The 72,089-nt window shown below is 34.3% G+C and overlaps 2 protein-coding genes and 2 long non-coding RNA genes across 6 annotated transcripts in view; 3 read left to right on the top strand and 1 right to left on the bottom strand.

The window, feature by feature from the left end:
- Positions 1-17,206, top strand: part of LOC127843793 (uncharacterized) — an 18,337-nt gene extending 1,131 nt beyond the window's left edge. Inside the window, exons 1-6 of one of the 2 annotated variants that reach the window (XR_008032349.1) lie at positions 5,537-5,656; positions 9,795-9,851; positions 14,408-14,499; positions 14,704-14,802; positions 15,905-15,950; positions 16,228-17,206. This is a non-coding gene — a long non-coding RNA (uncharacterized LOC127843793). Of the gene's footprint in view, positions 1-5,536; positions 5,657-9,794; positions 9,852-14,407; positions 14,500-14,703; positions 14,803-15,904; positions 15,951-16,227 lie in introns of those variants that run through there. The other variant, XR_008032348.1, reaches the window with a different exon arrangement.
- A 4,239-nt stretch (positions 17,207-21,445) lies between these two features.
- LOC127843781 (heat shock 70 kDa protein 12B-like) lies at positions 21,446-51,769 on the bottom strand. 2 transcript variants are annotated; one of them, XM_052373572.1, is made up of 8 exons: positions 51,659-51,738; positions 28,817-29,030; positions 28,034-28,174; positions 25,396-25,587; positions 24,938-25,159; positions 24,207-24,351; positions 23,788-23,925; positions 21,446-23,665 (listed from the first exon to the last, which is right to left on the bottom strand). In XM_052373572.1, exons 2-8 carry the CDS (start codon positions 28,865-28,867, stop codon positions 22,728-22,730), a joined length of 1,827 nt encoding a protein of 608 aa, XP_052229532.1. In that variant the 5' UTR covers positions 28,868-29,030; positions 51,659-51,738; the 3' UTR covers positions 21,446-22,727. The 2 variants fall into 2 exon arrangements, with proteins under 2 accessions (XP_052229532.1, XP_052229533.1); XM_052373573.1 differs by lacking the exon at positions 28,817-29,030 and having other exon boundaries at positions 51,659-51,769.
- Positions 51,770-55,832: 4,063 nt separating this feature from the next.
- Positions 55,833-57,367, top strand: LOC127843794 (uncharacterized). The gene is made up of 3 exons (XR_008032350.1): positions 55,833-55,917; positions 56,131-56,194; positions 56,540-57,367. It is a non-coding gene; the product is annotated as an uncharacterized LOC127843794 (long non-coding RNA).
- A 7,405-nt stretch (positions 57,368-64,772) lies between these two features.
- LOC127843787 (uncharacterized) lies at positions 64,773-68,160 on the top strand. Its single transcript, XM_052373591.1, has 3 exons — positions 64,773-65,065; positions 66,187-66,477; positions 67,339-68,160. The coding sequence occupies exons 2-3, from the start codon at positions 66,293-66,295 to the stop codon at positions 68,096-68,098; spliced, it is 945 nt and encodes a 314-aa protein (XP_052229551.1). The 5' UTR covers positions 64,773-65,065; positions 66,187-66,292; the 3' UTR covers positions 68,099-68,160.
- The last annotated feature ends 3,929 nt before the right edge of the window (positions 68,161-72,089 follow it).

Here is a 72,089-nt window from a genome sequence, read left to right as displayed (position 1 = left end):
AGTAGTAATAAACGATTCAGGTAAAACCGCGAGCGGGATACGCAACCCTACTGCCATTTTTGTTTTCTTATTTTTTCTTTTAATGGCAGGGGGACGTATGAGGACCCATGGCTCGAGACCGGTGTCTAGGTGCCTTCATCACCTCCCGAAACCTCTAATTTTAGAGAAATCTACAAATAAGCAGCTATTATTATTCTGTAAACATTAAGTATTATTTAGTAAAAAATGTAATTAAAACATTATCAATTTCATTGCGCAAATTAACATAACAAACAAACATCAAAAGCATCCCGCACACACCCCGGACATCAACATAAAAACAAACAAATCACTCAAACCATAAAATCTATAAAGCACCTTAAAAGAATGTTGATAAATCATAAGTATTCTGAGAAATATATAAATGCATATGACGAACAGCTATATTAAACCGACTTCAACATCTAACCAGTCACACCAAAATGAAAATATTAAGTAATCGTACAATAAGAATGTCTTTAAAATTAAACGTTCATTACGAAAGACAACAAAAAATAATAACACTGAAATTTAAACATACCAATATTTCAATAAATATGCTGGAGGTACTATCTCCAGGAAGTGAGAGTCTCGAAAAACATGACACCCATAACTTAAAAAACCTCATTCAACACAATATTATGTAAAAAAAATGAGTCAAAATAATCAAGAAAACTTAGCAGCTTCAGACTTAAATGTAAATACACCCATCGTCTTTCCCAGTAAAGGAATCGGTTTGTGTTAAGATCCCATCTCACATGCACTAAAAACCGAACTGAAAATATACTAAATATAGACTTTATAATTGCAAAATTATAAACATAAAAGCAATGTAACCAATTATTTAACCATACATTTGCTCATTAAGGGCGGGCGGGCGGGGTTATCACCCTTTCGTTTTCTTGTTCCATAACGTTTGCCTGTCAAATACACCCTCGAATGGCGACTCAATAGATGTGCAAATCATATATACCCCAAAACGAAAAACTCGTGCGCTTTCGCGCTAAAACATGCACACAAAACCCGTGCATTATTCGCGCTAAACCATTACCATAATCTCTCTTCTAAATAACACGTAAAAAAACATACTATACCGTATTTATCAAACCGAGAATAATTTCATACATATGTTGATAAGAGGTCAATGTTGATGTTTGCTTTGATAGTTAATTGTGTTCATTGATAACTTACATGCCCACAAAACGTGTACAGCGTGTTTAGCTGGAAAGATGAAGGTTACAAGGTCGCTATTTTGTATCGGATTACTGTGGGAGTCATATGACTCTACCGGTATAGGATTTGTAGTTATACTAAAAGGTATTCTAAAAGGTATAGGATTTGTAGTTATACTAAAAGGTATTCTAAAAAAAAATGTTTGTGTGCAAATAAACTAAACACAACAAAAGCATTGATAAGGTCACAGCACATGTCACTTAAACTTTATCTGTAACAACGTAAATATTAAAAATTGTTCCATATAAAGATTAGCGCTTTATACCCTGTTCCTTAAATAAGGACTATTGTTGTCCGTTAACATTACACTGGTTTCTTTTCTAGAATGTCCATCTTGTCAGCATTTGCGATCAGAAAATGTTCCACAAATCACAATTCGCCCTACAATACCATTGAAATTATTTTAAATGTGCCGAAAACAGCATAACGTAAAAGGTTGTGCGTAGAACCAATGAAATTTACCACACCACAGCATCGAGGATTTCCTGGTATGAACGGTGGCTCAGAGGTGACATTCATTCTCTATTTTTTAAATCACTCCTCTTTTTCTAAGTCGAAGGAACGAGATCGAAAAAAAGAGAAGTCCACAACTAAATAAAAGAGGAGTTCAATGACCGAACATGTTATTATGTTGGTATGCAGTGGGCAAACGACCTTCGCTTCACAACGACTATCAACACATCACCCAAATGATGCGCTTGAATTCCTGTATTTATCTTATTTAACTGAAGCCAAATAAACATTTGTAGTTTGCAAACATAAAGGTACCACCGATATCCGATTGAAAATAAATGGTGATACCATCACGATCGGGACTTGTTGATGGTCGCGCTAGTGGCACTGGTCTCATAACAACTTAAGAGTGATTGCATTTGCGTATATCTTCGGTTATAAATTGTGCTAGACACAATACAACTAAGATATCACGCTAGCAAATCAAAAATTGCTACGAATTTAAAAACAGAAATTGCATCAGTTTTACGGTGTATACTTATTAATAATTTTACAAGTTAGTTTTAGTATGAAACGTCAGATTTGATCGGCATCGTAGCGATAGTTTGGTAAATAATAAAAGCATTGCTTATGGACAGGTGCTGGGGTGGGGTGATACAACAAGACCTACTTAAACCCTAGCCCCAAAACTTTATTTTCGAACTATTACAAGTAGAAAACATTTATTGAACCAAATACTATATTTAAATCAATGATATGTTAAGACGAGATTCTGTGTCTTGGGATATCGCATTACATATATAAAATAAACTGTCGTTAAGCATCATAAAAAACTCAACCCAAAATAACAAAATTGCATATGATAAAGCAAAGTAAATACATTTTGAAGTTTTATCAAATATGTCAGCTTAGTAGTCGTCTCAGTCAACCCCGATAACCGAATTGCGAATTTTATTTTGCAACGGAAATGAGCACCTTAGATAAACTGTTTAGATAACTTTTGTTTAGATAAACTTATCAAGCAGCTGAACACATTTAATATCCGTTCATTTTTTAACTGTGAACGTGTTTTTTCGCGTTTATGATAAAATGTTTAAAAAAAGCCTATTATCATGTGCATGTTGAAAACTTGATGACACATATTAAGCCATACGGCTATTTTAATTTCCTGTTGCAAAGCAAGTAAACCCTTTCCACAGACAATACGTTTAAGGGACTGCCAACCACGACGGCGAAGAAAAGAAAAGTTGTAAAATACCGTTTGTTTACAATTATTAGCTTATATTGATTGAAATATCACGACTGGTATATTACATTTCTTGAGAAAAGTTGTTAAATTTTAATATTTTCAGTATATTTGGTAATAAATTTTACTGGGTATGTCTCCCACGTAACTACCAGTTAACTATAAATAACACCAGTAGATTGATAATCATCGTCACGTGGTAAACACAGGAATAAAAATTGTGCACGCGTAGTGATTTGTTTATATTCAATATATAAAATGATCAACCTACTTGCTTTATTTATAGTCTGTATATCGTTTTGTCACCTATTTTCGGGATGTACTTTCGATTTCACATTGCGAAAATTTATAACCGAATAAACTGAAAATGTGAACTTTTCCCAAGTAATGTAATATACCGGTCGTGATATTTTACTCAATATAAACTGATATTTGTAAACACATACGGTATTTGGGAACTTTTCTATTTTTGTCATTCGTAGTTGACAGTCCCTTTAAAACATCACATATACAGATCAAAACAAAGTGAAACTAGAATTGCATCCGCATTAAGCAAATTTGATTCCACTTCTTTGCCCTTAAAATCCTTTTTTTCATGCAAGTGACCGATTGAAGTACAGGGAAATAAACGACAAATGCTATTTGTACCGATTTTAAAGCTATGTTTAGTAATTTTGGTAAGTGATATGATATGTCAAAATGAAACGATTTGTAGGAGATCAAGCTTTAACACGTTTACCCGGAGCATAACTTTGTCCATTATTCGTGGATTCTGTCGTTTGTGTCTAGGGCGAATCGCGATATACCTTTCCCAATGATCGGGTGATCGGGTGCGTGCGTCCGCCTTCATACCCGTAAATCATAATGCATGTACTAATTACCACAAATGTCAACAATGTTGAAATGGTGTGTCGTTTGATATGACAAATAAAATAACTAAGTCAAATTAAGAGGTTAAGGAAACACATTTTTTAGATAAATCACGTCTTTAGTAACTAAATTATTCATTGACTATGGCACAATACCTAATTAGACGTCATACGTCCTTTGCGACGGCAATTCGATTTTGTCAAGAATTGGATATATATAGAGCTGAACAAATGATCAGACAAAATTTACAAAAAGCGCAAGCATAATATGTATACATAGTACGATACCTTAAACGTCGTCAGCGATAAATATAGGATCTGACACGAGGTGTCATATCATTCCATATTTTATTAAACGAGTTCAGGAATTTTGTTAGTAAGCTAGCCTTTGGCGAGCTTACTTACGGATTTCCTGGACGAGTTTAATAAAATATGGTATGATATGACAACGAGTGTCAGATCTTAATTATCACATGCTTTTAAATGAGCAAATTAAATAAAGGTTTACGCAAACATAATTATAAATCCCGATTGTTGTTTACATTTCGTGACGTCATTTGACGTTGCAACGTCATTTAAGCAAAATAACAAAATGCGATTGGTAAATAAACGATATAGAGCCAATGAAAAGGCTTAAAAAGTTTGTATTACACATGTGTAATAAAAAAATGCAATGGTTGTTTTACATGGGAAACAGGGTATGGCATGTGATAAACACAGTTAACCATGAAATAATAGAAAGAGTAAACTTATATACACATACGTTTGAACTATTATTTATAGGCATTGAATTAAATTAAGTACTGGTATTAAAGTGACGAAAATCTACAATACATGTTGTGAAGCATTTAGGATCATAGTGCCCGAGCAAGACTGTAATGGGTTAAACGTATCCCTTTAACACACGATATAACGTTTTAGCATTGTAAAATTTGACGCGCTTGCGTTGAGGAACGTTTTACACACTCATACATCTGCTTCTAATTCAAGCGGTTAACTGCACCATTGTTAGTAGACGTCTACTTAGATAGATGAACGTTTGAATGACTAATGCAATCATGCATTCTATGTTGAGATTATTAAACGACCAGAAGAAAAATAAATGTTTAACAATATTGTCTTCGGCGAATACTTTTCCACTGCATTTTTGAAACAAAGGCCTCACTGCTCAAATACGTAATAAGTCCTCATTTAGATTTTACTTATAAAGTAATCCAAATATATCTGGGATAACGCCTTGACATTGATAAACAATAATAATTAAAATCGCATCAGTCTATTACATTTAATTTTCAGACGTTTGTGTTTGTTTGCCCTTACGGAACAATTTTGTTATATAACTTTGCTCTTTCGCTTGTCGATCGGTCGCACGGTTGGTCCGTGAAACATGTGCGCGATATCTAGAGATTATTTTCATATACAATTATACATGTTGGTATGACGGTAACTTGTGAGAATATCAATACGCCTATCCATTTTGACGTCAATGGGTCAGCAGGGGATTTTTGCATATGAAATTCGTTTTCGTTTAAACGCTTTCACATATGATCATACACATTTGGGGAAGTAAAGGAAGCAACCTATGGCCTTTAAAGTCAACAGGGAAAATGATAAAGGTCAAACGAGCTTTTAATAATAGGTCCTCGAGATATTTTGAAAATCATTTACTTTGGTATGATGGTTACTTTGGAGTAAAGGAAACACTTATCGATTTGAGGTCAACGGGTAATGGTCAAACGATCTTTGGCATAAATTCGCTTTAGTAATATATCTAGAAAATTAATATGCTTTTTTACAGGGAGGAACAGAAGACGGATTTCAGATCAAAAAGTCAAAGGTAAATTTCAAATAGGCTTATAATTTTTCAAAGTTGTTTCCGCACGGCATCTAAGGAAAGCTTTGACATCGATCTTTCAAATATGCATGTTATTAAACTTTGACGGAAAGGTCCGCGCTTATTGATGTCAAATGTCAATGTCATAGGCGCGTGCAATACATAAACATCTTAGCGTTTGCTTTTATTGACGACTTGGCTGCAATTTGATTGGATATCTACAGACTTACTTACCTATCATAGACATTACGAAATTAATTATACACTACCATCATTCATGGATACTACTAAAACTTGTATTACTGCTAATAATAATTACCAAAATACGCATTCGTAAAAATGACTCTCTGCAATAAATAGGCGTGCTCGTGTTGAGCTTATGTGATCGCCATTTTCCGTCATTTTTCGTAATATGTTTGCTTGTGGGCAATTAAGATGCTTACTTAATTGTAGGTCCCCATTCATAATCGACAGAAATCACGTGAATATTCTTGAAGTCAGTATATGGACCACTTTTTCATGAAAAAAAGGTTCTTTCAAATATCGTGCAATACTTCACATAAAACAAAACGCTCGACTTTTCAAGTCAACTGTATTCCAACGTTTCAGAACTTTTTTCTTATGGTATAACGGCCTATTTCGACATTGAGCAAGAGAGGTGCAAACAGAACGCACTGTCTTATTAATGAAACATCTTGGGAGCACTTGATGCCACATTTATTTCGAAACTCAGAAACTAAAAACTTTGTTCAAACGATATCTCGACCGAGCGAGAAATTAGGTCACGTTGGTCAAATATTAAGTCATTATGTCAAATGTAAGAAACATCTTGAAAAACGTTATCTTAAGGCCATATTTTGCACGATCTTCGTGAAACGTCTTCAAAGGATTTGTCTCAATAATATTTCGGACATCTCGTCTGAGTCTGACGCTGGGTCATGAAGCTGAATAACTTCACCTCGTGGTGTAATCAAAGAAAAGGGTTGGTCACAATATTTATATCAAATTATTTCGGCTGGGTATTAACAGGTTCATTTAAGGTCGAAAATGATGTCACTACGTCAAATTAAAGAAATACTCTAGAAGTCATATTAGTGAAAACTGACTTCATTTAATATGCGCACAGCATTCGTTCACATGCATGACATGCATATACGGTTTATTAAACAAAAACATGTCTGACCTGAGGCAAGTCAGTATACCGTATGTGGTTATAGTAAAACCACTTTAGCACCCAATAAGTTAGATTGCATTAAATTATTTGTTGTTATGACATTTGCGCTAGGTTCAATAACCTAAGTGTTGTTCGTTTACTAATATGACTGCCTAATGTTGTCTCAGCTGTCATTATAAGTTTATTGTGAAACCTAGTGAACACTACGAACTGAACACAATTAAGTTCCTAATGTGGTCTCAGGTGAGCGCCTAAGGGTCTTTGGCCGGCTTGTTAATTTTGGTCGTTAAGATCCCCCTATAAATTTATTTATGGATTTGTGATAAATATATGGGGACTTTTGCTCGAAAATGACATTTGTTCCTGGTTGATATTAGTTTGAATATCGAACATGCCCGATGAACAAAAATAAAAATTACATTATTTACGTCCTGACGAAATCTGCTTTTTTGTTGTTGACCGCAAACGTTTAGCATGTCTATTTAATACAATGTAATCGATAAACTAACCATTTTTGGAGCCGAGTACATGACGACACTCAACAACTACTCCAAACAAATCAAACTATTTTATTAAGGTTTGGTGAGGATTTAAAACCAGTCATTATTCTTGGAAATCGGCAATGAAAGTGTACTGCGTATAGAACTTGCCTACAACAAATGCCGAACCAATATATTTTTATATCAAGGGAGTGCACGCACGTGTTACTGTTTGTTCTAATTTCTTATGCTAATATAATTTGAATGTAAATTAGTTTTCGCACTGGCTCATGGACGTTGTTGCATGTTACTGTAGAAGTTATAAACAACAAATAGAAAAGTAATTTATGTTTGTAAATACAAATTGTAGGTTACATTTTGATAGTACTATCATAAGTCTCAGCATATGTTATTGTGAGTTTTTGTGTTTCTAGTTAACCATTGTCAATTTCGTAATAAGTTTCGTTAAATTACTTTTCTGCGACTATTTTACATCACTGATACATGAATCCACATCCAAGAGTATACTGTTATTATTAAATTAACAGTTTCATCAGCAGAGGTAAAAGACAGTACATCAACGTTTAGCAGGAAGGATGAGAAACGGTTCCATTTTTGTATATTTGCTGTGCTGTTCCGTTTACGTGTGTTTCTCTTTCATAAGTAGAACCACTAAACGCTGGCCCATTTTCGATTACGTCTTCTTCGTGGATCTTCAGATTAAACACTATTGGCGATGCACTTAAACATGATACGCCAGTGAAATTCGTAAAACCAAGCCAGCAAAATTTGTTGGGTTCTGGTGTTTCTACACGTCCTGTGCAGGCCCGTCGCTGCAATCGCGCAAAACCACTTCACTTATCACGTTTGCACCTATGAACTTTGCAAAGCCAATAATTAAAAACTAACGCATACTAAAACAATCTTTGAAGTTTTACACAAATATATGTCCATTATAAACAGTCAGGTTATTATAATGTTTACGATATCGTGAATAGTTATTTAAGTTAATGTGACGTTATTACACTTAAACGTGCATTTATTTTTTAGTAAAAATAGTATACTTTAACCTTGTGGAGTTTGGATGGTTACAATAAAAGAAAAGAATTGATCTTAACGACCATTCGCCAAGTGTCAATTATTTTTCAAACAATGTCAAATGCACTCATAACAGTCTCACATCGGTTGCAGAAGAGTAACAAGGCCCCATATATAACGATTTCTGGTTAAATAAAAATGTTTTTATTCAAGCCTTCTTTCAGTATACATTAAGGTAAACGAAGGTCAGTTCTGTTGTTATTGTATCCCAGTCTTGAGATTATGTCTTGTGGAATAGTGTACGTTTTGTGCGCATAATAGATGCAAATCCGACATTCTAAAACAAACACGTTTCAAACTGTCAGCCAATGGGAAATGTTAATGTAGTGATTATTATGGCAAGCGGTTCAACGCATAATCTCAAGAAACTAGGTTTCTCATGAGAACCTAGGTTCTCGAAATGAGAACCTAGGTTCTCACGAAAACTATGGTTCCCAAATGAAATATTGGGTTCTCATGAAAACCTATGTTATCAGAGAGAACGACGCGAAAAGCTTTCGATAACCTAGGTTCTTGTGAAAACCTTGGATATCAAACGAGAACTTTAGTTCTCAGAATGAGAACCTAGGTTATCATAAAAACCTAGTTTCTCATTAGAACCTAAGTTCTATGAATCTAGGATCTCATTCTCATGAAAAACCTGGTTTCTTTGGATTTCATAAACCTAGTTTCTCATGAGAACCTGGTTTCTTGAGATTTCATAACCCTAGTTTCTCATGAGAACCTAGGTGCTCATGAAAACGTAGGTTCTTATGAGAACCAAGGTTCTCATGAAAAATCTGGTTACTTGGTTACTTAGGATTTCATAAACCTAGGTTCTCATGAGAAACCTGGTTTCTTGGGATTTCATTAACCTTGTTTCTCATGAGAACATAGGTTCTCATGAAAAACCTGGTTTCTTGGGATTTCATAAACCTAGTTTCTCATGAGAACCTAGGTTCTCATGAGAAACCGGGTTTCTTTGGGATTTCATAAACATTGTTTCTCACGAGAACCTAAGTTCTCATGAGAAACCTAGTTTCTTCGGATTATGCGTCGAACCGCGAGCCATAATTAACCTCCAGTTGTATCCCATTGCTTGGTACACGCTGGCGGCATATGTGTAAAATGATAAGAAATAGACGTGAAACAGTGAATGTTACTCCCCAATAACAATTTTTGAACAATGTTCACACAATGCTAAGTAATATTCAACGAAACTTGGAGGAAACTTCTTGAGGAATGAAATTAGTAAAGTAATCGGTCGCCATTGGTCTGAACATGTTAATAGAAAATTTAACTGTTTATGAAATACATCTTTAATTGTAAATATTATTTTGATTCTAAAAATTGAAACAAATTCAGATCAATCGTTACATAATTAATTTTTACAGCATTAAATGAGTTTCAGATATTCAGTTCCATTGTCGGGCCTGAAACGACTGAGCGGTACAGTTTTCTATTGAAGGTATGTCTGTGATATAGTAAGCAATCATTATGGTATAAATAGAAGCTTAATCTCTATTGATAATGTGTAATAATGTCTTATTCAATCGTAAGATATCGGCCCACACTGCAAGAAAAACTTATGCACAAAACACTTTGCAAACATATTTAAATAACTTGAGATATCTGCAAAAATTAAGTCCTTAACGACGTGTTTTCATTCTGTCCAGCCCGTGTGTAATCATATGTGAACCCCATTGATCCTGCGCTCTGAATAATACGTGTCCCGTATTCAAAACGAACAAGTCTACGCCGTCCGACGCGTAATTCTGGAAACCTAGGTTCTCAAGAGAACCTTGGTTCTCATAAAACCTATGGTTCCCAAATGAAAACCACGGATTAAGTATTAAAGACGCGTAATTCTGAAAACCTAGGTTCTCATCAGAACCTAGGTTCTCATGAGATTCTATGGTTCCCAAATGAAAACCACGGATATGGCAAGCAGTTCGACGCATAATCCCAAGAAACTATGTTTTTCATGAGAATCTAGGTTCTCATTCTGAGAACCTAGGTTCTCATGAGAACCTAGGTTTTCGAATGATATCCTAGGTTCTCATGAGAAACCTTGTTTCTCATAAGAACCTAGTTTCTCATGAAAACCGAGGTACTCATTTGAAAACTTGGGTTCTTGATGCCATGTGCAATCTTCAAGCGAGAACCTAGGTTCTCATGAAAAACCTGGTTTCTTGGGATTTCATAAACCTAGTTTCTCATGAGAACCTGGTTTCTTGGGATTTCATAACCCTAGTTTCTCATGAGAACCTAGGTTCTCATGAAAACCTAGGTTCTCATGAGAATCTAGGTGCTCATGAAAAACCTGGTTACTTAGGATTTCATAAACCTAGGTTCTCATGAGAAACCTGGTTTCTTGGGATTTCATAAACCTAGTTTCTCATGAGAACATAGGCTCTCATGAGAAACCTGGTTTCTTTTGATTTCATAAAACTAGTTTCTCATGAGAACCTAGGTTCTCATGAGAAACTGGGTTTCTTGGGATTTCATAAACATTGTTTCTCATGAGAACCTAGGTTCTCATGAGAAACCTAGTTTCTTCGGATTATGCGTCGAACCGCGAGCCATAATTAACCTCCAGTTGTCTCCCATTGCTTGGTACACGCTGGCGGCATATGTGTAGAATGATAAGAAATAGACGTGAAACAGTGAATGTTACTCCCCAAGAACAATTTTTTAACAATGTTCACACAATGCTTAGTATTTTTCAACGAAACTTGGAGGAAACTTCTTGAATAATGAAATTAGTAAAGTAATCGGTCGACATTGGTCTGAACACGTAAATAAAAAAAATAACTTTTTATGAAATACATCTTTAATTGTAAATATTATTTTGAGACTAAAAATTGAAACAATTTCAGATCAATCGTTACATAATTCATTGTAACAGCAATAAATGAAAAAATGAAAAAATGAAAACCGAAGTTCTTATTTGAAAACTTGGGTTCTTGAAGCTATGTGCAATCTTCAAGCGAGAACCTAGGTTTTCATTCTGAGAACCTAGGTTCTCATGAGAAACCAAGTTTCTTGGGATTATGCGTCGAACCGCTTGCCATAGGTTAATGTGTATGAAATTAACCAAACAACGTATAAACATAGCATTACAACATGCAAGAACATGCATTGCAAATGTACAAAACAATCAAAATTCCCACACCATTGCTTAAAAAATAATGAATACAAATTCTAATAATGTAACTAGGGACTCTAAGAACACTTGCAAATGTACAAGTACTATAATATAGTTCAGTCTAAATCCGATAGCTCGAAATCGCTTGGCTCGAATGTTACGTTGACTCAAAGTGTCCTCGAAGCCCCAATTGGTTTTTCTATATATGCATATAAACTTATGCCGTTTGGCTCGAATTCGCCAGAGACAAATTATCGGATGGCTCTAACTAGATTCTCAGTCTACCTAATAATGTTAGGACCTTCTTGTGTTCGTAAGGCTCGAGCTTGCTGGAAGCGGTGTTGCCTTCTTCATCTGACGATGCGACCGTGCCAGTATCTTTTGGTTCGACTAAATTAACGATTTCGTCTATGACATATTTTACTCCAGTCATTTAACGATTGAGTCGATGATAAGAGTGCAACAGCTCTGACAACATGTATAGCGTTTCACTAATCAAGCCCCCCGCCCCCCCCCCCCCTCGTATCGATTAACAGCTGTATGCGACTCGGAGCGAATTCGAGTGTGAAAATTGTCACCACAACTGAGCAAATAGTTTAAGCTATCCGATAATTCGACCCTGATGAATTCAAGCTAAATGAAAAAATTTGATATGAGTCATAAATGAACAAAAAACGCAACGCCTTCGGGCCGACCGAAAATTGATGCCAAGCGAGTTCGAGTCATTGGGTTTTGACTGATTTTCATATTTTCTGAAAATTATTATACTTTGTTGAAAGTTTGTTTTAGATTGCGTTGACACCAGCATAATGAACTTACATTACTGTGATGTTGTTTTATTGACATTTAACATTAAATTTCTTTTCGAAATAAAGCAAGATACAGTATTTAAATATATGCATGCTTCACATAGCCACTGATGCCCCTACGATCTATGTTTGGACACAGAGAAATCCGCCCAAGAAAAGACAGGACAGTGCGTTTACACATCAAACTCATATTTATGCAAACTCAAAACTAAATCATTTTATCATAATTCCTCAAAATACTTTGCGAATATAATTTATTCTTTTTTTTCATATGGTGATTGTGGATGTTCATCCGTTTACATGTTAACAAACAAACCAACCATTGCCACTAAAATTACTTTTCCTATTACATTTAATAGCAGACAAAATAAACCGTCATATTCTGCCAAACTAGTCGCAGCTAAATAAGTTTTAACATATCCACCCAGCAGTTAAAACGGAGTTGAGTACATACATCTCTGAAACGAACGTACATAGGGCGAACAAGTGCAAGCTGAGAATTCACATAAATCTGGTATACACTCGGTAACAAACTTTTTTAACTCAGATAAATTCAATAAATTTAAATCTAGCAACTTGACCGCGTTACTATGTTTTCGATTAGCATGACAGGTGACATACTGTAAAAAAAAACACTGCAATTTGAAGAATGGTAGCCGTGGCGAGCTGGGTATGGTGTGCGCTAAGCTGTAAGGTGAGCCCTTCTTCAGTACAACCAGACAGCGTCCTAAAGATCTGCTCTTATGAAAAAGTACTGGTTCGAAGAACAAAATTGCATTCATAGTGAGCCAATGATAAAATAAATGTCAATTTCTATAATTCATCTTGTAGATAAAGTTTTGTTTTACAATAATTAATATTAATGATCAACCTAAATGAATTGGGTAAAGTTGCTTATAACATCTACAGGCAAGTTTGATCGTGATATGTCAAACTGTACGAGGTGTTGATTCTACACTTTTAAAGGAAATTTACAGCTTGTCATGTCTAAATTGCCTTTCATTATGATTTCAAGGAAATACAACTCTGAAAAAACTTACTTTAAAAATAAAATATTATCTTACCGATTGCCTGACAATTCTCATAATACAATCAGAACCTGCAGAATAACAATAGAATCTTCATCTTGATAACTTACTCGCAGGTTTTGACTATGTAAATGTTAAATAAACGCTTGTAAATCATGAGACACACTGACGATTTACATGAGCGATGTGTGCATTTTATCAGGTTATCGGACTCGAAACAAGCAAGATAAGTTCAATAATACAATTTCAGAAAAAAACAAGAGAAAGCCCTTACTATGGGCTTCTTGTTGGTTTAATCTCTTTTATGGGGTGAATTTTCGTCTTTACATAGGTAGCCGAATGTGAAACCTAAGGGGTTCAGAGTGCTTTGTTTCGTCTTTGCTCTAAGCCTAATTTATAAAGGTGTTTCTTAGGGAATATTTAGTTTTGCCGTGCAGATTCATAGCAAAGCTGCCGATTCCGGTCAACACATCTTCTAGAATTTATTAAGATTATATTCGATTAACATATATCCCATTTGATGTTGCGGATCTGTGTTGCACTTATATCATATATATTTACTCAGAACAATACATTTCCCCACACAATTTTGAAACTAACCTGATGCGTGAATTAACTGCAGTGATTTTAATTACATATCGTATGAAATGTTGTTTGTTGCTTAAAAATGACTACTAATGACACGTTCTTCGAGATTATTACCTATCAATTCCGCGAACACGATGCTAATGCCTGAATATAACAGCCCTAATCGAATAAATAGACAATACTATGGTAGTGTGAATGTGTACTTGAATTTATCAGACGAGGCGAAGAAAGGTTTACATGAGAAGGTGTTGAATAAAGCAACATTTTGAATAAACCTTATCTTTATATAATAGGTCTTAATTTGTTATATAAAATCAACTAGCTCTAGAATAAATGTCATTATTCATCGACATAATTAGCACTTTCTGAACGACACTGTTATTTTCTAAACATTTGAATGCTTCTAACATTTTTACAAATTAGAATTGAAATGTAAAAACGTTTTATTCAGTCGACCTGTGAGGCTCCATTCATGTGACGTTTAACCGATGCTGAAAATAATATGACGAACAGGCACTTATATTTTCATTACGCATTAAGCAGGTTTGATATGATTAAATGATTTACTACCAACTTAACGCTTGACTTTGTATTATTGTATTCAATAACTTAGACAACAGTTAAACCGTTTTGTTTTTCATAAACTTTTTGATGTGTCATATTTATCGATCGCACATGCAGCGCTCGACTATTCGCTTTTAAAGTAATTGGTTATAGCGAGATAAAATCATATTTATATTGTTCAAGATGCCTAACCAATACGGATAATACTGGAAAGATTTGTGCGTTTCCAGCTAATACCTGAAACGGCACCGGATCATATCAGTAAATATTGACTGTTTTGAGGTAAGTGTGTTCTTTTATTTTCAATATTCTCTTTTTTAAGTTAACATTTTTCACCAAACCAATATTCTACGGAACAACTATGACATTCATTCAGTAAATTGTATACTCGTGCTCAGTAACAAAAACGTCAATTTGCAGTGGGAACCTACATAGTCCAAAAGATAAGGCACACAACCTGTGGAAACGAAAGTAAAATGCAGATATTGGTCCATATAAACAATGAATCTCAAACATCTGAGCTAGTTTCCCGATGAAAAAGGCCGCATAATTCTTGTGAAATCATTGCCATGATGAATGACGATTTAGTTTGTAGAAAAACAAGTATTTTATATGTCGATTGCTGGCACCGGATAAGGCATGAAGTAGGCATCGGGTAAGAGCCGAGACTAATGAATTTAAGTACATGTATAGCACGTTTGAAAAATGTATTGGATTCTGCTAATATGGTAATCATTTTAAGAATTTCTTGTTTTTATATTGTTAAATGAAATGGGTATATTACTTCTCGTCCCTCAGACCACTATCTTAACGCATGAAGAATGTCTTGACCCTACACTGAAAAAGGTTATTACAACTATGCATTTAAGGTTACACATGATAAAGGTTCTTAAAGAATCTGATGTAGAACGCGTGCTATTGTTTAACGACCGATTCAGCAATACTATTTATAAGATATAAGAACCCGTTGATTGTTTTAATATAACATTTATATACACGAATCGATAACAGTTTGAAAAAGAATGTTTGAAGACCAGTTCAGCAGTGTTAATTGTTAAATATGATTGTTGTCGTTAATTAGTCTTTTTTAACCATTTTTGTTTACTTTTGTGTGATTAAAATTATAATTGATTATTATATTTATTATTAGGTGAAATAAGTTGTGTGAAACCTATGGTTTAGATTAAGAGATACTTCCCCAATCGTGGTACTTCCCTTGTTTACAATTGCGCTCTTCAAATGCACAAATAGTATTTGTCGTTTTTGTATGTATTCATTATCAACATTTAGAACTAGTATCTCTTTTATTTGTACACGATGTTTGTTTAACATACACAAGTTTTCATTTCATAATTCACTCATTACTGTATTCTTTTTGTTTCAGACTTCAGTGCCCTAACATCTGACTTTGAAGTTTGAGATAGAATATGGTAAGTATAGTCTCAGTTGATAAGTTAATTTATTGGAAGGGCTACTGTTCGATATTTCTTGGATTGGATAAATCAGTGGACTGATTAATTATACAATTTCTGAGTATATTTAACTTTAAACTACATTGGAACAATTTATCCTGCTTTGATTAACTGCTATACCCATGGCATGTGTAAAGTAACCACGGAGGAAAAGTTTGCCAGTTGATAGGCTCAATCCCATGACGTCGGAACACTAGCACATGTCAATTGCTATAATTATGATAATTTATTTCAGAATGTCACGACTGACCGATGTTTTTCGGGTTTAAAACTGCAGAGAAGAAGAGAAGAAGGAGAGTCGTGTGTTTTTATCTGTAACTGTTCACTCTGGTAATGAAGACAGATACAATGTTGAGTCTGGAGGGGATAATTTATTGTTTTAGGTGGACTGCAACAATCATGAAAATGAAAAAGCCACCGATCAACCATTAGATAGCTGTTTACGTTTAGAATGTTCAGTTGAAATTGTTGTCAATAATAATAATTATATGAGTGCAAAATAGGTGACAACAAATATAGGACAAGAACTGGCTACAAACGATATTCAGTAAGCCGCATATTTGTTACATTTGTTTAAACTTGTAAGAACATTTTTGCATCAAAATTTAAGGTTTGTTGTAGATACCAAAAACATAATTATAAGTTATGCTGTGTATTGTTATTGTCTATAGATTTTGTTGAAGTCTGTCAATGCCTATGTTACTGAAATTATAGAGATTTACCAGTAGTTCAATAATGTTTGGAAATATGTAATTGATTATATGCATGTGGGTATACGGCATAATTTATCACTCTAATGAAAATAGTGAAACTGTGCCGACAGTGGTATACAGTGTACTAATTATTGGAATCCTGTATTTGTCGAGTTCCATAATTAGTTTCTTAATACTGTTAGGAGACAGTGTTCATATCAATTAAACATAAATCAACATGAATGTATGATACCCCTTATCTTGTCATGTTTCCTTTGTACATAATTGTTACCATGACATACATCTTTTAATGTTAAATGACATGATTTTAAATTTAATCTTAAGAACTCTTAAATATTTTAATAAAACCGTATTCATTTCTCTATATTTTTAATTAGTTTTAGAAAATATTTGAAACAAAGATTTGATTTGATAAACAAAAGAGTTTCACTAGGTGGTAAAAATCTATGATTTGAGATAAAGTTTCACATTATTGAATTTGATTTGTACAAAACATGTTGAAATTTTGTAGTTACACGTTTAAAACTTGTATTTTTATTACTTTAAAAGACACATTCTTGAAGTGTTTGTGAAGTAATTAACTTTTTGAATAAACCATGCAAGCATGAATAAACTAAAACATTGTACTGAATAAAACTGTTTATTACAGTGTCAAACATAGTTCGTTCTATTCCGTATTGATCTCCTGATGTGGTAGTTGCAGGTTCGAACAATGACTCAACCTAATTTAGTTAGCTTCAATGTCTCTTTTTAGGTTGACAGAATAAAATTTACACTATCCTATTGTCCTGCAATTATATGCAAAGACGAGTGGTTGGCGGCAGAATCTTCGATTGATCACATTTGTGGTGGCAGTGTATCGGCAAACAGCCCTATTGCGACTTCATGCGGTTTACTTATATCGTACCGTTTAGATTTTCGTTGCCGCTTTCCATGGTGTATCAAATGCATTATTTCTGTTAACAAAGAAATATACACCCAAACAAATTACATTAATGCAGCCATCTCCTTAGAATCAAAGTAAAATGTAAATAAATCTAGCGGTTAATTGGAATTTAAATATACAACAGGTGGTACTAGTGAAATGTCATTTCATGGGTGCTTTAATGTCTATTGTGCAATACCTGAAAGTTAAGATCATAAGCTTTTCTTACAAGAAAAAATACGCGTAATAAATATCTGTGTTTAATGATTACGGTACGTTTCTTGTCTCCCACAATCTAGAAGCCTATATACGCATGTCGTTATGCATATATTTCAGTTACAAGCACATGACTGGAAATTGCAGCCATACCGGTAGTTTAAAATTCGTCACCAACTTCAAGTACTATATTAAACGTTTAACCTACGATGTGAATATGTTGTTTATAAAACATGCTGAAAAGCACGTAATAATCTGTATATGTATAAATCGATTTCGTGTATTATCCAGTGTGGTGTTCTTTGTCCGGAATCCGTTCTCGTCCAATGAGAGTCGGAAACGTTTTGCCCATCTTATATCACTTCTTTTAGTCAATTATGCGTGTGATTCAGGGCCACCTATGTTCTTTGGCATGTATAAAGCGAAAATGGTATGTCTTGTTAATGTTTCACATGTAGTCCCTGAGATATAAACTTACCACGACGCATGGGTTAAGTGTTAAAAAATATCTTTAAAAATCTTATCTGAAACCACAAAGCCAACATATTACTGTGCACCAGGGCATGGGGTTATTTTAGCAATTTTATTCAAACCTCATATGTGTTGGCGACAAAACACCTTGTGGTTAATTTGTTTCTCAATAGACAAAGTCAGGAGGTGCATGCGTATACGGGAGCTTACCGGGTTTTATTTGATGTTAGTTGAACTTACTTCCAAGATTGCGTCATTTCGGTATGGGGCAAACATAAAAGAATATATAACATAAAATTAATAACAATAATAACAAATGTTAACTTCTGATCTCTAAAGAGGAAATGTTCTCCAAAACATTCGCACCCATGCGGAATGCATTTTCGACAGTTATTTCGTGTAAAACCTTTTAACAAAGGAAAGATATATTTGTAATTTGTAAGTCAGGTCCAAAAATGTGCTAAAACGGAAGTCAGTGCTAAATAGGGGGGGTTAAACCATTTTTGGCAATGAATAAACCAAAGGAAGCGAAAACACGGTAAAGCTAAAAGGGCGTAATCATTTAAAAGACATATAAATATAAAGTGGCTTATCGGGTCAAAATATCAGCATCTCTTGCACGAAAAACACGAAAACGACGCCATATTTTTAACTAAGTTCCTACTAGCCTCACTTAAACCCGGTAAGCTCCCGTATGCGCATGCCCCCCCCCCCCTGATAGAAAATTCTGTAATTTAATTATCCAGGCTATTAATAATTGCATTACGACAAAGTGCATTTAAGTGAGCGATTCAGGTCATCTCTTTCTTACATTAGTTTAATGTATAAAAGTGAGAAGCACGTGTATCTTACATCGAACAATTTTTTTCTTGGCAATAGCGCGAAATGACCATAGTGTGTTGAAAAATAAAATATAATATAATTACACATGTTGTATAGATTGATTATCGATATGCTGTATACAATTGAAGTAGTTCAGTGCAGTTGTGCAAAGCTGGTTGTCTCAGTGGTTCCAGGAATATGTTTAAACTCTAAGAACGCAAATGGAAACAACTTGTTTGCTGCTGTCCAATCAGAAATGAACATGTACTCGAGCGTCCAATTGACGGCTTTGGTATGCGATGGACTAAAGACCTTTCCGATTCAGATCCATGACAAAGATTGAATTTAACTGAGTCTGGGTGATTTAACTAGTGATTCTGCTGTAAATTAAACAATATTCAGCTTGCAAAATGGCCTGTTATGTATATTTTATTCATCTTACCAAACTGTATTGTGGGATATTTGTTTTAATATGTTGACGTGTATTACTTCTGTGCATCAAATACTTAAATTTATTACACATCCACAGAGGGTTTTTTGAAATGGTTTAGTGGCGCTATCCTCCTCAATCATGTGCTCAAATTCTCCCGTCTCATTAAGGGGGTCGAATCCTTTATTGTCTTTTCCTTCGCGATGTCGACAAACCTTTTATGATGGAACACGTAGTTTAGCTTAAACTTTGTTTTGCGACGTAACAGACGAAATATACAGATTAAAAGGCTGCTTTTCATTTAGATGTGAAGCTATTATACGAGGTCAAACATTCTCGACCTTGTATAACTCCTGACTTTGCAAATTCGTTTATATCAGAGGCATTTTAAGGAAGTTCCTTCTACAACTGCGCTCCTGAGAGGGAAAACAATCACACACCAACAAAATATTTGTTTTTTGTATAGCGGTTGGTATGAACGACAAGCGGATACCTTGTATTATGTTTTATATCCGTACATACATTATGCATACAAGTAACACGTACTAATATTCTAAACAACAATACAAACAATACTAAAGTAACATGATACGGCATACTGTATTCCACATTGAGTGACGTTCGTAGGCAACAGTCGAGAAAACCATGCCTTCCGTCTTTTCCGGAGATAAAAATCTTAAACTGGAATTACTGTATTGTATTATTCCATTATTGTTATTCAATCATACCAAAGCTTGGACTGCAAGCTCTTATGATCTATTACCCCAATATTAAATGTTATATTCACACCGACACAAAAGGCTTCCATTGTAGTTTCAGGCCTGTGAGTATCAGCAATTTTCAAACGATGTCAATTGTCAATTTTAGGGGTCGTCCACAAATTGAAGAATTCAAACCCACGTGATGTTGAAACCTCCTTGGTTGATACAATTAGAGAACGGAAACGATTTTCAATAACATATGTAGGATATGTCGTAATATGTAAAATTGAACATGAACAATATGGGCCAGGCAAATACATTTTCTATCCACTTCAAAATTATTCATGCAAAGTCGATTGGCATTGAATTAATATCACGTCAGAGAAAATCATCCATTAGTTAAGTTTATCGGTAGTAACGAGTGATTCGTGTAACTGCGAGCGGGATAAACAACCTAAATGTGTATTGTTGTTTGTTTATCATTTTGTAGAAGCATATGAGAAGAATTGCTGATTATCAATGTTAAGATGTCTTCGTCACCTCCGAAACGTCTTACGTTAGAAAATTAAAAAAACAGCTATTAATCGTAGTAATACTGAGTGTTTGTGTTGTTGTTGTTTTAGTAGAAGGCATTACAAAATACGCATCGGTAAGTTAATTTACGTTCAACTACAAGCATACAACAACAATTAAAGCAATATCGTTTTCAATATTATAAGGCATAATGTTGCCATTAAAAGTTCTGCTCGTAAGCAACAGTGAAGGACACCACGTTCAACGTCCCGTCGGTAGATTAAAAACATCCTCAGTGGATAACTATACCATATAAATCCATTCCATATTACACCATAATGCATTGCAAACATTGAGAATACATTATACTCAACGGTTTTGTGCCATTCATATACAATAAGATCCTACTTATCCTAATATTCAGTACTGAAAACTAATAAATTATATTTATTTAAAAGATATGACGCATTATCAAACAGTTGCAGATGTACATAGCACAAACACATACCAATGAACCTGTATTTATAATTGTGTAAATCACTTCAGGACATCAACGCATAAAGAAACGTCTGGAAGAAAGTAACCCTAATAATAATAAGTATGCTATATGATATATCAATACAATAAACAATATAATGCACTGACACAAGGATATTGTAATATAGATATCAAACAGTATATTACTAATCGTCATATTCAAACATGCAACATCTTTCATATGAGGCATAATTCAACAGCTACACATGTGTTATTCAGTTACAATTATTCTTGCATCCGTTCCCTTTCAATGCCAATCAGTTCCTGTAAATGAGTTGAAATTAACGTGTGCATCTCTCAGTACATCACAACGCTGAATGCCTATTAAGCTATACTCGTGAACAAGGAACGATTACTTACACAACTACCTATCGGATCTACAATGACAATGGATTTCATAGGGAAATCAATTTTCGTCTTATTCGCTTTGCTCAAAAACCCAAAGTCAAAATTCTTGTACAAGTACGTGTCCGATAAGGAAAACAACACACCGGAGACCCATTTTGTGCTATAGCGGTTGGTGATACCAACTGAACCCAAAAGAACGGATGGACTATAACAGTCCATAATGCAATGTGATTTCCGAAACAAATGCATTAGAAATTCGAATTATATAAAGAAATTGAAACAACTTGTCAACAGAACAATTGACATCACTTCTGAAGATGTGTATCGTTCAGCCATCGAACGTTACGTTTGAACAATCAATCATTAATACTATTTTCACCGGCCTAGGAGCACCACCGGCCTTCAAGAAATGAACATAATAATAGTGTATACCTTGAACAGGTGTTAATTCATATCAAAAGATTCTCTGAATGTTTTTCATTATATTTAAATTATTTGTATCACTGTCCTGACCGAATACATAGTTGACAGATTCAGTGCATATTTCTGCCGATGAGAGGCGTTATCTTTATTAAATTAGCAACTGAACACAACTGTGTTATTTTCTAAGCGATGTGCCTCATAGCCCTTTCACGTAACGTGTCCGACTTACTGTATTCAATAGTAACGCGTACATAGGTAATAACTAAAAATACAAATGTCACTTTTCCGAACAAAATATAGCATGTATAAACATAAAAGCAGCAGACAACAGTTTGTTATCCTCTACACCTTTAACATTGTGCAGATACTTGCAAGTGTTTGTGTCGTATGTATTGGTATCACACACACATTTAGTATGATTCGATTTAAAATTTAACAGGATTATAGTGATTTTAGCACCACGAAATTTCTCTTCAAGATCGTTATTATCATTGTAAAATGTATCCTTCGTAAAGTTTATTTTACCAAATATTGGAATTTTAAACGAGCATCAGTAATGTTAAAGAGAATTCGTAGGCATAAAAAGAAATAAAATAATTAAGCGCGCATTATTACATTTTAAATGTATACACAGGATTAATCAAAGCGTATAACCGCACGACATTCCTTGCCAGTATGTGCACACACAGCAATGACAGAGAGTTGAGTGCCTCCGTATATCATTCGGACGGACACATCCCTTTTGCTCGATTCCTCGGCTGTTGGGACATCTACACTGATTTCAGCAATTTTCTTACATCCATGGTCTGTAGTATACATCACAGATCCATTCACGGGCCCAGAATCTGAAGTTTCGTATACCTGGAGATGTATGACCTTCGAACTCTTTGACCATGGTAGGTACGTTTTCTTGTTAAGGGCTTCATTGAGAGCAACAGCTTCACCTTTCTTGACATGTATGGACAGCACGTCTTTGCATCGATGAACATTGTCTTCCTCATCAAACCATTTCTTTGATTGATTGTGTTTTGTTTCGTCGAATAATTCATTCACGGCGATTCCATACGTAGCTCTGCTGATACGACTTGTGAAAATCAACGGATTGTGTCCAAATATGACAGCACCTGTCAAAACTGCGCGGAAAGGAGATGTTGGAACAACAACTTTGACTTCCGCGAATTTTTCTTTCAACTTAGATCGCAGATTTTCTTGAACTATGCTAGATTCCGCAAAACCGCCGACTAATACAACGATCTTGATTTCGGCATGCTCTTTTAATACTGTTGAAATGGTGTTATGTATTAAAGAACATGGCACTTCAAATAACTTTTCACGGACGTAACGACGTTTAACTTCAAGGGTTTGAGTTTTTATGTTGTATGTTATAGGTGCATTATTTTTTAATTCTAATTCCTTCTCTTTGATCTTTTCACGCACAAGGTTTGGAATCGGTATTTTAATTTTTTCGTCTGACGTGTCTGGTCTGATTGTCAGTTTGCAATTTTCGAATTCTTCCTCCAACTTCATAATTTCATAATACTCTGCTTCGCTGAACAGCTGCCGGACCTTGCCACCTTTTTAAAATATTGAGCACAATCATACTTACATGACAACTTCATCGAAGTATATTAAATGGTACGAAAACACATTGGCATGAAACAGTAAGTATCTTATATGATAAACCAGAAACACTTACCTTTAAAGCTGTCGTACATTTCAAGATAGAATGCCTCATTCACTTGTTCCCCACCAACGCGCTCTCCAGATACATTGCATAATTCTTTAAACGTACCGTCACTTTGAACCTCAACTGCAGACAAATCGCCCGTGCCACCTTAAACGCAATAATACAATTTAATTCGCATGAAATTTGCACAAATGTATGTAAATAGATAAAAGTAATAATAACTTTGTGGTATTTTTTCACGCATTCAAATAGAAAATGCACCAGTATGTTAATAATGTGTATGTGATGGTATTTTTTTTAAATAACAAAGTAGATATACGTATATACGCGCGTTCTTGTGGCATAATCGACACGTATTGACCATGCAAGAAATGCGTATAAACGACGTATAAAAACCTATTGATAATGCATTTTTAAAGAAATATTGCCTCCAATATCAGCAGTTAAGAACTTGGTTCCTGGCTCTCCAATATTGCCCAATGCGATTTGCAGTTTTTGAGGAAGGTTGATGTAATAAACGGCTGCACATTCTGGCTCCGATGCCAAGAGAAGATTGTGTTCCCCGATGCCTGTCTTTATTGTAAACGATTCATAAGTATACTGACATCCTTATATATAATATATCACGACTGGTATATTACATTACTTGAAAAAAGTTCACATTTTCAGTATATTCTGTAATAAAATTTCGCGATGTGAAATCGAAAGTACATCGCCTTAATAGGTGACATAACGATATACACACTATAAATAACGCAAGTAAATTGATCATTTTATATATAAAATATGTATATACAATTCATTACGCGTGCACAATTTGCATTCCTGGGTTTACCACGTGACGATGATGATCAATCTACTTGCGTTATTTATAGTTAACTGGTAATTACCTGGTATACATACCCAGTAAAATGTAATGACCGAATATACTGAAAATATGAAAACTTTACAACGTTTTCAAGTAATGTAATATACCAGTCGTGATATTTTAATCAATATAAACTCATAATTGTAAAAAATACGGTGTTTTAGAACTTTTCTTTTTTTCGTAAATCTGATGTCGACGGCCTCTTTAAAATTTGATTTTTTTAAGTTAACAATACAACGTACCATGGTTTAATAACTAGTTTATTAACAAATTAACAAGTAAGGCACTTACCATTTCTGCAGCTGCTCTCATTAACATCCGGGTTTTCTCTGTCCACAATGCAGGTACGGTTACAACCCACAGGGTTTTAGTAAGTACGCTTTCAGTGGCACAAGTCGCGTTCTTGTTCAAGAAGTCGTCTTTGAGGGCCTTGATGAACAAAAACATGACTGTCGAAATATCTTCTTGGAATCCATCAACGCTTTCCGTTTGAATACTCGAACTGTAATTATCCTGGAATATGTGATAAAAAGAATACAACACGCGTAAATAAAAAATAAGTATTGTTTGATGGATAACAAAATAAGTTATAACTTATTTCACGTAAGCAAGCTAAATGTTAATTGTTACACATTATCTTTCTATTAACAGAAAACACAATGTTAATACATTGTGTTTAAATATAAGGACATATATAGATAAATAAAATGTAATATATAAGATTGAGTAAGTCAAATGGTTAAGCTTACCTTATTTAAAGTATAAAGACGCATTTTAAATTTTTTAAACAGTTTGTAATAATGTTTTTCCTGTTCGTAATCTTCGTCAGATTGGATGTTTGCATACTGCCTTTCGGCTGTATGTCCGAAAGCAACAATGCTTGGTAGTTTCGTAGTGTCATTCTCGTATTTTAGTAGCAGTAATGTGCTGGTCTTGTGAATCTGTAAATCGACAGTCATATATATATATATATATATTAACTTTCCGACGATATTTTACATGACATCATAGCAGTATTAGCATGCTATGTATATACGAGCATTTGTCCATCTCATTTAAACTGAATAAGCTCAGCGTATTTAGTCAATAGTTATGCCCCCTTTGAAGAACGGGCTGCATTTCTTTTGCACCTGTCTATCCGTCGGTCGGTCAGTAGATTGCCCCGGAGACCATTCATTTCCGGGCGATATCTAGAGAATGCCTTGGCCTACAACCATTATAGTTGGTATGATTTTCGGGTCGTTTGATCGAAGATTAAGGTCACATTGCCTTGTCCTTGTAACATTAAAATGGGTTCAGCACAATATATCACAAGAGCACCGCCTTGCGGGTGCAGACCGCTCATCTATTTTCTTTTTAAAGGTGAAGGGACTCTCATTTTCAATCACAAAGGAGGGAGGGGTGGAGTGAAGAGGGGTGTATAGTGTGGGGGTGTGGAATTTATTACATTATCTTCCAAAAATGCGAAAAAAAAACGAAATAAAAAATTCGGGGAGGGGGGAGTGGGGGGGATTCTTGGGTGCGATGGTTGGACGTTATTTCAAACATAAAATAATAAAAATAAATATTTGTGTTTTATAACCGTTTAAAAAAAATAAAAAATTAGGGGGGTGGGGTGGGGGGTATAGTGTGAGGGTGTGGTGTTAATTTGTGAGATGATCTTAAAAAAAAAATTAGGGGGGGGGATTCGGGTGGGGGAGGGGGGTGGAGGGGATTCTAGGGTGCGATGGTTGGACGGGATTTCAAACATAAAATAATAAAATAAATATTTGTGTTTTTTAACCGTTTCAAAAAAAAATTGGGGGGGGGTGGGGTGGGGGGGGGTATAGTGTGAGGGTGTGGTGGTCATTTGTGAGATGATCTTTAAAAAAAAGTTAGGGGGGGAGGGAGGGGGGGGAGGGCACACGGGATGGTTTGGGTGGAGTCTATTGTGGTATGTCAGGTAAGAGTAGTTTTGTCAAAGTATCAATCAAATCTAATCATAAATAAAGAAGTTATTGCAATTTTAGCAAAATTTAATAATTTGACCTTGAGAGTCAAGGTCATTCAAAGGTCAAGGTAAAATTCAACTTGCCAGGTACAGTAACCTCATGATATCATGAAAGTATTTGAAGTTTGAAAGCAATAGCCTTGATACTTAAGAAGTAAAGTGGATCGAAACACAAAATTTTACCATATATTCAAAGTTACCAAGTCAAAAAAGGGCCATAATTCCGTAAAAATGACAACCAGAGTTATGCAACATGTCCTTTTTCTGTATCCTTATGATAGTTTGCGATTGTTCCAAGTATGAAAGCAATATCTATGATACTTTAGGGGTAAAGTGGACCAAAACACAAAACTTAACCAAATTTTCAATTTTCTAAGTATAAAGGGCCCATAATTCCGTCCAAATGCCAGTCAGAGTTACATAACTTTTCCTGCACAGTCCCCTTATGATATTTAATAAGTGTTGCAAGTATGAAAGCAATAGCTTTGATACTTAAGGAATAAAATGGACCTAAACACAAAACTTAACCAAAATTTTCAATTTTCTAAGTATAAAAAGGGCACAAAATTCTGTCAAAATGCACGCCAGAGTTATCTAACTTTGCCTGCCCAGTCCCCTCATGATAGTTAGTAAGTGTACCAAGTTTGAATGCAATAGCATTGATACTTTCTGAGAAAAGTGGACCTAAACGCAAAACTTAACCGGACGCCGACGCCGACGCCGACGCAGACGCAGACGCCGACGCCGACGCCAAGGTGATGACAATAGCTCATAATTTTTTTCAAAAAATAGATGAGCTAAAAACGTATCACGATCATATAAACTAGAATAATTATCGGTCTTGACCCGTTATTATTTTCAAATCAATAGATCATAGATTGTTGTCAAAGGAACGACTTAGCTGCAATCTAAAGGCTCGCATTTTTACAAAATATTATTTAAATTGTACTGGTTACAATATGCCAGTAATAAAACAATAAAACACTTAACTCTCGGTTACGACATGTCCTAATTTTCAGTTTATTTGATATATTCGAACATGTATTTTGCTTGTTTATATATATTATCAAAGAAACTCTTATCATAGCTTTGCGTGTCACGTGCCCAACATTTTATGTCAAATTTTAATTTGCTTAAGCGTGTAACGATAGCAAATACGTTATTGAATGGTCAGCAATTTACATCACTACAATTTATTTTATCTCTGTGTGTCCGATTGCACAAATTATAAACGGTATATTCATATTCCATAAGTATATGTAAACCTAGTTGTATTTAACGGGGTTAAGGTTTTAGTTCCAAAGCACTTAATTTAATTCCGTTCTGATGCTTATATTAATTTTGCATTTACATTAATAAAAAGCTTGAAACTAAGTCCTTATACGCTAATTCAGTACTTGTGGTGCGCCTTCTCCCCACTTAGTGTTGAATTCAACGTTTCCTTTCTTTATAAAATCTTCCCTCCATTGGCATGCATATCCCGAATGTGTAGAACCCACGTCGATGGCCACCACAAGATCGGGTTCTCGAATTACTTTCTAAAAATGATAAAACGTGACATATACATACATATCAATCCATCATAATATTGTATACAAATTATGCAACTAACAAGTGGTATTTTATTAACCAAAATAATTACTTTATGATTCATCTCATATATGCGCCTGGTGTAGGCTGCAATATTTCTCAGCTCTGCTGTCTTTGGATTATTTCTCAGAAACTAAACATTCTGGGATAAGGATATTTGGAATAGTTATTCATGAAGTTGTGATTAACATGCTACAGAAATTATTTTGTGGAATTTTCTTTGCTTTAATGAGTAACTTTGATGAAAAACATTTAAATATTGACACTTTTTGGAGAAACGGTTCAGTGATTTTACCATTTTGTGTGAACAACAGCTTACCTGGATTTATGGCTAACCCATGTACTGTTATACAGTACAAAAGAGACCAATTATTGGATTATAGACATATACGTAGAAGGTTTATAATACCAAGTGAAGAAACTCTAGCTTCATTGAAAAAACACAATCTTTTGAAATACAGAGGTAAACGAGCAGGCCGCCCGAGGGCAAAATCTAATGCGGGTGTCCATCTAACAAATATAATACAGATTAAGCTGGATCCAACGCTTTTGATAAATGCTCATAGAATAAAACAATTGAAACTTTTTACAGTGAACAACAGATCTCTGCGGGGAAAAACTGCTGATGTTCTCCAACACATCTATGAAGAAAGTATTGATCTCTGTGTAATCACTGAAACTTGGTTACAGCCCGAGGCTGATGATGTAGTCCGGGGAGAACTATCTCAAGATGGGTACTGTTTCGATGATGTCCCGAGGCCAGACCAAAAAGGGGGAGGATTGGCTCTTCTATACAGAAGCAATCTGAAAGTTTCAAAATGTTTTGCAAAACAATTTACATCCTTTGAATGTGCTGAATGGAAAGTATGTAGTAATTCATTCATACGCTACATTGTTGGAATATATAGACCACCATACTCAGAGAGACATCCTGTGACGCAGGCTATGTTCATAACAGAATTCACGGAATTTCTCGAACAAATATCAACAATTTATGCATTGTTTGAAATCTTTTGGACTTGTTCAACATGTCAATGCACCTACTGATTCTGGGGGCCATATTCTTGATTTGATCATCACAAAAATTGAAGACAAACATGTCAAAGTCTCAAATCCGGTATCAGACTTTTTCATATCTGATCATTGCTTTGTCAGCTGCAATATTGAACAATGTCGTCCTCCCCTAACCAGAAAAGAAATTAAATCACGCAATTGGAAATCTGTGTCAAGAGACATCTAACAAGCAAATTTGCAAGAATTAAACACAATTGTTAAAAGATCATCTGATGTTAATGCCCTTGTGTGTGAATTCACCATACACATTACAGAAATTGTTCAGAAGCATGAACCTCTGAAAGAAAGAACCATTCTATGTAGGCCAAGTGTACCGTTGTATTCTGGGTATCTTAAACAGCTGAAGCAGTATAAACGATCAATAGAAAAAATCTGTATGCGTAACAAATCTGACCTGTCTAGAAAAGTCTACAAAGGTGTGGCAAACATTAATAGTGCGGAACTTTCCAGAGTCAAGGATGAATACTACAAAGAAACAATTGGCGACGCAGAAGGGAATACAAGGAAGTTATACGCTATAACATCAGATTTACTGGGTAGATCGAAGGAAAACCCACTCCCATTACATACAAGTGCAGTATCCTTAGCTAATGACTTCATTCGATACTTTTCGGATAAGATTATTAAAATAAGAAATGAACTTGACAATTTGCCAATTGAAACAACATGCAACAGTAATTTGTTCTGCTCATGCCCACATGTGATCAGAAATCCACTTACTGTTTTTAAACCACTCTCCCAGAGAGATATTCTTAAACTTGTAAATGCATCCAAACCTACAACATGTGAACTTGATGCAATCCCGACTGTGAGACTAAAAGAACATCTTTCAGAATTGACACCTGTATTGACAGAAATAGTAAATAGATCGTTGCTATCTGGTGTATTCCCTGACACATGGAAAAGCGCTGTGATTAAACCATTGTTGAAGAAGAAAGGTCTCCCTTTGGAATTACCGAACTATCGTCCGGTTTCAAATTTGACATTTCTTTCCAAAATTCTTGAAAAAGCTGCATTAAACCAAATAAATGATCACATTGAGGCTAATAATCTCCTTCCACCTTACCAAAGTGCCTATAGAAAACATCACGCAGTCGAAGCGGCAATGCTCAGGATGTATAATGACCTTCTAGAAAATATTGATGAAGGTAAAGTCACCGTCGTGGTCATGCTTGACTTGAGTGCAGCATTCGACACCATTGACATCCCAATACTTATTCGTATTCTTCAAGACGAGTTTGGTATTTATGACATTCCCTTAAAATGGATAAACTCCTATCTCACCAACAGAATAATGAAAGTATTAGTCGAACAGTCAACATCTGAAACTGAGCAATTACTTTTCGGTGTTCCTCACTGTGCCGGGCCGGTTATATTTACCTTATATATATCGGCTCTTAACAGAGTGGTTCGAAAATACCCAGCTGATCTTTATGGATATGCGGATGACTATAAGCTAGCTTTCAAAATTCAAACAGGAAATTCCGACATTGAGTCGACTGTTTTTCAGCAACGTAATAGTTGCCTGGATGACGTAATTAAGTGGATGTAAACCTTCAAACTAAAAATAAATGAATCAAAAACTGAAATTATTGTATATGGAACCAGGCAACAGTTGGCGAAATTGAGAACTTCAACGCGGTTGTCGGTGGTTGCGAAGTGAAATTTGTCAATCATGTTAGAGATCTTGGTGTAATCATGACCAACACACTTAAATTTGACAAACACATCCAGAAGAAGTGTCAGATCGCACATGCACAACTACGCAATATCAAAGCTATACGAAAACATCTTACAAAAGAGTCTACTGCATCATTAGCACATGGATTAGTTCATTCGCATATTGGCTTTTGCAATGGTCTTTTTACGGAAATTCCCGCTTACCAAATCAAGAAGCTACAGCAAGTACAAAATCATGCCGCAAGAGTAGTCCTGAACGCATCTTTTGAAGAACCTATCACTGGTCTCCTAAAAAAGTTACACTGGCTCCCTGTAGAGGCCAGGGTGATGTTTAAAGTTTTAGTTGTAGTATTTCGAGTAATCAATGGCAAAGCTCCAGTTTACATAAGAGAATTGTTTGTACCTGCTCGAGGACAATACAAATTAAGGTCAAACAATGATACAAAATTCAACATCCCTAGAAGACGAACAAAACTTGCTGACAGATCTCTTGCCGTCGTCGGTCCAAAATGGTGGAACAATCTACCTGAGTATCTTAAAGCTTGTCAATCTGAAGCCAGTTTTAGATCAAGGCTGAAAACACATCTCTTTGGACAATTTTACAAACAATGAGTGTACTTGTAGGATTAATATGAAATCTGCATTTTTACTTACCAAAATAGTAATTGTTTGTTGATTGTTTTAACATTCTCGAACATAAATGTATATCGTTAATACGTTTTGGTTTTAATGCTGAATATGTAATCTTGTGAAGCGCAATAGAATATGTAAATCATTTTTGCGCTATATAAATGCTATGTATTTGTATTTGTATTTGTTAAGAATAATATACTAGGACTTAGTGAAGCTGGATAAAGAACTCGGTACTTCACTGTGGGTAATGGTTCGGTGTTGAATTGTATTGTTAGTATTTACAAAGAAAGCCAATTTATGTTCCATTTATGGATTTTCAGAAATATTTTTAAGAGTTGAAAGATCTAGGTTTTAAATCAGTTTAAATATGTGCGGAGTATCTTACATTCTAGCTTATATTTACATTATAAATATCCTTAAATTATGTTTACCTTTTTCGCAGTGAGACGTTGTCACAAAATGTATCTTTAACTTTATCGTCAATGTTACGTTTCATTAAGGACTAATATTTTATCATTTAAATTATTAGTACAAAAATTAATAATACTAGTATACTGTTTTATAACATAAAGAATATAAGTATAATTCACATATACATTTGATGCTTATCTATTACACTGTCCTTTTATAAATTCGTTAGTTCATTAAACCCAGCAGACCGGGGTTAAAATCGGTACTGGTCCATATCTCGTATGGGTACCTTACGTCCAGTGAACATTATTGATCAACCTGTCTTAATAACCTGTACAGAACGTTATTATTTCAGGTTAAGTTGATTGTCAATTACTCGTTTAATTTATTAACTGACAGATGATCGTGTCTAACTATCTACATTATTATAGCTCTACAGTATTAAAGTAAGCATATTTCATTTATTCAGGGCGGTTCAGATTTGGGTAATTTGTTGAAAACATTTAGGCTGGACTTATATATTTAAAATCATACTTAAAAACGAACATTTAATTAATTTTTAGAGAAATTGATTAAAGTGCGATGAAATTACCAACGACTTCGAAATGAATTACGTTACAGAAGTAATAATGAGATGTATTGTATATGCTTTTAAGCATTCTTCGTTCATATGTTTGTATTGGTTTCAGCTTTAAAAATGTAAAAAATCGCATATACGTTTTAATGTCAACATTGTATTTCATCAACCCAAAACCAATATAAACAATAGATTTTCACTGTACAAATAGGCGTATATATGTATCAAACTCTAATTTCTGGTACAACTTCTTCTGACCGTTTGTTTTGTTCATCCAAGTTTTGTCCGTTTTAAGTACATTATTAATATATGATTATCATTATCATATGCCGATTGTCATGACATTTTTCAATAACACCTACAGTCCATGCTGAATGATATAGAAAACTTCTGTAATCAAAACCCGTAGTATATTTTTAAGTAATGAAAAACTTCTTATACAACTTGTATATGTACTGAGAAATACTAAAAAATAGGATCATCGTTCAAATAAAGTTGTTACTTTTAGAAACTGTTATAAAATAGTTCAGTCGATTCCGGAAAAAAAAGCATTTTACCATCTTTTCCCTGTAATAAACATTCTTAATTCCCCAAAAAAGAATGAATACATTTGAAAAACTTGAAACAACAGTACTTTCCCCAATCTTCCTAAACATGGGGCTATATTTTTGGAAAAGAGTAAGAAATTATTCAGACGAAATTTTAAAGAACATACTATATGGAAATACATCAACACAATTATCTGCATCATATGTCGAATGAAGAAGATACACGTTATAAGTTAGTATAATGCTAAGCATGATCAGATATTGGTTTAAATAAATTTTATCAACCAATAATAGTCTGTAAAAAGTAATGTATACATAACTACATAACGATAAGATCAAAACATAACATTTAACTTAAATAATGGTGCAATAAAAATTAAAAACAGTCGAGCAACTAAGTTTAATATCTGGACTGAACATAACCCCGTACACAAAATCTGAACAACCTTATAGCTACAATATTATAAAACCATGATTATTTGATAATAATAAACAGCAATGGTAAACTATACTTTCCACATCGTGTAGTTCAAATACAATGTAATTCAGAACAATATATCGGGGTCGTAAAAACTAGAAAACATGTTTGCCAATTCTGGGTGACGCAATCAATTATGCGCTGACGAAACCCAAACCATATATAAAATTTAAAGATTTTACATTCGTTGCCCAGCAATTACGCTCAGCTTTATCTATTGATTTTAACATCGTATAGCATTGTTTAAGAAATCTTTTATTAGACATAATTAGCAGCTTACAACAATATTTAATGGAATTTACAAATTACACACCGATAAAGGCAGTAGGCCACATTCACCAAGGGCAATACAGGTATTTGTATTTTTCCTAACATTCAAATGGCGTTTACAAAAAAAATATTTGGACAGTTTCAATTGTATTTATATATTGATAGCCCAATATACGAGAGCCGTAACACAATATTGGCTTTAAAAAGCTATCGATGATAAATTGGGTGTGAACAATAATTCCATATATTAATAAGCGGAAGTGATATTTATTTTTTGTACCACGATATATCCAGCGCTCGTAATTTCCTACAAGTCAGCCTTTTCTAAAAACAGTTATTTCAGTATTTTTCTATGTTAATCCCCAGTCCTGTAATAATGCAAAATTGATCAACTGCGTTGAACTATTGTCAACGTTTAAAGGCCGTTTCCGCAAAGGTAATAATACCGTCCGCACACTCGAGGCATACAATTTCAAGTATTTTATTTGAAACAAAAATTCCAGAACGATGTAGCATTACTGATACTTCATCTATAAATAGAGCAGTAGAGTTGGTCTTGTTCCTTTTACGGGTATAATATTACATCGAAATAATTCTAATATTATTTATTTAAAAGTTGTTTACATATAGCGCAGCAGAATAAGTGATGACTGTATAATGTATTGTTACACAGGAATAGAGTGAGCTGTACATAGTTTTTACCGCGGTAGTACGTTAATGAATTTACCTTCATTCACTTCCTTTGAAGTGATTGAAACATTATACTGTGGTTTTGTTTTTATCAAATGCCTTTCTAAAGTCAATAAATAAGCAATAAAAACTACCCGCCTTTCTTGACAAATATTGTTAGCCATCGCTCTATAAAAGGCAGATTTTTGGTTTCACTTAATTTCCATTTGTACAAAGCCTATTTGTAAGTGTTAGGCATCGTTTCAGGTGAAATGCTTTTTAAAGATATTTAAGTTACTGTTATTACATCGAAACAATCAACATGAGGTATGTGTATTGTTAAGTTGTTTGGTTTAAAGCTGTACATAATCAGTTTTTTGTTTCGTTTTTTGATGGTCAATATGCCTGATTTGGAAAGCCACACACAGGCACGTACGCATGAACAAACAAACACACATCCGCGTGCGCGCGGACGCGTGCGAACCTTCCTTTTTTAAATTAATATTTTCCAATAAAAATAATTATAGCCCGTTTTAGCAAACACAAAAAAATTGTTAACAGTTTGTTGAAGAAACTTAACATTCATTGCTGTCAGAAGTATCGACCTTTATAAACATATAGAGGTTATAGAGTTTATTTCAACATACATTAGGCTTTAAGCCCTTGCGTACACACATATTACAACAAGGTATATAAATATGGTCAATGACGCACAGAGAAAGTCTAAATACAAACAATTTGTATACACTTTATAGTTTTTTGTATAATAATATTTACCAGATAAATAAATGTGTTTTTTATCTTAATATTAAATAGATAAATAAATGTTGGTACATGGAGAAAAACTATTGATAACATAAGTCAGCTCTCAATTTAAAAGCTTTAAAAACATAAATAGATAGATTTCGTATACTTTTTTCATTGTCAGTCTGTTAAAGGTCAATAAACTTTATCATGTTTGTGTTCTTCCAGTAATGTTTATTTACATACTTCTTACGTAAAGACATAAACATTGGACATTTCAATAAAAAATGAAATTCGTCCTCAAGAACGTTACAGTGTTTGCATTTTCTGTTTTGATACGGTATTTTTTCAGGCTTGTGTCATCTCCCTGCTTCCACTTCAAGTCTGTGGGCACTCTTAAACGAGTAAACGCAATTCTAAATTGTGAAATATTTACTACATTTAAATATGATTGGAACTTAAAGCTACTGTAAAGGCTATAACTTCTACCTCTGGTCGTGTCTTTCACTTGACCAGGTTTGCAAAAGCATATCAGACATTCGTTTTTTATGAAAAATATTCTAATATCTCCTATACCTTGAAAAAAAATACTTCACTAAATCCTAATCTGTCAAATAATTCTTTAGGAGATTTAACCCAAGTTTTTTTTCTGGATATATTTCATGATCATGTAAAAACATATCATAAACGATGTTAATGTACTTGACATTATCAGATTGTAATATTTCAAACCAGTACTTTAAAACACAAATGATACGTTTATTTATTAAGGGCACACGTCCAAGTTCCCCATAAACGAAATTATTTTGTGTTTGCAACCTCACACCTAACACTTGTTTACGGTATCGTATATGAATTCTTTCGATCTGAACACTATTATTTAACCCCTATACTTCATAGCCATAGCTTAGAATAGGCCCAATAAGTTTATTAAAAAGCTCAAGTATATGATGAACTGATATATCTGGGTATTTAACTAAATCTGCTTTCAGCTTGTATATTGCTTTAAGAGCCTGTCCTGAGAGTGCTTCATATGTTAGTGAAAAAGAAGCCCCAGTGGTAAATACTATGCCTAGGTAGCTAAAACTATTCACTATTTCTACAATATTGCCTTTGTTATAAAAATTAAAATGTCGTCTATTCTGTCCGCCTTTTTTAAAAATCAGTATTTTTGTTTTGTGCACATTAACACATAGCTTCCATTTAGTACAATACTGCTCTAATAAATCTAATCCATTTTGTCGTCCAGCTTCCGATTCTGCAAATATTACAATATCATCAGCATATAACAACAAAACAATTTTAACATACCAAGATTAACCCCTTCAAACTTATTAAGCATAAAATGTTCCTCAATATCATTTAAATACATCGGAAACAAAAATGGCGATAACGATTCACAATGTCTCACTCCCAGATAGCATGTAAACGAATCATTACTGATTTCATTCTTATATTTGATTTTTGATTTAACAACATTGTACATTGATCTTACTAGATTCAAAATTTTACCACGTACCCCTAATTTTATTAGTTTATACAATATGATATCTCTAACGATAAAGTCAAATGCCTGTCAATCGTACCCATACCTTTTCGGTATCCGGCTTGAGCTTCTATATATACATTATATTTTCCCCCCCATAAGTTCAATCGACTATTAATTTTTGTACTAAATACTTTTCCTTTAGTACTTTATAGTAATATTCCTCTATAATTGCTCGGGTCGTCTAAATCCCCCTTCTTATGCAGTGGAACAAGTTTCTGGAAAATAACCTTTATCAAACATTTTATTAAAAAGTAAATATAATACCCTCAGAAAGTGTTCATTTCTAACACCGTGTTTAAGAAACTCGTTTAAAACGTAATCAAGACCAGCAGCCAAATGTATAAATATGGATAACTTTAGCCAATCCAAAAGATAACCTTTGGTTGAATTTATCCATTTTTGGATATGTTATCCAATGTAGTTATCCTATTGTAGCAAAGTGCAAGTCGCATTGGATATCTTTATCCGAATTGGTTAAAGTTATCCAAACAAAAATAACCCACAATGCACATGTTATCTGGTTCCGGTAAAGACGGTTTCGCAAAAAGTGTCATTTCAGACGACAACAGTTTTACAATGGCCGAAACGATACGAAAAAAGATCGGTCATTTTTTTCGCACGAGGAAATGGCAATCATCCGTGAAGGGGGTTTTGAAATTCGGTAACGTTTTATCGAAAAAGCTTTCAAGTGGCTCAATCCCTGTCACAAAAAAATGCAGGACGATGCGTGGGGAGATATCACGCAAAAAGTTAATGCCTGCTGTCGTGTATGTCGCACGATTGATGAAGTGAAAGGTATGCGAATGCCAACATATATATTATCGGTCATTCGTTAATGTGTGATACTTAAATATATTTATCTATGTATACGTAACTGATACATTAGATATTTGATTGCTAGTATTCCATACGCAAAAGTCCATGCGCATACAATCATAGCGCCGTATGAGACAAAAATGCGTATACTATTTATAGAGACTATTGTATAGAGAGTATGTATATTTAAAAAAAAGCTTTTATGTTATTCGATCATTTTCAGAATTTGCCTTTTGCGTAAATAGCTGACAAGTTTCCTTGCGCATGTGACTAACTGTATTGTGTTGCATCGATAAATAAGAAAATAAGTTCCAAACATAAAATTGAAAAGAATAGCATTAAATTAACAGTTATCTTATTTCGCGTTATTTATTTAGAAAAATACCGGGAAATGGTGGGCAAGGCGAGAGAGAGTGTTACACTGGAGAGAAAAAAAGCCCTGAAGACGGGGTGTGGACAACCTATGAAGGCCCCCGACACTGTAACAATGTCCATCATAGATACTATGAAGGAAACGCCATCGTTCAGGGGCATTCCGGGAGCCTCTGCTTCGGAAACCACCATCGGTATGTCAAAACCAGTGTTCTAAATTATTTTTAAAACATATTGATTATTAAATCTCCACTGCAGTTGTTACTTATTTATTAATATAACACAAAATATTGAACACCTAAAATCATAAACTACTGAAAGAACTTACAATGTCCAGTGCGTACTTTTTCTATGCCAGCCAATAATATACATGTGCCAAACTATTCTTACCTTTTATTCAATATATTAATGATTTGTTGACCTGCTTGAATTTGATGGTAATTAACTCCATTTATTTAAATTTCCTTGTCAAGAAACAAAACTCATTCCGTGCCACATTGTGTCTGTCACTGATAAAAGAATTACACGCTTCTATGCATAGTATTTTTAGATTGTGTAGTTTTTGGAACAGTTCATGTTTTCGTAGGTCAAATGGCACTTAAGAAATAATACCATGTACGCAAATACCTTGATTGATCAAAATAATCGTATTGTTACCATATTTTCTTGCAACTTAACTTATATTTAGAGAAATTATGCGTTTGTTAATAAATTGTTACGTGCTCATGTGTATGACATCACCACGACTCCGACATAAGTTTGACTATGCACGTAAGGCTCCATTAGGGGTACATGTATTCCTATAAAGGACAACACAGATGGCGGCATGACGAAACCAAGCAATAATCCAGGCAGTGGTAAAAGGTACTGAGACCATCAACTTTGAAGATTTAATGTTTACATTTCTTGATATAAAGCATTAATTTCATGACAAACTTCAATACATGACAAAATCTGTGAAAAGGCCCCTTTAAATCAAATTTAAATTGTTAAAAAAATTTAACCTTAATTTGATTTAAAAAAAACCACACATAAACACTGCAGATGTATGTCACAATTTAGTTTTATTTTCAAAAAAACACTGAACAATGACAAGAAATAAGATTTTGAAATAATAATGTTATTTTTTATATATTTAATAAAAAAATCTATAATGGTCTTTCCAATCAATCAGAAAAGAGCAGACCCTGAAGGAGCTTCAAATGTCATATGCTGGTGCCATTGAAGTCCAGAAAGAACAGTTGTTGGTGATGAAGGCGCAAAAAGTTTTCTTTGAGCAAGCAACACACCTGATGGGGCTTGCAAAAGACAAACTGTGAAGAACTTTTATATCCAGCGATCTTCATTTTTTCATCTGCAAAATTAATAGTGTTATGTATTGTTGATTTTTATTGTAATTCATTATAGTTATTAATATTATTTATCAGTTTTGTTATACATTTTTATCAATATGCAATAGTATTGTTATAATTATTGTTCATTGCTAATTATTTTAATGTTATTTTTATTGTTATTAAAGCAAGAGATAAAACACCCTTTTTGATTATCATATATTAAAATATTATAATTATTGTGCAATGCTTATTAATGTAATGCTAATTTTCATTCTTAAGCAATTAAATTTATTGCAAATAGTCATAATCTTTTGTTAATGTATTCTTTGCATTGAATTAATTATTTTCAAACTTGAAATAGTTTGCAGTTATTGCATCCCTGATAGCCTGCCCGTCATGGTTACCATCAAGCTTTACAAGTGGTGAAAGTTGAGGGTCTTCCTCCTCTGGAAATGCCTCCCTCTCACCCTATGCCTTTGCCAGATTGTGCAACACTACACATGCCACAATTATTTTTGATACTTTGGCTGGCTTCATTTGTACCTAAATGTTTAGAAAACAAAATTTGACATTTTGAAATTAAAATAAGTTAATATAGTGCATATATTTTAGATATTTAATGATAAACATAAATAATATGGTGCTTATTGACGAATTACTACTTAATGAATACCTCTCCATGAAGAACATGAAACCTCCGCTTCAATACACCGATTGCTCTTTCAATCACATTTCTCGTCTTCGCATGGGCGTCGTTATGTACAGTAGTAGTCGAAGTAATAGTAGTTGTAGTAGTAGTAGTAGTAGTAGTAGAAGTAACAGCAGCAACAACAACAACAGCAGCAGCAGTAGTAGTAGTAGTAATAGTAGTACTAATAGTAGTATGTTATGTTATATCAGAGCCTTGCCTGCTTTGACCAGCTATATATATGCGTACAGAATATTTTCACATGTTACGTAAAATCTGACTAACTCGGGATCTCGAGATAACGAAAATTCTCTCCTCTTTCAAAGAAAAAAGAGGAGTGCTTTTTTCTATTTCGAGATCTCGAGATCCCGACTTAGCTAACTCGTGGCCACAAGATAGAAAAAAGAGGAGTGCTTTTTCCTGTTTCGAGATCTCGAGATCCCGACTTAGCTAACTCGTGGCCACGAGATAGAAAAAAGAGGAGTGTTTTTTTCTGTTTCGAGATCTGGAGATCCCGACTTAGCTAACTCGTGGCCACGAGAAAGAAAAAAAGAGGAGTGAATGTCACCTCTATGCCACCGTATAAAAAAACCTGCTCAATTAACCGTTAAACGCCACCTCCGTTCTCTGCAAAAGATTTGAAGGCGGAGCTATGCATTGAGGAACAAATTCACGATTCGTTTGGCATGTTGATTGCTAGACAAAGAAAGCCAATTTTGTCGACGGGAAATTTGTCGCTTTATTGCTTCAGACAGGAAGCGGCTTATCTTTGATGACGTCAAACTGTAAATTCACACAAGAGCGCAAATTTAACTGACTCGTTGTTTACAATTCCAGTAAAAAAAACTTGCTAACATTAAACTTTGGATTTAATTATCAAAATAAAGCAAAAGCGAAGTTGAAAAATATGATTTAATTAATTTGCGTCAGTTCAAATAAGACGTTTTGCGTTGTAAATCAACAAGTTCTCATGACAACAACAACTGTAAAAAGCATTACCGCGACGACGCTGGGATCGATCTACCTCGTTTTTTTCATGAACGATCTCATAAGTCGATTAAGAGCGAAAAAATAATTTGTGTAAGAGTAGTTTATCTTATATTATTATAAGATTTATGCAACGGGGATTGCATTGCGTAATGGTGCGCATCGAATTACAGAAATGATGCGCATTTTTTCGTTTAAATGGGGAAAGAACGCACTGCGCACCTTTATCGCAGTCTCTGGGTATTTGTTTTCTGTATTTCATGCTGAATATAAAATATTTCATTAAAATAATTATAAAATTCACAGCGTTATTAACTTCTTGTATTTTGAAAGTATTTACCTCTAAACTGATGTCATAAAGAGATAGTTTAACATTAAATTGTTGTTTCTCTAGAAAGGTTGTCAATTGATTCCATAGAGATTGAATGTGTTTACACTCCCAAAAAAGGTATTCTATTGTTTCAATATGTTCACTACACATATCACATAGATTTGAGTTGGATAGGTTGCACTTAAAAAGATATTTATTTGTAGCTATGATTATCTGGATGTATTTATATTAAAATTTTCTCAGTGTGCTATCAGTAGTTGATTTATATGGCATGACAAATATTTATTTCCAATTAAATTCTTTTTCTCTGAGATGGTTTTGCCATTTAATTTGAGCTTTCGAGATTTCAGTAGGGTTTTTAATTTGAAGTGTGTAAAATATTTTGTTTGTTTTGTTTTGCAATTATGTTTTCTACAAATGTTTTTTGAGTACATGGTGTGTTATTTGTATTGGTAACCGTTTTCATATGTATGGGTATACTTTTGATCAATGTTTAGTACATCAATAAATTACTTGTAGGTATTCCGAATATGTAGCATAAGTTATCAAAAGAATGGAAGTCGTTTATTATGTAGTCGTACAATTGATCTACATATGTTATGCTCCGTTCAAACCAATGTTCATAAAAAAACTTTTTATTGTTAGTGGTTATGTCTTTTTTGTTCCATAAAATGATTTTACTGTTTATTTTGGTTTCTTAATAATGAGTAACTTTACATCATGCCGATAGAACATTCGATAGAAATATGTTTTTGGTTGAAATTTCATCTAAGATATTACTGTCGATATTACATTCAAAACGTAAGGAGTCACCATATGTTTTTAGAATTTTCCGGTATAATAATTTCCATTTATTCGTATTAGTATTTTCTAAATATCGTTTAACCCAACTGCATTTGATTGCATTTAGGAATGATTCTATGCCCGTTAGTCTGATACCTCCATATTCTACCGATTGAATTAATTGAGTTCGCTTAATTTTATCAGGTTAACAGTCCCATATGAAATTAAATATTTCTGATTTTATATCTTCAATAATATCATTTGGTGGGTTTGGGAGAACTGTTAGTATATAAATTAATTTAGGGAGTGCAAACGTTTTCATCACGGTGTTTTTTCCAATAAGTGTAAGTTTACGATGCTGCCATGATTTTAAACAATTTTTAAATGTTTGTAGTTTAGGCAATATGTTTTTAGAATTGTTTCATTTTCATTGTTTGTAAAGGTTATTCCTAACGTTGTTGCTTCATCTGATGTCCAGTTGAATTTCATTTCTTTTTTAAGATGAATATTACTTTGTTTAAATTTACCTGCTCGTAGCACAGTGCATTTACTTTTGTTTAGTTTAAGACCCGATGCCATTCCAAATAGGGTTAACGATTCTATAAGATTATTGAATGATTCACTACTGTCATTTAAAAAATAAGTTGCATCGTCAGCAAATAAGGACTGTTTAATTTCCTCGCCAGGTTCCAGCGATATTCCTTTTATATGTTTATTTGATTGGGTATAGTGTGATATATACTCGATGCATATAATAAATAACGAGGATGAAAGAGGACATCCTTGGCTTAACCCTCGTTCGATGTTAAAACTGTTTGAGAAAAAGCCATTGTTAATAATTATGCTGTTTATATCGGTATAAAATAGTTTAAGCCATTTAATAAAACTTTCACCGAAATTCACATTTTCTAAGCAAAAGAACATAAACGAATGGTCTAGTGAATCGAAAGCCTTTTCGAAGCCTGCAAAGAAAATGAGGCCATAATTGTTTGGTTCGTTGAAATAATTTATACAGTCATGTATCAGACGTACGTTTTTACCAATGTAACGTCCTTTAATGAAACCAGATTGAGATCTTTAAATGATTGATGGTAATATTTTTTTTATTCTGTTTGATATACTTATAGTATCAATTTTATCATCATTGTTCAGTAAACTAATCGGGCGCCAGTTTGATAAGGATTCTAAGTTTTTTCCAGGTTTGAAATGAGTGATAGAATACCTTGTTTTTGTAGCGTAGTTAAGTTTTCGTTGTTAAATGAATAGTTAAGTGAATTAATTAAATGTGTCTTAATATCATTCCAGAATATTTTATAAAATTCTATTGTGATGCCATCAGATCCTGGACTTTTGTTATTGTGCATTTCTGTAAGTGCTTATCCACATTCATATTCATTAAGTAAACCGTCGCACAGTAGTTTTTATGCCCCCGGTAGGAGGGCATATAGTGATCGGACTGTCCGTCCGTCTGTTCGTCTGTCTGTCCGTCTTTCACTTTGCGTTTAGGTTTCGAAAAATGCTCATAACTTCTATGTTCCTTGAGATGTAACCTTCATATTTTGGTATGCATGTGTATATGGACAAGTCCTTTCCATACGCACAACATTTTGACCCCTGTGACCTTGACGTTGAACTTAGGTTCCGCGTTTAGGTTTTAAAATCTGCGTTTAGGTTTCGAAAAATGCTCATAACTTCTATGTCCCTTTAGATATAACACTTTATATTTGGTATGTATGTGTATTTGGACAATGCCTTTCCATACGCACAAAAAGTTTGACCCCTGTGACCTTGACGTTGAACTAAGGGTCCGCGTTTAGGTTTTGAAATCTGCGTTTAGGTTTCGAAAAATGCTCTTAACTTCTATCAAGCGTTTATAGGGGGCATAAGTCATCCTATGGTGACAGCTCATGTTCCTCTTGATTTAAAGCCTGATGTGTGTTTTTAAAAAGGTTGTTATTTTCAACATGTTTTCGTCTGTAGAGGGTTTCGAAATATAAACGTTGTTCTTCTAGTATTTGAGTTTGTTATTATTGTTTTCATTTCGTATTTAGTATTGTATTCCCGACGCTTTGCATCAATACTTATCTTGAAAAGGATTGTAATGTTTTGTAAAAAGTGGAATCATCTGTGTTAGGGCCGTATACGTTGATTAATGTTAATTGTGTTTCGTGTATTTTGATATCTAAACTTGCTTGTCTGCCAATAATTATTTCGTTAAAGTTTTTGACTGTGATCCCTATATTATTTTTATTGTTTATTTGTATATTGTCCACTGATATAGATGTCTCCGTCTTATTCATCTTTTAAAGTTTGTGTTAAAGTATGTGTCAAGTGACTTTCTTGTAATATGCATATACTTTTTTTCGTCTAACCATTTGAAGATGTTTATGCGTTTGTCTTCATTGTTAAGCCCTTTTATATTCAAAGTACATAATTTAATCATTTAATGAGGTAGAGGGTGATGTAAATGTAAATGATAATTTGTGTGTCCAGTTGGTTTCTATTTTAAAACATGTCCAGTTGGTTTCTATTATAAGACATAAGATGTCCATACATACAAACAAAAAAGTGAAACAAAAAATAGAGATACAAAAAGATGAATATACCATAAAAATGAAAAAGTAAAAAGAAATAATAACAAAGGTTGGGATAAAGGACAATAAACGACTGGCCTCCAATGGAGACATGAAAACAACGTACTTCCGTACACTGGAGCTACATTGACAAATATATACTGTTACATCATTAGATAATTATGTACATATGTTTAATAAACATATTTAAATATTTTTATAAATGGATGTGTTTTTATGATAATCGGTGGTTGTAAAGTATGTGATGTGTGCATGTGATGTTTTCATATAATGATGTGTCGGTGGATGCGTGCCAGGTTCATTGCATGCGTGTATGCGTGCGTGCGTGCGTGCGTACGCGTGTGTGTTGTACAGTTACAAAAAAAATGGTTGCAGGACAACGGGTGCAAAAAGGAGCCATATCCGTTATATATTGAAATATATATCGATGGCATAAAAACAGTGTACAAATGGGTGGAGTTATAATAATGCACGTGTAAAATGTCAAGGATCAACGATAAATAATCATGAACAGCTACATTGGCAAATATAAAATGTTATATCATTAGATAACAAAGGGCGTCTGGAATTTCAGTGTAAAAGGCACTCAATGAAGTTACATGGAACGTTTTTTTTCTACTGTAAATATTAATATATTGGCCGATTATTTTAAACAAAATAGAAAAAGATACTGGTATAACTATTATCTATAATTTTGTGTTATAACCCGCAAATAACCATTATTATGATGTTGTGTTATAACCCCCAAATAACCATTATCTATGACTTTGTGTTGTAACCCCCAAATATTTCATAGTTCATTTTATTTATATTGGTTTCCTTTTTTTTACTGGCATCCGTGTGCAGTTTTCGTTAATGAACAGAACTGTGTAGGTTTTAAAAAATCTGCTCCATCTTGTAAGCGTAATTTCATATTTTTCTCAACTTCAATGGGAGATGATTCTGAACTTATTCTTACGTTGCTCATGTACGACAGGGGTTGAGTACTCATTGACATGAAAACACTGTTAAAGTTTGAAACAAAAAGGAATGGAAACTGTAAATTGTATAAAGAAGCTGCATTTCACAATACTTTGAAATTCAGTAAAAGATCAAATTAGATTTATTGCTCCGATATTCATCATTTTCAATAGGTTTCAGTAATACTGATATAAAACACTTAACATGTTTGGAAAGATTCAGACGAAAGTTGTGAAATCTTTTAAACAAGTGGAAATTGTTTATTTTGTCAAATTTAATAGCCAAAATTCTGGACTTACTGTCCCGATGTTTCTCATTTTAAATGAGGTAAAAATGCTCATTGATATGAATACACTGTAAGTTTTGAAAGAATCTGATGAAAAATGTTGACATAATCACCTAACCAAGCAGTTTTTCACTTTTGTTTTTAAAATCATAGAGACAAAATTCTGGACTTATGGTCCGATATTGCTCATATAGAGTTTGGGTTGGGTTCTCATTGATAAAAAAAACTGTGCAAGTTTGGGAAAAATCGGATGAAAATTTTGGACTTCGAACAACGATTTCAAAATTTCTCAAATTCTAAGGAAGATAACTATGAACGTAATGGTCGGACAATGCTGAAGGGCCCATACCAGCTGGGTAGTAATACGTGTCGCGCTTCGCGCTCTATATGTGGTTCTTAAAAAAAAAAATACCGAGGAGTGCTTGACTCTAAAGAAACGGGTTGCTGGGACACAGCTCCTCCTTGATAAGCGGCTGCTTCCTTTATCGCAACTCATTGTTGCTTCGCGCTCTATATGTGGTAGGGAAAGTACTTAGGGCATATGATAGACAACCATTAAAATACAAGGATAATAAATGTGTTGTTTGCATTTATTTGTTCATATAGAAACACGTTTTTTATAAGATATTTAAGTGATGTAAGAAATTTTGATTAACGTTGTCACCACGCGGCATCCGTTAATTTTAATAAAAATGTCTAATTGTAGTAAAATGGATTTTTAAATGTCTACATAAAATAAAGCTTTATTATATTTTTTAACCTGACTGAAAAAAATGTCAGCCGCCGAACTGTTCCGTTCGTGCCGAAACCCGGGATTGAACCGGGGCCTTTAGATGATTGTTGCGTAAACAACTTCAGTCTAACGCTCTCCCAACTGAGCTTTTCCGGCTGACATCATTTATGTATTGCTATTTGGTGAAGTTGTGTATAGCGATCGTTATTATACGTCTATTAATAAACTAATACATTGTACGTTTTCGTTCCACTACGTCTTCCAATAAACTTGCTTGCGCGATAGGTCGTCAAATATCGTACTACATTGATTCTCCACTAAATAAGCAACTTAGAAAAAACACAAAATAAATATATTTTGATTATGTTTTGTTTTTATTCAAAACCAGAAAGTTTCGCGTATTTGCCCAATCCCTGTGATCTTTCCCCTACGATCAGTTGTATATCAGTTATTAAATAAAACAATTAGCTTTGCATAATTAGCAATAAATGTTGTAATAAATGTAATAGGCACAAATGCAGTACTTATTTACATTAATTTACACAAACAATCACCACTATGCAAGATATTCTTAAAACAACAAGAGATGTGTTCGTCAGAAACACAATGCCCCCTAATGCACCGCTTTTTTACTTTTGACCTTGAAGGATGACCTTGACCTTGACCTTTCACCACTCAAATTGTGCAGCTTCATGAGATACACATGCATGCCAAATATCAAGTTGTTATGTTAAATATTTCAAAAGTTATTGCAAAACTTTACTATATTAAAGTTTTAAATTTTCGACCTTTGATCTTGAAGGATAACCTTGACCTTGACCTTTCACCAATCAAAATGTGCAGCTCCATGAGATACACATGCCTGCCAAATATCAAGCTGCTATGTTCAATATTTCAAAAGTTATTGCAAAACGTTACTGTAACCTTAAAGTTTTGGGACAGAATGACAGACAGACAGGCCAAAAACAATATACCCCCGATCTATCTATCCGGGGGCATAAAAATATATACATTGATCCGTAAAATAACTTCTCCTCCCATAAGCGAAAAAAAATGCATTATATACAAGTCGCCGCTCTCCGGAGCGACGCCAATTCTGTACTTTTTTATAATAAACATAAATGTTTTTAATATGAGTAATTCGTGCCAGGTTTATTGCATGCGTGCGTGCGCGCGTGCGTGTATGTTGTACAGTTATAAAAACAACAGTTTGTGAAAAAGTTGCAAGACAACATTTCTGTGGGTGCTTAAGGGAGTCATATCCGGGACCTGAGTTATTGGCACTGCTCGAAGGTTTAAGATCTGTTGGCCGGTCTTGGGTTGCTTCCATCTGACACTTTGCGGGCATTTGTTGTACCGGGTGTCACCTGGTTTCTGTTCGGCCATGGTTTTGCCGGCCAAAGTCTGTATTTGTCAGATGACACTAGCTCATTGCGCTCCTGTCCTCGGTATCGCGCGAATAGCTTTCCGTCGCGAGACCAAGCCTTCTCCACAAACTCGGGTTCTTTCAGACGTAATGATGCTAAAACTTCTGCATTTGTCTTTGTTAGGTCCTCGTTTATAAAAATGCCAGTACCTTTCAAGACTTTGGCACGCTTCATCACCTCGATTTTTGTTTGCTTTCTGACAATTTTGACACTAACTGGTCGGCATTTATTCGGTATATATTTCCCAAGACGATGGGCAACGTCAATATCCGTACTTCCCAATTTAAGGCCATGCTTTTTACTCAACATTATCATAGTTTCATCGGCCACGGCCATTGATGCTTGTTGGTCAGTGTCATTTGGGAGGCCAGAACTCCGGATGCTGTTTCTTCTCCCGTATTGCTCCAGATCGTTGAGACTGGAACTTTGGCTATACTCTGCTTCGCATTGCTTTAATTTAAGGGCCTCTATCTCGATTTGTTTTTTCAATGCATCTATCTCATTTTCGTGTTCGAAAACGCTGCCTTCCATGATTTAAATTTTGTTTAGTACACTTCCAAGACATTTTTCTTTTATTTCGCCCAGTGTTTCTTTGATTATTTTTTTTATTTAGGAGTTTTCATTTTTAGTTAGCACATTGGACAATTTGGAACAAATTTTATCGAGGCGTTTTTCAATTGAGGATTCAGTATTGTCTGTCGCAGTTCTGACGAAGTCAGCCATACTTTTTTAGTTGGTTTTGTCTTGTTTCGTCTTCGATTTTTTCCCTCTTTTTTTGGTTTGCTTATTTTGTTTCATATAATTTGGTGTTTCGAAAACGAGTAAATCCAGGAGGCTTGTATCGGCTGTGTTGCTTTCACTTGCAGTTGATGAGTGTTGCCTTTAAATTATAAGGCGGTTTTGAGGTTATGATATGTTGTCAGTTTTTTCCCGTGGCCGTGCAAGTGATTAACGGTTTATTCAGAACGTTGCGACTTCAAAATGTTCAAGTAGAAAAACCTTATCAAGCGTGACGAATTAACTGCACATATTAAGCATACAGGATTAAACTTGTTTGTCAGTTTTGTGATAAGTTTGTGAATGCTATCTTTATCTTTATAAGATTTGAAAAATATCGCACCCCACCCGCTCGAAAATAAAGCGGAGGGTATTGTAAGTTAAAACTACCATTTAAAGCACGTTGAAACAACATTTCATTACTTGACTTTTTTGCAATAGTCCGTGTTAATATATTCCATCCATTTAAATCATTCACATTCGCTCTTATCACTCGCGATTATTTTATTTCATATATTTCATTCTCATTGTATATGTTGACATTTAAACCGGAACCGGAACTAAAAAAATGAATTTGATTCCTAGTTGGGGAGGAAACGGATAATAAGTCGGCGCACAGATCGACATTAACGTTGTTTATAAAAAAGAAATTCTGATAGAAGCTCGCGCTGTGCAACAGCTAAAATTGCATCTTTATTTAAACATTAATTTTACCAGGAAATAAAAGCTGGGCAAAAATTGAGCAATGGTTGTGTTTTGTTTGATAGGTATTTATCAATGCATCAATTTAATGTTTTAACCTGTTTCAACTAAACAAAACCAAATTGTACATACAGTATGAAGTAATACCCTAGTTTGGGTTGTAAAGTTTGATTTAAAGCTCTACACACACAAGTGAATAATGTCCGCAAAAATGCTTCATAACATCTATTTATATGGTTAAGTGTGATAAGATCAATACGTAATTGTGAATTTATATTCGACGGTTTCGATATTTCTTTACAATTTATAAAGTTCGTTAGATCGTAATCAACTTCAACACGATCTGTGTTTACATAAGGTGTTACACAATGAGGACATTTCTTTTTTACATCGCATTTCTTTATAGCCATTCCTTCATAGTTCAATAAACAATTAGTGATGGGGGTTGTATAATTGTCCCTATCGATCGTTTCGATTTAATAAAAAAGTTTGTTTAAACCCAATTTAGTCGCAAATTAATAGCATGCGCTACATTCATTGTGTTTTTGTTATTTTTTCAATGGCGGAAAGTTTCAAAATATGAACATGTTAAGTTAGCTTATCATTTTGTTTTGTGTGTGCTTTGACAATATCGCTAACACATTCAAATGTTGATTGTAAATTAACTTATTTGCAGAACAACCTCAGATAGGTTTACATTATATAATAATTAATTTGCCGTATGGTACTTTTTTAATGTTATACCGAATTCATACTGATTACGTAGCATTGAGCACAGGTGGTAAGCGTGTGGCTATGATATTAATTAGTAAAAACATCATTTTACTTTGAAAAAAAACAGTTCAAAAATAAACATAAACTTCTCTGAAAAAAATATATCACTATCAAATATCTATATAACAAGGCATTCAACTCAAAACCACCCGAAAACGGGGTGCATCATCGCTTTGAACAACCATAACTTCATCATGTGTGCAGCGATTACCATGAAATCGGTCTTATTCAACGTAGAAATAACTTTTCTTTCTGGAAATGTACATATATTGTACTATTTCTACAAGTGGTTGGTCAAATTATAAAAAAATAACACGATACACAACTCGCGTAACCTTGTACACAAAAATTACATGAGTAAACATGCAGACGTTTCCTTTTTATTTATACAAACCTGTAATTGGGTTTGGTGATATTGGAGGATTTCCTCTGTACTATGCATATGTTATAACTTAAAACCTTTCAAATAGTCTGTATAGTTTCATACGCAAACAAAAATGTTTCGAGGCATAATGCATAATGTTGTCTCATCGAACAGCAGTTTAAAGACTGAAAAATGCATTTCAGATTTGATGTTTTAACAGTAGACGTTTAAACAGTAGACTATATTTCGTCAAACATAGTTATAAAGAGAACATATGCATTATAACAATTTTATTAAAGCGTCTGAAGGCGTTTGAAGTGTAGAATGGTTAGATTGTTATAATTTGTTAATATGTTATCATATAAAATTCATACAGTAATCATTTTAGAATTAGCTGTTCAGCTGATTAGCCTGCATTATATGCAACAATATGATAACGAACTGAAATCGAGTTCGAAATCAACACACTCGGATACAAGATTGTTTAATAGTAAATGCACATCATTTGTACATACATGTCGTTATGTACGAATTACATAAACATGAATTTCCAATAAATTAAAAAAGTGAAACATCTTTTTAATAACCAGTGAGTACCAACGGGTAGGTATGAAAGAAGCTTCTGCGAAAAATCAGTACTTACTAAATTGCAGTTTTAGGATCGCATATATAAAACAAGATGTAAGTTAGTCTATAATTATGACCTTAGAATCGTAGCAGCACGGTTACCATAGTCCTTTTATTAAATGCTCTTACGAAATCTTTTACATATAATACACCTCATGAAAAGCCTAATTTATACCGCAAAATCAATACATATCTTGTATCCTACACTGAATATTAGACGATTAATGTAAGGTAGGTTACATACCAGCTCCATTTCATCTGCACAAAATTGTTTCCTTTTTCACAGATATTATATACACATCTGTTCTCTTCTGCATATGCGATTATCTAAGATGGAAGTATTACTTACATGACGAAGTGAAGATAACGAAGACAGGACAAACAAATAATAAACAAAGGGCGACAACTCGGAGTAGGAACTGGAGCTTTCACTTGCTCTGATTAATGCCCGCGTATACCGCTTTATAAATGACATACAGCCTTATCAATCAATGCTGTATCGTTACTTCCAAAGTTTCATCTTCATATGCATGGAGTTCTTATGCGCGAGAACCGCTTCATATATATTCAAACAGCTCATGAAACTTGTTTGAGCTTTTCACGAAACTATTATCTAAAAATACGAGCAGTATGTGTACACTAAACCATGTAAAAGACTTACAGTTTGCGCGAAACTTTACATTGTCTAAATGTTGTGGAAAAAAGTTCATGTCACTTAGCTACAAAATCAAGATTTTTCTTTAAAAATCATGGAAACAAAGAATTACTTCTTTAAAAAAAGATACTTTTAAAGAAAACAGTTGAATATGTTTTCATATTATCGTATATTATTCAATGCATTATCGTTAAATGCCCATCTTAATGTGAAGACTGAGTTAATAACACCATTTTTTCTTGCAAAAAATAATTCTTTTTATGAAAATGTTTGAAGTTTTCATGACAGTTTGTCCTGTTGTGTATGGTTATTATATGCAAAAGAAGTCTATCGTTCTTAAGATATAGGACAGACAAGTTTTTTTAATGCTGTAGTCCGACTGAGCTATTAATATTTTTTTTTAATTCTTTAATGTCTTTTTTGTAAATAACATCTTCATTTTGTTAATTCTTCAATGCCCTCCTCCCCATCTCAAAATATGGAACCGCTTTGACAATTTATTTCGGTATCTTGTCAATAGGCCTTGAATTTCATTCTTAACTTTGAAGGTAGCCACATTGTTCTTGTGTGTGACTCACCCTCTGATATTGATGAACATTCATTTCACGTTATTTTAAAATAGCAGACACGACCTTTTTTGACAATAACATCTTCATTTTGACCTATCCATTTGACCTTGACATGGAAGTTAGTCAAATGGTTCTTGCTCGCGATACACAAAACCATGTAGGTGAACACAATAAATATAAAGACATAATTGCATTGTCACGTTACAAAGTGGAGAAAAAGTATTTTGACAAATCAAACGGTTTTGTATTTTAACCCTTAACATGAAATTCTGACATTCCTTAAAGGTAGCAAGATGGGTAGCGTGCGCATAACACCGACCTCTTGACTCTAAAGGCATATGGCGCAAATTGTTATATGAGATTCTTAAGCAATTTTAAACTTTGACAGTTATGTAATATATACCTTCCGGATAGACCATGTTCACTTATGAAGCACCGAGAACGGTATGCACTCTAAGTTTTCGCACACCCTCTTTTGAGCAAAAATAAATATTTTTTACAAATCCGATTTTCGGACGCCCAGATGATCCGAAATCAATAATTACTCTTAATTTTCGGGCAGTTACAGATATGTCAGAAATACGTTTATTTGCGCTTTTCCGGTGAGACATTACACGTGTTTTACGGCCTGCTAACCAATACGGACAATATCGGAAACCTTTGAACGTTTCCGGACAATACCCGAAACGGCACCGGATCATATCAGAAATATATTGACTGTTTTGAGGTAAGTGTGTTCTTTTATTTCAATATTCTCTTTTTTACGATAACAATTTTCACCAAACCAATATTCCACGGAACAACTAAGACATTCATTCGGTAAATTGTATACTCGTGCTCAAATACAAAAACGTCATTATGCAGAGGGAACCTATATTGCTCAACAATTTATGCACAAAACCTGTGGAAACGGAAGTAAAATGCAGATATTGGTCCATAATAACAATGAAATTCAAATTTCGGAGCTAGTTTCCTGATAAAAACGACATCATAATTATTGTTAAATCATTGCCATGATGAGTGATGATTTAGTATGTAGAAAAAAACATCTATTTTTGTGTCGATTGCTGGCACCGGATAATGCATGAAGTAAGCACCGGATAATAGCCGAGACTAATGAATTTAAGAACATGTATAGCACGTTTAAATAATGTATTGGATTCTGCTGATATGGTAATCATTTTAAGAATTTCTTGATTTTCTATTGTTAAATGAAATGGGTCTGTTACTTCTCGTCCCTCAGCCCTGACCACTGTCTTAACGCATGAAAGATTTCTTGACCCTACACTGAAAAAGGTTATTAAAACTAGGCATTTAAGGTTACACATGGTATTGGTTCTTAAAAAAGCTGATGAAGAACGCGTGCTATTGTTGAACGACCGATTTAGCCATACTATTTATAAGATATAAGAACCCGTTGATTGTTTAAATATAAAATTTATATACACGATTCGATAACAATTAGAAAAAGAAAGTTTTAAGACCAGGTCAGCAGTGTTCATTGTAACATATGGTTGTTGTATAATTAGTCTTTTTTTACCATTTTTGTTTACTTTTTTGGAATTATTATTATAATTGATTATTATATTTAATATTAAGGGAAATAAGTTGTGTGTAAACGACGGTTTAGATTTAGAGATACTTCCCCAATCGTGATACTTCCCTTGTTTAAAATTGCACTCTTCAAATGTACACAGAGTTACCCTTACAGAAATGAAAAGGTAGCGGCTGACTAGCCGCTAGGTAGCGGCTACCTAGCCGCTACCTAAAAAGGTAGCCGAAACGGGTTTCAGGTATGGGTTTGGGTGTTTCGCATGGCATGTTCTCTCATTATGGTGGAATTTGTTCCAAAAAAAAATCAAAATCCCTTGATGAATGAAAGAGTTGTGGACCGAACAAAACAAGAGCTGCCAGAGGACAGCGCGCTCGACTATTCGAGTGCTTGATAGTATAACGTAAGCCATCATGGGGAAATTGTTCATATTCAATAAGGTCAATGTAATTTAGGCATATTCTAAGTGGGAGAGGATCATAATTGAAACATATTGATTGCTTATGTTTTAAAGAAGTTGTAAAGTATTAAAGGGGCCATAATTCTGTCAAAATGCCTGTAAGAGTTACATAACTTTGCCTGCATAGTTCCCTTATGATAGTTAGTAAGTGTTGCAAAGCAATAGCATTGATACTTTAGGAATAAAGTGGACCTAAACACAAAACTTAACCAAATTTTCAATTTATTAAGTATAAAAAGGCAACATAATTCTTACAAAACGCTTGTAACAGTTGTCTGCTCTTGTTTATAGATTGGGGTCATGTCGGTAAAGAAGTATGCAAAATATAAAAGCAATATGACAAGTAAGATAGAAAATATTTGAGGTGGTACGCAAACTTTAACATTGATCTAACAATAATATGCATATTGTAAGTGGAAAAAGGGCCATAATTCTTACAAATGCTTGTTACAGTTGTCTGCTTTTGTTTATAGATTGGGGTCATATTGGTAAAAAATTATGCAAAACATAAAGCAATATGTCAAGGGACATAGAAAAGGTTTGAGGTGGTACGCAAACTTTAACATAGATTTATCAATAATATGCATATTCTAAGTGAAAAAAGGGCTATTATTTTTACAAAATGCTTGATACAGTTGTCTGCTCTTGTTTATAGATTGGGGTCATGTTGGTAAAGAAGTATGCAAAAATATAAAAGCAATATGACAAGGTACATAGAACATATTTGAGGTGGTACGCAAACTTTAACATAGATTTACCAATAATATGCATATTGTAAGTGGAAAAAGGGCCATAATTCTTACAAAATGCTTGTTACAGTTGTCTGTTCTTGTTTATAGATTGGGGTCATATTGGTAAAGAAGTATGCAAAATATAAAGCAATATGTCAAAGGACATAGAAAATATTTGAGGTGGTACGCAAACTTTAACATAGATTTATCAATAATATGCATATTCTAAGTGAAAAAGGGCCATAATTCTTACAAAATGCTTGATACAGTTGTCTGCTCTTGTTTATAGATTGGGGTCATATTGGTAAAGAAGTATGCAAAATATGAAAGCAATATGTCAAGGGACATATGTAGCACCGTCAATATTTTACGTTTTTTAATAGTGAGGTGTAACCTTTCTCTTGTTCTTTATTTAACTTCTGTGGTGTCTCATGACTTGATCAGGTGGTCAGTTACAAGAAAAGTTTGAATGTTTTCAGTCTTTGTTTTGTCGTTGTTTATGACATTGGTTTGAAATAAGATGCATTGATTATAAAGTATACATTGTTGTTCTTTGTCTATTGATGTTTGTAGTGAACTGCATTCACATTGTTTTGTATTTCTGGAATGATTTCACGCGTTACTATTTTAGATAACATGTTTTCGCGACTGCAGAATTAGCGACTCAATGGTTCTTACTTCTTATCTTTATTTTTAAACCAGTTGAACTAAATGGCACTAACTAATGTTAGCATGTAATTATTTTACAGCAGCCGCACATGTAGATGTGTAAGTGAGAGGATTGAAGGAAGAGATGTTCGATTCCCTAAATCGGTAATGTATTATGTATTGTTAGTTCTGGCTACCATAACTTTAATTGTCGCTTTTTATGATTTTTGACTGGCTCTACTTTATAGTTATAGCTATGGACCAACGCCATTAGGAAAGTCAACCAGAAATTCCCGAAAAGTTGACAGTTAACAAAGACCGGTCCAAAACAGCTTTTAAATGCAGTTATTGGCCTAAATCAACCACTTGATCGGAAAGATTGAACATTTTTCACAGTTAACTGATATGTTCTTTCATTTAGTATTGTAAATGTGATTAATATGTATTCTCTTATTTCAGAGTTTATGTGATTTAAATTATGTATTAGTTTATAAATTTTGTTTATTTCAGATACCTATAAAGGCTATCCATCACACAGATTGTTTTGGAGTTGATCATACTGATGTTACTCAACATTAAAGAACCCCCGTTAAAACCTGAACTGTCGTCAACGTTTGGAAAAACACGTAGAGTTACAAATGGCACCCAAAGGGTTCGTTGACAAGTCGAGTCTGCAGAGAGTCGGTGTAAAGGAGCGGATCGTGTTCGTGAAACAGCTGTTGACATTGTTATAGTGCTAGCAAACATTAGACCAGGATTCAACCACTTCAGACGTTTCATTCAGGGTCGCAGTTTTAATTTTTTCTGATTTGGACACATCAGAAATACATACTTTTAAGTGCTTTTAAATTAGTTTTAAACCATTCTAGTGGAAGAATAATCAATTGTGTATTGATCTTGAAAGTTCATAGGTACGTTGATCATGACTGGCAGATGACCCCTATTGATTTTCAGGTCACTAGGTCAAAGGCCAAGGTCACAGTGACTCGAAATAGTAAAATGGTTTCCGTGTGATAACTCAAGAGTGCTTACGCCTAGGATCATGAAACTTCATAGGTACATTGATCATGACTGCCAAATGACCTTTATTGATTTTCAGGTCACAAGGTCAAAGGTCAAGGTCACAGTTACTAAAACTTATTCACACAATGGCTGCCACTACAACTGACAGCCCATATGTGGGCATGCATGTTTTACAAACAGCCCTTGTTTTGATGTTTGAATTTAAGCATTTGCTGGAACACTTATTTCTATTGATGAGGCTGTGTTATACCATTTTTGCCTTAAATTTGGAATTAAAAATGTGTTTAACTTAAAAAATCTGTTTACAATTTTGAATTACCCCAGTTGCTATTATTGTTACCATGTACTCTAGGTAGTTCTATTTATAGACGAAAAAATGTAGCCGCTAATTGGTAGCAAGAAGGTAGCCGCTACTAGGTAGCCAGAAAAGGTAGCCGCTACTTAGCCGGAACAGGTAGCCGAAAGGTAGCCAGAAAAGGTAGCCGCTACATAGCCGCTACTAAGTAGCCGGAAAACTAATTTGCATACGAAATACTACCTAGCCGCTACTCATACGCTACAGGTAGCGGCTGAGTAGCCGCTAGGTTGCAGCTAGGTAGCCGCTATAGGTAGCCAGAGGCCTTAGATTTCTGGAAGGGTAGGTATTTGTCGTTTTTGGATTAATTCATTACCAACATTTATAGCTACATGTAGTATATTATTTGTTCACGATGCATGTTCAACATACAAAAGTTTTCATTTCAAAATTCATTCATTACTGTATTCTTTTTGTTTCAGACTTTAGTGCCCTAGCATCTGACTTTGAAGTTCGAGATATATAATGGTAAGTATAGTCTCAGTTGATACATTAATTAAATGGACTTATGGCAACTGTTCGATATTTCTTGGATTGGATAAAGCAGTGGACTGAGTAATTGTACAATTTCTGAGTATCTTTAACTTTAAACTTTATTGGAACAATTAATCCTGCTTTGATTAACTGCTATGCCCATGGCATGTGTAAAGTAACCACGGAGGAAAGGTGTGCTAGTTGATAGGCTCAAATCCATGACATCGGAACACTAGCACATGTCAATTGCTATAATTATGATAATTTATTTCAGAATGTCACGACCGACCGATGTGTTTTCGGGTTTGAAACTGCAGAGACTGAAGAGAAGCGGGAGAGGTGTGTGTTTTATCTGTAACTGTTCTACCTAGTAATGAAGACAGATACAATGATGAGTCTGGAGTGGATAATTTATTGTTTGAGGTGGACTGCAACAATCATGAAGATGAAAAAGCCACCGAACAATCATTAGATAGCTGTTTACATTTAGAATGTTCAGTTGAAATTGTTGCCGACAATAATAATTATATGAGTGCAAAATATGTGACAACAAATATAGCACAAAAACTGGCAACAAACGATATTTAGTAAGCCACATATTTGGAAGATATTTGTTTTAGCTTGTAAAACATGTTTGCATTAAATTTTAAGGTTTGTTGTAGATACCAAAAAAACATAATTATAATTTTTGTTGTGTATTGTTATTGTCTATAGATTTTGTTGAAGTCTGTCAAGGCCAATGTTACTGAAATTATAGAGATTTACCAGTAGTTCAATAATGTTTGGAAATATGTAATTGATTATATGCATGTGGGTAAACCGAATCATCTATCACTCTCATGAAAATAGTGAAGATGTGCCACTAAGTGTACTACTTATTGGAATCCTGTATTTGTCGAGTTACATAATTATTTTCTTAATACTGTTAGTTGACAGTGTTCATATCAATTAAAAATATATCAACATAAATAGATGATATCCCTTATCATGTCATGTTTACAATGTACATGATTGTTACCATTTCAGACATATTTTAATGTTAAATGACATAATTTTAAAATTAATGTTATGAAATCTGAAATATTTAAATAAAAGCGTATTCATTTTTCTATATATTTAATTAATTTTAGAAAATATTTGAAACAAAGATTTGATTTGATTAGAAAAAAAAGTTTCACTACGTGGCAAAAGTCTAAGATTTAAGGTAAAATTTAACATTATTGAATTTGATTTGTACAAAATATGTTGAAATTGTGTAGTTATACGTTATAAACGTGTCTGTCAATAACTTTAAAGGGGCCTTTTCACAGATTTTGGCATGTTTTGAAGTTTGTAAGTAAATTCTTTACATTTATAATTGTAAACATTTGATATAAAAATCTCCAGTAAAAAATCAAGAATAAAATTTAAAAAAAGGAAAAAAAGTAACCCCCAGCAGGGCTCGAACCACTGACCCCTGGAGTCCTGGAGTAAAATGTCTACGATTTAGACCACTTGACCATCCTTCCGAATACTACGTTAGGCGTATTTAAACGTTATATAAGCAATCCTCGTAGTTTCACAAAATATAACGTCAACAACAGAACTCTCAAAATTATTTAATCGTTTCGCGTTGCAACGCTTTATAATTTTCGGGTTTTTAAATCGTCAAAATATGCATATAATGGCTATTTTAGAGCATGGTAAATGTTCAGTATTACAGTTTCCTCACAAATATCATAACTAAAACGAAAATATGCGAATCAGAAACAACTTTTTTTTTAATTTTGTCACTTTACCTAAACGTGATTAGGCCCCTGTAAAAGACAGATTCTTGAAGTGTTTGTAAAGTAATAAAATTTTGGTATAAACCATGCAAGCATGAATAAACCAAAAACATTGTACTGAATAAAATTGTTATTACAATGTCAAACATAGTTCGTTCTATTCCTTGTTGAACAGTTTGGTCTCTTAATGCGGCAGTTGCAGGTTCGAACACTGACTCAACCTAATTAAGTTAGCTTCAATGTCTCTTTTTAGGTTGACAGAATAAAATGTACACTATCTTATTGTCCTGCAATGTTATGCCTAGACGAGTGGTTGGCGGCAGAATCTTCGATTCATCACATTTGTGGTGGCAGCGTATTTGCAAACAGCCCCTTGCAGCTTCAATCGGTTTACTTATATCGGACCGTTTAGATTTTCGTTGCCGCTTTCCGCGCTTCGATGGTGAATCAAATGCATGATTTCTGTAAACAAAAAAATACATACCCAAACAAATTACTTTAATGCAGTCATCTCCTAAAAATCAAATTAAAATGTAAATAAATCTAGCGGTTAATTGGTATTTAAATATACGACAGGTGGTACTAGTGAAATGACATTTCATGGGTGCTTTAATGTCTATTGCGCATTACCTGGATGTTAAGATCATGAGCTTTTCTTTCAAGAAACAATACGCGTAACAAATATCTGCGTTTAATGATTACGGTACGATTTTTGTCTCCCACATTCTAGAAACCTATATACGCATGTCGTTATGAATATATTTTAGTTACAAGCACATGGCTGGAAATTGCAGCCATACCGATAGTTCAAAATTCGTCACCAACTTCAAGTACTAAATTAAACGTTGAACATACGATGTGAACATGTTGTTTATAAAACATGCTGAAAAGCACGTAATAATCTGTACATGTATCAATCGATTTCGTGTATTATACATTGTTGTGTTTCCGGACTTTATCCGGTGCCAGTATTTTGTGGTTTCGTGAAATCAATATGCAATCCTTTTAAAACGCAAATACTCACGTTTTTGAAGTTGCCAGTAATGTCCTAAAATTTCATTATAATTCTGAATGATTATAACAACAATGTAAAGTAGTAGTATTATATATTTTTTCTCTCCAGTTACAAAAAAGCAAGTACGTTAAACTATTTCATGACTATGAGGTAGGTATGGTTCATTTATTTTCGTTCGTTTAGATAACATGTTTTATTTACATAACGAATTTTGAAGTAAACCATTAGCTGAAATACCATTATGTTCCGTGAGCAATAGTATTTGGCATTTTAACGCGGTTTTGTGGCCAATTTCGCTTCCAATACTAGGCACTTCCTGCATTTTACTTTGTTTATTTTCCGATATGATCCGTTGCCGTTTCGCGTATTATCCGGAATAAAACACATGTTTCCAGTATTATCCGTATTGGTTAGGCACCGTGAAATTTTGCATGTTAAAATAAGACGCGCACAAGGGTTGAACAACATGGTTTATTTTTTTATTGTAGTGTCTAATACGTGTATCAATATCAAGTTAAATAACAATTGTAGTACAATCAAATATTATAATTCGGCGATTACAAATACAAACTAATCAAATAAAAAATATCAACAGTTTTTCTAATGCGACGAAAACAACTAACAAATTCGTAGTAAAATACCATATATGTTTTTAACAAGGCAACTTACCATTTTTCTCAATGCTTTGTAACCAAGGTAATAAACATAACCAATACCGAAAATGGTCCCAATTTTTAAAACCATAACCCCGTACTTCTTTATCGCGCGTCTCATGTACACGTTTTTGACTGACACCATTATTTCCCTCAGTTTAACAATCGTGGCCCTGGTGTCTATTCGATTAAAATATCGGAGCACTTCCGGTGGGACCTCTTGATTGACGAAACGAGACAGAATGCCAATCATCTGCAGTCGGATCAAAAGACAGATCAGAGTCACGTCGGCTGCTGTCATTTCAGGTCCGAACAACCAGTGGTCTTGACCAGATACAATTTCTGAAAATTAGTACCGGTATATCAATTGGCATACTAACTACTATAAATATCATAAAATTGTCACTATCTAGCAGTTGTTATCAACGTACACATATCATTATGTTATCATTCTGAGAAGTTTCAATTTACAACGATTTCCTTTGATTATATGGAAGTTTACAAATATAACATAATTGTAAAGAACAAAGTATAGTGTGTGTTTTAGATACATTTTAATACCTACAATAATAGTCGCTGACAATTAAACATGTGCTGAACAATAAGCAAACGACCCGACAATCTAAGTTTGTAATACTGCAAAACTATTATCATGAGATCATGTGAGATCATGTGATCCAACAAACAATAATAATTTGCTTAGTCATGTTATAAAGCGGAAATGTACGTTAACATTGAAAATATACCCTTTTAACGGTACAAATTTTCATGTGTTCTAAACTAATAGTGTTTATGTATATTCGCGATCATGACATTGTGTTATGATTCAGCTCTTAACCATTACATTTAAGATATTCACTATTCTCGCTAAATAAGCATCTTCGTGCATATAAATGCTTTTATTTGAGATAACCCTTTGCGTTCAATTTTAATATGCTTTCAATCCGATCAAAAATTCCATCGAGTTCATCCAGGATTCGCGCAACGATCTTATCATCCAGAATGTTCGTTCGTCTCTGCTTCAGCTTCGCGAGCTTACCTTCCACGCTCGTTCGCACGTCCGGCGAGCAGATCTGTATCTGCTTTCGGTACTCGGAGATAGTTGCAGAAAACTTTGTATCTTTGGTGAAAAATGTGTTATCATTAAATTTAGGTTTTATTAAATACATTTGTACAAATAAACCAAAAATGCAAAAAATATACAATAGCTATGTGATGCACATGCGCTGCATCAGTGTGGTAAAATACAGGAGTCTTTAAAATTAATTTTCTCCACAATATAAAAGCAACACCACAGTGGCATCATTTGACATGTACACGTTTAATTTAGTCCATCCCAACACATCTTGAGAACCAAGTATTCATGATATCTATTAAATCTGTCGTGGAAACAAGATAAATAACTCGGACGTGAGAATGTCTTATTAACTCTTGGTAACGACATTATCAATCCGAATAAATGAAGTTTGAAAATCGCTGCACAAATCAGGTTTGTATCGTTCGAAATTATGAAAGTCTCTCTTGAAACAGTCCTTTCAAAACATATTTACAGCATGGTGTTTCCGGAAAGTCTTGTCAGGTCGTTATCAGGATTTCTTTTTTTCGTTCACAACACAAGGTGCAGTAGTATAATAGGTTTTGGTACAAGAATATGTGGCGAATGAAATGTACGTATGAAAATGAGCAGGGCATACGAGAATCTGGCTAAAAGAACAAGCCAAATCATCTGTGCAAATATATCTAAATTCACCTCTAGTGTATATGTAGATAAGGTCATCAATATACTATGTTTAGCTAAGGTCAATATATATATTTGTGTGTGTGTGTGTGTAGAAGATGCTTATTTGTGTTTATATTGCTAAGATCACCACCAATAGTTTATATATCTAAGGAGGCCAATAGTGTATACATAGTTTAGGTAATTAATTTTGTATATATAGCTATGTTCACCATTAGTGTATACATAGCTTAAGTACCCATTAAATACCTATGCTTTCTCGAGTAAAGCGAGAGTGGCTTTGAAGCGCCCGTGGAAATAAATTGTCCTGTGTTTGGAACTTTAGGTTCGCCAAAACGCCAAACGTTATGACGTCGATTGGAAGGTCATGAAGCAGCTTCCGAGTCTCCCTTACCTCGCTACCGAGTCGAGTATCTACTTCCGGAACAAGCTTGGGTCCTGGAAAAATATCCCAAATACTACTCTACTTTACTAGACAAACTCCTCGCAGAGTATAACTCCCTATTCGAGGTAATAAAAAAAACAAGCATTTATAAGTAAAATTCTTCCAGATATTGAAGGAGTTCTACGTTGTGAGCTTTTCTTATTGTATCGTAATACTTTGTATTTTTGTACGGCATTGAACTGTGTATGTAGGTGAAAACGTAAAATACATAAAATATAAAGACTTTTAATCATTCAATATTAATTTTTATTAGAATCCAATCCTCTATGATCAGGTGGTGTATAAAGTCGCCCTGTGTATGACGTACCATTTGGGTCAAAAGTCAATAAGACTTACTAGGTGAAAAGAGAAATGTACGTCGACGTACAATATGTACGTCGACGTACATTATTTTGTACGTTGACGTACAAATATGAAAAAAACTTCGACGTACATATTTGTACGTCGACGTACAAATTGTACGTCGACGTACAAATATTTACGTCGACGTACAATTTTTCTGAGCATCCAATCAAAACACTCGTCTCTTGAACCGCTTTTCCTTCAGATTTATTCATAATAAAATTTCAAAATCTCTTGTTAAATTTAGGAAAAAAATTACATTAAATTTGAAACAGAAAATAATTAAAAATAAGTATCTACTTGACGGTATTTATTCCAAATTCGTTTTATGTAATGAATATTATCTATTAACTGCTGAGACCGGTCTAGTCCATTTCCGGTTTCTGAAAAATATGGCGGACGTCGAAGGTTTTCGAGAAGAAGCAACTCGCATTGTTCACTCTATATGTAAAAGTTTAATGACGCAAGATACAAATGCAAATTTTTGTGAAGCTAGTCTTAACACTTTGACAGCGTTAAGCCGAAATGCACGACGTATGTGTACCCGTTTTCCCATTTTTGAACGGTTGTGTGAGATTCTCGACTCGCTGATGTCAACAATTGAAGATCGAAAGAGGTTAGTATTTTCCCTGACCATTTAAATAATTTTCGATCCCATTACTTGCGGACCATTGGTTTATATTGGCCGACTCACAGTATAAACTGTTTAGTTTAGAAATTTCACCTCCCCGCCCTAACCTGGTGACCCACTGGCACTGGCAAATAACAATGAGACACATTCAAGGCCATTGACTGAACACAGGACAGGCACACTGCTATATACCTATATAAAGCCTATCTATCTATCTATACATACTTTCTAACTCCCCCTTTCGGGTATTATTTACAGGCGATATTATTGCCTATATAACACTTGTCCAGACTTGATAAGCCAATAATGATTACCCACCTCTGGACATTAACGAGAAACGTATTGAAATTTTCGGAGGTGGTGCTTTTGATATTACTATAATTTGATTTGTGTTATTACTTTTGTTGATTTAATCTTCAGAACGCTGCAGCCTCTCGTTGGTTTCTTCGCCGCAAAACAGACTACAACCCGAGGCAGACCACTTTACGGCATTAGTCGAGAGCAGCTGGAGTATCTAGTTGAAGCGGGCTTCAAACGACGAGCTATTGCTAGTCTGCTTCATGTGTCAGATTCGGTTATTAAGCGCCACCTCAGGTATGTTATCCAGTCAATTGATTAACAGTGTGTATACAGGGTGTCCCAAAAAACAAAGCCACTGTAAAATGTTAATTTTTCCTTAACTAAAATAGGCACAGGTATGCCCTTTTAACACATTATTATTGAATTTCAAATGGGCATTGGTTTGTTACCTTAAGTGGCAATTTGTAGATAGTGATTTCATTTTTTGTAAAATGAGTCATTTAGTACTTCTTTTACAAATTAAGATCAACCTAAAATTCATATTGAACAACAGACATTCCCAAAAGTGCTTTTGATCCACAGGACATTTTTATGTCTGGTTAACGTTTCGGGCCTATCCTTGACAGTTTGAATGGCATAGGCGACCATGTTGTCAGAGCCCTCGTTTTGCGCTTTTTATAACCGAATATTGGCAGCTTCCCCCATGAAAAACATACTTTTTCAGCTAAAAAAAAATATTTTTATTTTTTTACTTTTATATCTATGTTGCCAGCTGGTATCATGCTGCTAACCTTTGTTTAAATGTATATTTATGTAAATCACATTATAATAAAGCCATTTTAGTGTTGAATGGTTGGTGAAAAGATCTAAAATTCCCCTTTGCGCCCAAAACGATGCGAAATTCCCCATCATGAGGGATGTGGGTGGCTTCCCCTGGCGGCAAGAGAGGGCCCTGGCAGTCAATGTGATTAAAATCATATCCTCAAAACCTCTACGCTGTGAGGATCTGATGACGCGCTGAACTAGTCCATCTCTGCCAATCAGTGCCTTTGTTAATGAATCCTGTGTAAATGATTTGAATCTACCAGTATTTTTTAACATGGAAAAACTTTTAATTTTCAGACTTAAGTGCTTATCTAACCGTAGTGAAGATGAAACATGTTACATGTATTTAAATAATTATATCGATTCGGTAAATCTGATTGTTTAAAATAGAAACAATCTCAACTCCAGATCTGGACTAAGGGAAGATCGAGTACTACAGTCAGATTTCACTGCAATGGGAGCCACACCACATCTTGATTGCTGCAAAGGCACAAACATACCTGAAAAAACATATTTTCTTCCTTCTCAGTGAGATATATATTTTCATATCCCCTCAAAATAAACAAATATTCTCTATGATATATTTTCAGGACATATGGTATAAGCATCAGAGGAAGGTACTCGAGCATCTCCAACGAGGAACTTGACAATCTGGTCCGAGAGATAACAAATGGCAATCAGAAACTTGGGCAACGAATGGTTCAGGGACAACTTCAGAGTCTAGGACATCGGCTTCAAAGACAACGTGTTGCTGACAGTCTGATCCGGGTCGACGAAGCAGCCGTAGCCCCGCGATGGTGTCACTCGATTCGACGAAGGGTGTACAATGTTGCTGGTCCAAACTCATTGTGGCACATAGATGGAAACCACAAATTGATAAGGTACAAAATTACTTAGTCTGCTAGGTCAAATGATAGAAAAACAATGTAAAGATTACAGTTGCCGCTTTTTTTGCTTTAATCTTCATTATCTTTTGTCAAAATATTTATCTTAATGATATTGTCAAGTTCAAATCTGAGTCATGTGGGGTCAATAACTATGTCAGTTGGTCAAATAATGGAAAAAACATTTTAAACACTCAAGAGGCCACAATTTTGCTTCAATCTTCATCACAATTGGTTGTTACAATTTTTATTTTTATTTATTTGGTCAAGTTTCAATTTGGGTCATGTTGGACCAAACTCTAGTAAACCCTCACATTTCTATGCCAAAACACTCATTCCTATGGCATAGCATTTTACAAATACAGTCTTGTTTAAGCTGTTCTATTTTGTACTGCAGTAGTTAACTTTGTACATTAAGCCAGAGTGCATTTTAAATAATGTCTAAAACATATTTTGTGCAATTTTGGTGTTGTTTGTAGATTAAGGTGTGGGGGGGGGGGGGCATTTAAATATTGCTTTATTTGCCCATAATATGCATGACATTGCTCAAAATTCCAATTTTTCTAATTTCAGCTATTTTTAGAATGTTGTGGAAACTGTGTATCAGTTTTCTAAAATTTCTGCCCAAAATTTTATAAGATGAAGAATTTAAATTGGGGTGACAGTAAGATAAGGTTTATTGGGCAGATTTGTATTTTGTGATTAATTTGGGCCCAAATAATTTGTTTTGACTGGTTACCCCCCTCCACTTGAGGCCATATATACTCACACCAAATTAAACAAAATACTTTGCTGTTTGAGTACGTGTGCATTGTAATATCTATTCAAGTATGTACAATTTTTATACCTTATTTTCAGATGGGGTTTTGTCATACACGGAGGCATCGATGGCTTCTCGCGGATGTGTGTTTTCTTCCAAGCTGCGACCAACAACAAGGCTACCACGATGACAAAAGCCTTCATGACAGGCACCCAGCGCTATGGTGTCCCATCAAGAGTCCGGAACGATCATGGACTGGAGAATAACGGGGTTGGGGCGTTTATGATAGCGCATCGTGGACCTCGTCGGGGTTCTTTTATCACGGGAACGAGCGTTCACAATCCGCGGATCGAACGCATGTGGCGTGACCTGTTTGCCAGTGCAACAAGCGTGTTTCACAGCTTGTTTACGTATCTTGAGGAGTCTGAACAGTTGGATTTGGCAAATCCAGTGCACATGTGGTGCCTTCATCACGTGTTTGTGCCTCATGTCCAGCGAGCATTAGACATATTTCGTGAGGGCTGGAACTTGCACAGGTTGAGTGGTGAAAGAGGTAGAACCCCCACACAGCTCTACATTGAGGGCATGATGCGCCAAGCTGGACAGGGTCATAGGGGCATCGACGACATGGTGTTCCGTGCTCCGGAGGGGGCCATCCAAGACCATGAGGAATATGGCATTGACGATGAGGTCGAAGTAGCTCCCCAAGAAGACATGATCATCAATGTGTCAAATGTAGACTGTCCTCTGAACGAGCAGGACTTCACAAGACTAGAACAAACTGTGAACATTGAAAGTGATCACAAGGGTGTGGATTGTTTCTTGGCATGTGTGGAGTTCTGCAATTCTGTGTTGTGACCAAGATATGATAAACATGAAACTGTGTACATGCATGTCAGATAAAGATGTTTATATACTCATGTTGTGTTTCATCTATTGTGGCCTAAAGCAAAATAACTTAATAAGCTTGACCTTTTGTACAAATTTAAGTTTTTACAAGTGGAAATTATATAGATGTTTCTATTTCCCGAAACTTCAAATTTTTGAAATAGTTTATGTTTCAAGGAAATCTTTTCATACAGTAGGAAAAAATAACCATGGCTGACAGAAAATTTGTTAAAAATGTAAAACAAATGTACAAAAAAATATAACAAAATATAGGAATATAAGAGAACTGGATATAATTATCTGTCCATTTTATGAGTTAGTTGGGATATAGATACATGTATGCATAATAAACATCCTTTTATGAAAATAATTGATAAAATAAGTGTCAAAAGATATCTTAAAAAGAGTCTCGAACATGGTCAGTTTTATTTAAAGAAGATTTAAGGACTATTATGTACACAAACATGTTTGTCATTGAATACCATGGCTTTAAAATCAATGTTCAAAGTTTGACCAACTTATCTTGCATAGTTTTTGAGATATGATGTCCTGAATTAAATCACTAAAACTGTGACTGGTGGGACAAAAATGAGAAGTTACATATAAAGTATCAGTTATTAATGTAATGGAATTCTTGCTCTTTTATAGCATCATATATACTGTTCTATATGGCAGGAAAGCAGGCCTTGACACTAACTTTTTTGACAGGGTACCCGGAGGGAACCCTACTTTCAACTTTTGGTGGCCCTCAACCAAACTATAGTTCCCTCTTGTTTCAACACACAGCTACTCTCGGCGTAAGGGCAAATAAGTACAAGAAGCATACTAGTACACATTTTTATTTCCTATATTCAATTATGTTGCCATTTAAAGCAGACCCATTAAAAGCTCATAACCTTTTCTTGTAAACTTTTGATATCATGTATTTCATCAATATCATCAGCATTGTCATCCTTGTCATAATCATCTTCAGCATTGCCCTTCGCCGCCAGAACTTAGCGTTTCGGAAGTTCTTATTATAAACTTTTAAGAAATAAAAGGTAATTACGCGCATTCAGGGGGTTCACCGGCCCAACAAAACTTGTTGCAACTTTTTCGCGCCGTGAAAACTGTCGATTATTCCAACCTTAATAATAAGAACAATCATTTAAAGAAACCTTACTACATTAATGTCATTGCCTATATTATCACTTTAAAAAGTATCTTATTACATAAAAAACAATAAGTACCTTCATAAGTCATACCTTCATAAGTCTTAATAAGCATTATTTGTATATAAATACCATTTTTTCAACTTGATAAACAACACAGATATCCAAAATAATATGACAATGTTAACCTCATTCTATTAAACAGTATGCTGCCTAAATGTTTCAAAATTAATTATTTAAGCATAGAATCACACCAATTTACATCATTTGAAAGGGAAAAAGAAATATAAAACATCAGAAAATAAATCATCTCACTTTATTTGTTAAACAGTTATATATGGTCATTTGGACATGTCATACATCAGCTTCTGTTTATAAAACAAATTTTTAAAGTAAAATTCATTTTAATTATTAAATACTTACCTACTATCTAATAGCTTATAGCTTTCCAAGGGGAATTAACTCATCCGGAATTTTAACTGGGAACCGGCCACCTCATTACCGTAATACAGGCCAGGTTAAACATTACTGCAACTTAACCTAGGCAAAAACCGGTAACCAATCCTCAATATTCTTTCAATACATATACAAAATATTAATCGAATAGCGGGGTGGGAGGTGGGACTTACCGATAGTAGGTAAGTATTTAATAATTAAAATGAATTTTACTTTAAAAATTTGTTTTAATGTCATAAATACGTTACCTACTATCTAATAGCTGATTTTGAAGCTGAGGTGGGTGGCTCGTAAATATTTTCCCATCACAGTAGAACCCATAAAAAGGGTTATCAGCTAATGACAGCCAAAACCCAAAACAAGGTTTATCAGCTTATCTTCGTTAAAACGGTATTAATTTTGACTTATCAGACAGAGTAAATATGTCTATGTCAAAAAGAAGACACTTCCGTTATTGAAATTACAACAAGACCAAACACATACAAATGGTCTTGTTGGCACTTCAGAAAAAGAAGATAAAAAGATGAAAGAGGTGGTCGGATTCCTACAGAAAAAAAAGCTTGGAGCATGTCAAGAAGTGGGGTGTGATTAATATACGCCCACGAAACAGACAAAGCTCTTACTTCATGCGGTCATATCCTAAAAAGGAATGAATCCTTAGATTAGAGATAATAGTAAACCTTCCTTTGTCGAGGTCTAACCCTGATAAATAGAAACTGCAGACACATCTCCCCCCTTGTTTTTAGGGAAATGAAGAGTGTCTTTTGAGAACCTCGAATGGACTAACACTGCTAAGATAGAACTTCAAAGCCCTGATTGGCCATAGAAGTTTATCCTTATATACATGTCTACCAGTTTAAGAAAACTTGGAGACTTGAAGATTTTGAGAAGTCATATAGAGGAGTTGATATAAGCAAGGAATCCTGGCTGACACAATAAAGTGAAGACGACAATAGATCCAACTGAAATTGGTCGTATTCAACAGAAAAAGCACGAATTTCACTTCTCAGTATGGTAAAGACATAATTAGAAGGAAAAACCCGTCTTAAAAATTATATTGGAACTGTTAATAAGCCTGATGAAAAAAGTTCATAGAAAGCTCATCAAGCAACCCAATAACACAAGCCAAAACCGCTTAAGAACGAACAACATAGTGTTAATGTTCCATAGCTTGGATCAGTTCCAAATTAGCACAGAGTTGTGATGACAAACACAAAACAAGGTATACGAAAGCATAATCTCTATCCTTGATGGAAAGAAGAACACATTTATTATCATCAAAAAAAAAGATGAGAAAAACCTCTGTATATGCATCTAGCAGAGTGATTAAGGTAATAACTATGCTCTCAAATACCCAGTCAAAAAGAATTTCCAGGGAACCTCATATACAGTTCTGATGGAATTATCCTTTCAAAAGTAACAAGTATTGAAGTTCTAACAGAAATACGTTCTTCTGCAGAAACAACTAAATAATGGCCAGACATGTAGTGGCACATGTTTGGATCTGTATACATATTTCTCTCTAAGATATGATATTTGACCTGTGCAGAAGTTCCTGAAATTAATTGTACAGGAGACTTAAAAGGTCGTAGAACCATCATCCCATGATTCACTAAGTAGATACCATAAAAATATGGCAAAAGCTCACTAAGATTTTCCAAAACTGGCAAAAGAATAGAATAACCTAAGTATCCAGTTTATGTCAAGTGGACGAATGTATAACAATCGCACACGCTGTTGATCGATTTCTACGAACTGCATTCACGTTGTAGCATTAACACTGCGATCTATGATCGCATTTCGCTCATTACTAGCGTTAGATGAGAAACAACTTTCCTCGAAACAGTTTAGCATCTACGTGTAAGCGATTTGGAAAAACACTGGCGCGCATGCGCAAATCAATTTTCATTTAATTGAACGGAAAAAGAACTGCAAGATAAAACGCCCAACAGGGCGTTGAGACGACCTGCTATCTTGCAAATAACGAATAAGTTCCTGGAATCCAAATACAAGGAGTGATAATATGTTCACCTCTGTGTCTGGAAGTAAACCACGACCGATGTGTGCTAGTTGAAATCATCACAAAGGAGTCGTGAAAATGTTTATAAATGAAAAAGAGCTAAAAAGAATGCTCGTCTGTATCCAACAGGTTAAGGTGTGTTAAAATTTTAACCTAAGGTTCTCGAATATAATTCTAGATCAAATAGAAATGTTCGACCCCAATATAAGATTTCGAGCTCGCTTCAGCCGAACAAACTGCAAGACCAATAGTCTGCATGTAGTCGGCGGAGATAGAAGTAGAAATAACAGATAGATGTATTTCATATTCTTATAGTATAAGTAATTCATATCCA

This window comes from Dreissena polymorpha, chromosome 9 (assembly GCF_020536995.1).
Source record: "Dreissena polymorpha isolate Duluth1 chromosome 9, UMN_Dpol_1.0, whole genome shotgun sequence".
Taxonomy (NCBI): Eukaryota; Metazoa; Mollusca; class Bivalvia; order Myida; family Dreissenidae; genus Dreissena; species Dreissena polymorpha.
This window is presented reverse-complemented; position numbering and strand designations above follow the sequence as displayed.

What these genes read in the sequence shown, in the direction of transcription:
- LOC127843781 (XM_052373572.1), bottom strand. Translation starts at nt 28,867, where the DNA reads ATGTGTTGGAGAACATCAGCAGTTTTTCCCCGCAGAGATCTGTTGTTC. An exon ending in GCAGAGATCTGTTGTTCACT is followed by an intron (nt 28,175 to 28,816) that starts GTAAAAAGTTTC and finishes TATCATTTTTAG; the next exon opens with AAAGTAATTCGAGAACCCGA. An exon ending in CTTAACTGCTGATATTGGAG is followed by an intron (nt 23,926 to 24,206) that starts GCAATATTTCTT and finishes ATTGCGTTTAAG; the next exon opens with GTGGCACGGGCGATTTGTCT.
- LOC127843787 (XM_052373591.1), top strand. Translation starts at nt 66,293, where the DNA reads ATGGTTCAGGGACAACTTCAGAGTCTAGGACATCGGCTTCAAAGACAA. An exon ending in GGAAACCACAAATTGATAAG is followed by an intron (nt 66,478 to 67,338) that starts GTACAAAATTAC and finishes CCTTATTTTCAG; the next exon opens with ATGGGGTTTTGTCATACACG.